The 72,089-nt window shown below is 36.6% G+C and overlaps 2 protein-coding genes and 3 long non-coding RNA genes across 7 annotated transcripts; 3 read left to right on the top strand and 2 right to left on the bottom strand.

Annotated features, from left to right (window-relative positions):
- Positions 1-27,229: 27,229 nt before the first annotated feature.
- On the top strand, positions 27,230-38,697 carry LOC143304887 (hematopoietic prostaglandin D synthase-like). Its single transcript, XM_076627368.1, has 3 exons — positions 27,230-27,880; positions 35,334-35,492; positions 36,449-38,697. Exons 2-3 carry the CDS (start codon positions 35,351-35,353, stop codon positions 36,622-36,624), a joined length of 318 nt encoding a protein of 105 aa, XP_076483483.1. The 5' UTR covers positions 27,230-27,880; positions 35,334-35,350; the 3' UTR covers positions 36,625-38,697.
- LOC143304888 (uncharacterized) lies at positions 35,200-39,371 on the bottom strand. Its single transcript, XR_013061537.1, has 2 exons — positions 38,287-39,371; positions 35,200-37,892 (listed from the first exon to the last, which is right to left on the bottom strand). It is a non-coding gene; the product is annotated as an uncharacterized LOC143304888 (long non-coding RNA).
- A 5,866-nt stretch (positions 39,372-45,237) lies between these two features.
- Positions 45,238-71,721, bottom strand: LOC143304893 (hematopoietic prostaglandin D synthase-like). Of its 2 annotated transcripts, none has more exons than XM_076627445.1 (4): positions 71,659-71,721; positions 48,980-49,138; positions 47,856-48,023; positions 45,238-45,874 (listed from the first exon to the last, which is right to left on the bottom strand). In XM_076627445.1, exons 2-4 carry the CDS (start codon positions 49,119-49,121, stop codon positions 45,837-45,839), a joined length of 348 nt encoding a protein of 115 aa, XP_076483560.1. In that variant the 5' UTR covers positions 49,122-49,138; positions 71,659-71,721; the 3' UTR covers positions 45,238-45,836. The 2 variants fall into 2 exon arrangements, with proteins under 2 accessions (XP_076483560.1, XP_076483559.1); XM_076627444.1 differs by lacking the exon at positions 71,659-71,721 and adding an exon at positions 50,645-52,687.
- LOC143304899 (uncharacterized) lies at positions 46,033-49,272 on the top strand. The gene is made up of 2 exons (XR_013061573.1): positions 46,033-46,185; positions 46,580-49,272. It is a non-coding gene; the product is annotated as an uncharacterized LOC143304899 (long non-coding RNA).
- On the top strand, positions 56,252-59,773 carry LOC143304896 (uncharacterized). Of its 2 annotated transcripts, XR_013061571.1 has the most exons (6): positions 56,252-56,799; positions 57,012-57,107; positions 57,184-57,462; positions 57,538-57,986; positions 58,149-58,757; positions 58,906-59,773. It is a non-coding gene; the product is annotated as an uncharacterized LOC143304896 (long non-coding RNA). The 2 variants fall into 2 exon arrangements; XR_013061570.1 differs by lacking the exon at positions 58,906-59,773 and having other exon boundaries at positions 56,305-56,799; positions 58,149-58,625.
- Positions 71,722-72,089: the final 368 nt, after the last annotated feature.

Below are 72,089 nucleotides of genomic sequence, written 5' to 3'. Positions count from 1 at the left end.
ATTCCCATACAAAAGTCTTCATAATAGAAAGGCTATTTATACTCGAGTAAAATCTTCTAAAATTTCAGCGTAGAGTTAACGTATTTCGTAACAAAACGATTAACATAACTGTTTTATTCTTGCGTAATAAAACAAAAAGTAACTACGATATAGAAATAAAACTGACCAATTCTATCGAGGTTAATTAATCGTTCCGTTTCTGCGAAATGAACCCTATCTACGTATTTTGATACGTAAAATTAAAAACTTTTCAAACATTGAAATCGATCAGTTCAGCTTGTCAGATTGACTCCTACATGCTTTATTTAAACAAAGAATGTCAATGTTTTCAAGATTACTTGGAAATGATTGTACATTTGTCATTTTCCCAGTGTCTGCTGGTATTTCTATTCTTTCTTCCAAGAGTAGAAGCTATCGTAACGATTTGTTATATTCGTTACATTAGCATGATCGATCGTGCGGAGCAAATGATCCACGTTTCGTGTACACACGCCCTCGTTACGCCGTGTTCTTCCCTAGTGATCGAGTGGATTTCATCATCGGTAAAATGCACTATATCAGACGTCGCTGACATTAATATTCAAGGCATTTAACGTTTAAAGACGCGGGCGTATCGAGTAGTGCCTCTCGGTAACAGGCAATTCGATTGGCAAGCAACGAGGGAAAAAGCTGTTACACAATAAAATAATAGCCATTATGACTAATCGCGCGAGTGGAACTCGCGAATATCGCGACCCTGACTAATTGTAAGCGAGTACGCGAATTGCGGTTGAATGGAACGTGCTGTCGCGTCCCGGAAACTTGAAAAAGTCAAAGGGAAACGCAATTTCGCGATAATGAATGTGGAATGTATTAATGTACATGGTGTCTCATTTTGATTATTCCACGCAAACATATATCCTAAACTATACGTAATTCGAGAAAGAGCGTACAATAAAATTGTACGGTTTCAATTGGCCCATCTTACGACGTTCAATTGGATTTGTCTAAGTGGAAGCGTTTACGAGATTCTAAGATAACCGTTGTTTCTTCCAATTGAATTATACGTTTTATCTTTCATACACCATCCGATGCACTTTTTAGTTCTCTACGGAAAAGTATCAAGGTAGTTGTATCTGAAAATTCTTAGCTTAAAAGATATCTCATTGTTAATTTCATTAAAATTGAGCGTGGGGAGGACAAGAAACATATAAACGTAAGTGCGCTGTGTTATCTTTCCTTGTCTTTCATGCGATAAGTTTTACAAGGTTGAAGCTGGAATACCTTTTGAACTAATCATTTTTCCATTGAAGTACTCTAATACTGGTTTGTAGGGAATTAAAAAATCCATCGAATAGCGTATGAAAAAAATGTATGTAGAAATCCATTTGAATAAACGAAGGTCACCTTGAGATCTCGAAGCTATGTATTTTTCGAAGAAACACTTCTTTCGAATAATATACGGTTTAAGAGATATTTGCCTGGCTCGATCAAGACGAGACACCTTGTATATACAGGCTGTTGCAAAAACATGATAGGTGCAAGGATTTTGTTAAAGGGAATAAGAAATAATTTCGAAATACACTTAGCATTGTAATTATTAATATATTTATTTAGTATAACATTGTATTTATTATATCATACTAGTTAATTAGGTCCAAGTGTATTAATTTTGGTATTTGGTAAAATTTTATATTAGGAAAATGAAATATAGAAACTCATTTAATTCTAAGAAATGGTTCTTTATTATTCATATTGCTCGATCATTTTTCAGCATGGGAAAACCATGATTATTCAGAAGCAAATCTGAATTTACTTGAAGTAGTTCTTATATTAATAATTTAAACTGTATTTTTCCTTATTCCCATGAGTATGCCATTCCGTTCTCCGATATAGTGTTGCCAGAATTTCGTACAGGCGTAGAATTATAAGATCGACCAGTACAGATTCCAAAATCAACGCTTTCAACGTAAAATCTAATTTTGTATTTCTATGTAGGGTGACTTAATTTACTAGTCTATAAACGATAATTCAGTTAACGCATTAACAGTCGTCGATGTAATGTAATGTTTCGTAATTAAAGTACTTACTACCAGGTAAGACAATTATCAATGGCTCTGAGGGATTTCCTGGATTTATTTGAGTTAATTCTAGGAAACGATTAAGGTTTAATATTCGTAGGATATCGTTCTGCAAAATTATTAAACGCGAGTATATTACATTGCAACGCGCTGTAGTTAAAGATCTATAATGTTTAAGAGGAAAAAAAAAAGAAATAAAAAATATCGAGAGATTTTTGAAATCGATGTTCTTAATTTAAAATGTAATTTTGTCTCTTCTTATACTGACATTTAATGAGCTTAATTTACTCAACCCTAATGTAATTAAATTGCAACAACGAATATCTTCGCAATGTTATAATATTAATAATATATAAATATCGTAATATATATTTTTCCACAGTTTTCAATGTCTACTACAAGATCTTCATGTTTGTGACACACGGCATACTATTTGCCGCGATACGAACCGCGTCGTTTTTGATTTTCGATCGATTTGAAAAGTTGCTATGACATACAGTAACTTAGTTGTATATCAATCTAATGATAATACGATTTTGATTTGCGCAGAGTACAAGCTATTTCAACAAGTTGGTAAAATTTATTACCATGTAATATGATTTCATACCGTAACGTAATTTAAAAGTCGAAGGATCGAATCCTGAGATTCTAAGATGATTAATAATTAGTCTTGAAGATACGGTCTTGTAATTTAAAGGTATAACAGCATAATGATACAGTCTGTAATATAAATGAAGATTCAGTATATCTTAAACGTAAAACGCGGCTATAAAATGTTTCAAAATAGAAATATCCAATGTTTTAGAATCCTAAACCAGTTTGAATCTTCAACAAAACTCCGATTTTTTGAGGAACCTTGACAATACGCTAGCTTTTATAGAAGCTTTTTAAAGCTATGTTAAAGGAAAGAATCAACAAGTTTAACAATCATAATATTTAATACCATTCGCGTCACAACGTTTAAATTTATCAATACACATTATAAAAGTCCAAATAGTTGCATAAAGCCGCGTAAAAATCCTAAAGTATACGAGTTGAAATAAAACTTCTGAAACGGCGAACTTCTGAAAAAACTTCGGACCTCGACGATACGCTATCTTTCACGGAAGCTTTCAAAGTTATCGCGAAGGCAAAAACCAACAATTTTAGCAATTACGCCATTTAGTATAGTTCGCGTCACGCCATTTAGATTTATCAATATACATTATGAACGTGCAAATAGTTGCACAATACAGTGTTTAACAATACTAAATCGCACAACTTGAACCTCTTAACGAACCATCGAACTCCTGAGAAATTTCTCTTGACAATAGGCTATCTTTTACAATTCTTTGCCAGTTATCTCAAAGACAAGAATCAACAATTTTAACAATTACAGAAGTGTCATCCGCGTCACGCCATTTAAAACAATCTAACACTTGCGCGTGACAAGCGCGAAACTGGTGTCGCCAGCTCGATTTCCGGCAGACGACACGACGGCCAACTCACTTGACGCCGTTCATCTAACGGCGTTTAAGCTTACTTTAAAATCGATCGATCGCCTGTCGAACAATTGATTTTGTTAGGGAAGTGATACATTTACACTGTACATGAGAGTGTGTGTGTAAGGGTTAGAGGGCGTCAAGGACTCAGTGGAGACAAAAGACTGTTGCCAGATGTTAGAAGAATCTAGGCTAGTCGGTTGGCAACCAGCGTGCGTGCAAGACGTCCTTAGAGAGGAATATAGGTGTATAACTATTATATGGAAATATAGTAAATAATTTGTATTCCCAAATCCTCGAATTTCCTTAACATGGTAGCAGAGCGTGGTTACTAGTTTTGCAAGATATTTAGTGCGTGATTACGATCTTGCGAGTGAGTTTTCAGTAAAGAAAAAAAAAACTTTCAGAAAAAAAATATACTTCGAGCACGTAGGAACGCTTGAGTAAGAAAAGAAAAAAAGAAGAATCAATTAAAATGGAGAGATCGGAAATCATGGTACCTATATTCGATGGTGAGGATTATGGAATGTGGAAGCAAAGAATCACGATGTTTCTCAAATATAAGGAATGCGAGGTTGTTACAACTAGAATGAAGAACGAAAGAGACGATGAAGACTGGGACAAAAAGGATTTGAAGGCGATTAATATAATTTATAGTGCAATATCGAACAGACAATTGGAGTATGTTAGGGAAGGAAAAACGGCGTATGATATAATAAAAAGGTTCGATGAAATGTACTTGAAAGAGTCGACGGCACTGCAGATCGTATGCAGAAGGAGATTGGAAAACATAAGACTGGAGAACTACAGTGATTCAGCATCATTCTTTAACGATTTCGAAAAATTAATCAATGAATTAAAAAGTGCGGGCGCACAAGTAAGTGAGAGGGAAAAGCTGAATTACATGCTGAATACGTTACCCGAAGAATACAGCTACATAGCGGACATAATAGACGCATTGAAAGAAGAGGATCAAACGGTAGCGTATGTAAAAAATAAAATAGAGGTAGCAGAGAAGAAAAATAAATCCAATCGAGGAGAAAGGCAAACCAACGCCTTTTCTGCAAAAAAGGAAGGATGCTTCAGATGTGGAAGATTAGGACACTTTGCGAGAGAGTATCAAAATGGCGTCCAAGCGGAAAGCAGTAACGGCTATTGGCATGGGCCAACACGTGGTCGAAACAGAGGAAGAGGGAACAAAGGCAATACGAGCAGAGGACGTGGAAACTTTCATCGTCAATCAACAACCGGCACGGGCGAGCATGGAAACTCAAGAGCAGGCATATGGATAGCAACGGCGCACGCAGCAAACAGCAGTGAGGCGAATGAGATAAGTAAGAACGAAATAGTGTGGCTATTAGATAGCGGTTGTACTGATCACATAATTAATGATATAAATTATTTCGATAAATCTATCGACCTAAAAGAACCGGTAAATATATATTTAGGCGATAATAGACCGATAAAAGCGACAAAAGTTGGGAATGTTATAAGTTATTTTGAAGCATTCGGAAAACAAAATGAAATAAATATGAGGAAAGTATTTTACGCGAAAGAAATGTCCGCAAATTTGATTAGTTTAGGTAAACTAACAGACAATAAGAATACGGTTATTTCCAAAGGAAATATTGCGAAAATAATAGATGAGGATAATAAACTTACAGCTGTAGCGTTCAAAGAAAATGGGACATATAGAATAAAAAGTATATTGAAAGGGAAGAAGCACTTAGTAAACAGCGCCGAACGTAGTGGTATGAGTAAAAAGGAAAGATGGCATAGGATGCTAGGACACGTAAATTTTAAATATTTAGAGATTTTGGGTAAAGAGCAGCTAGTGACTGGCATACCGAATGAATTTGAAAAGGAACTTTTGAAATGTAGGGTGTGTATAGAAAGCAAAATGCATAACTTACCTTTCAAAAATAATCGAACTAAGGCTAGGGAAATAATGGAAATTATTCATACGGACGTATGTGGTCCCTTTAAGACCACCGGATTCAATGGAGAAAAATATTTCATTTCATTTATCGATGATTATAGTAAAATAGCTAGGATCTATTGTATAAAATCAAAAGATGAGGTCTTTGATTCTTTCGTACAGTTCGTAAATGAAGCCGAAAATTTAACGGGCAAGAGGTTAAAAATATTAAGATGCGATAATGGTAAAGAATATTTAAATAATCGAATTTATAAATTTGCTAGGGATAAAGGTATAAGAATAAATAATTGCCCAACATACGTACATGAATTAAACGGGACAGCGGAAAGGTATAATAGAACAGTGATGGACATGGCGCGTTGCTTGTTAGCGGAAGCGAAAGTACATAAAAGGTACTGGCCGGAAATAGTTTGTACAGCGGCATACTTGAAAAATCGAATATTAGCGAATACTATAGAAAGAAAGACACCTTTTGAAATATTCTTCGGGAAAAAACCAAATGTTAAAAATCTACATCTATATGGTAGTAAAGTTTTTGTAAGAAGGCCAGAACAAAAAAGAGTTTCCAAATGGGACAAGAAGGCAGATATGGGAATTCTATTAGGATATAGTGAAGTAGGATACAGAGTCTTATTAGGTGGGAAAATAACAATAGCTAGACATGTAGAGGTCATTGAGACAGACACTAAATGTATCGGTTTTGAGGAAAATTCATTAGAGGCAGATAGAAATGATAGCGAAGATAACTATTCATTGGATGGTATGGATAAGGAAGAGTTAGAAGGTAGGAAAGATGAAAATAATAGTAGTATTGAAAGCTCAAACACTCCTAGGAGATCTACACGTATTAAGAAAACTCCAGTAAGGTATCCAGAAAAGGAAAATATTTGCGAGATTCATGCAAATTATTGTAAAGTAGATATCCCTCGTACATTTGAGGAGGCAATTTGTTGCGAAAATAATGAAGTTTGGAAACAGGCTATGGATAAGGAAATAGAATGTCTCTATAAGAATAAAACTTGGAAATTGGTAGAAAGGGTAAAAGGCAAAGAAGTATTAGATGTAAAATGGGTTTACACGAAAAAATCAGAGGACAGGTATAAGGCTAGATTAGTGGTAAGGGGATTTCAACAAAGAAACGTAGCCGATGACATATATTCTCCAGTGGCGAGTAATCAGACCTTTAAGATATTGCTATCATATTGTTGTCAAAATGGATTAATAATTGAGCAAATGGATGTAGAAACTGCCTTTTTAAATGGTGAAGTAACCTCGGAGGTATATGTAAATCAACCAAAGGGATATGCGGACGGAACGAATAGAGTTTGTAAATTATCGAAAGCGCTTTATGGGTTAAAAGAAAGTCCGAGGGACTGGTATGAGTGTTTTGATAAGTATGTGACGAGATTAGGTTTTAAAAAGAACAATATAGAGCTGTGCCTATATACTTATGGAGAGGGAGAAAATGTTGTTTATTTGTTAATATACGTAGACGATTTGTTGATTTGTAGTAAAAACAAAGGGAAGATACAAAGTGTAAAAAAAAATTATTAACTGATAGATTTGAAATGAAAGATTTAGGTGAAGTAAAAGAATATCTTGGAATAAATATAGAGTATGATTATTTAAAAAAATGAAATGAGATTAAGCCAAAAGAAATACATAGAATCATTAGCAAACAAATATAAATTACATAACAGCAAATTGTACTGTACACCTATGGAGACCAACTTAAAAATTGAAAAAGCTGAGATAAATAGAGAGGACATTGGATACAAGAATTTAATTGGCGCATTGCTGTATATTAGTGTAAATACCAGACCCGATATAAGTTATAGTGTGAATTATCTGAGTAGATTTCAAGATTGTTGTAACGAGACACATTTTAAATATGCCTTGCGAATATTGAAATATTTGTACCGGACTAGAGATTTAGGGCTACATTATAAAAGAAATGAAAAGTGCGAAACGATAGATTGTTATGTGGACGCTGATTGGGCAGGAGATCGTATAGATAGGAAATCGACTTCTGGGTATGTAATTAGATTGTATGGAAATGTAATTGGATGGAAGTCTAAAAAACAAAGGTGTGTGACAAAAGCCTCGACGTATGCAGAGTATGTAGCTCTATCGGAAGCGGTGAGCGAAGTAATGACTATCAGAGAACTAATGAAAATCTTCGATGTAAATGTAGACGATAACCCTGTAAAAATCTATGAGGATAACTCTGGAGTAATGAGTATAGCAAAATACGGAACTTTTACAAAAAATTCTAAACACATCGAAGTTCATTACCACTACGTTCACGAGTACGTAAAGGAAAATAAGATAAACATAATAAAAGTAAGTACAGAAGAAAACACTGCGGATATTTTTACGAAGGCACTGTGTAGAGAGAAATTTGAAAGGTTTAGGTCATGGATGAATGTAAAATAAGAGAAATGTAAAGAAAGCGATAAATGTCAAATATTTTGTTAATTCGACAAGTATGTAAATAAAATTAAGTGTACAGTATAAATGTAAGGAGGCGTGTTAGGGAAGTGATACATTTACACTGTACATGAGAGTGTGTGTGTAAGGGTTAGAGGGCGTCAAGGACTCAGTGGAGACAAAAGACTGTTGCCAGATGTTAGAAGAATCTAGGCTAGTCGGTTGGCAACCAGCGTGCGTGCAAGACGTCCTTAGAGAGGAATATAGGTGTATAACTATTATATGGAAATATAGTAAATAATTTGTATTCCCAAATCCTCGAATTTCCTTAACAGATTTATGGTGTTCGCGCCGTCCTATGTCAAATTCTTCGAAACATGACGTAAACGTCATGCAACATAGGGCGAAATGATGTCAATTGAAGAGAATTGCGCGAATTGAACGTTGTATACTCAGTTTCATCCAGCACTTTCGCGATGGAACACCGGTTTACGAAACCGTGGCATACAGTTTCGAATTTTCGTGGAAATTCCACGCCCGCGAATAAAATCACACGGATAATCAAGGAGTATTGTGTCCAAGTGGTCGACGTTGTTACAACGAACCTATCCACGGAATTTGTCGTTTTATATCCGTCGCGGATACAATCCGCGAATATGGCCGTAATCCTATCGTTTAATGAGTTTCCAGATCAATGACGACATGCGTTATAATATATCATTCGTTTTTTTGCATCACTATTCTTCATCGTCTGTTATTCTACGCGTTGCTGAAGTATTGTCAACTGCGACGAACTATTGTAAACTGCGTCGCGTTGTCGCAAACCTCGGCTCATAATTATAAAACAACCCTAAACCTTTTAATACGACGAAAGCTGCCTGGTTGAATTTAGCAAAGTTATTTTCCCCTCCTTTTTTTTTTTACTGCACGAATCAACCTACGCTAATGAGAGTTTAAGACAAGACACGTACAATCTTTATCTATTCGACATTTTACAACTGTACGAATAATCTTCTCGGTGGATTAAAAGACCTCGCGTTTCTTTTTTTCAATTAAAAGAAATTGCCTGGTGATTCGTCAAATTCGGTTGATGAACAATTTTTGTACGATCTATGTTTGAAAACGAGCTCTTTAATTCGTTAACGACTCGTAATATATCGTGAATTGGTAGAATATATCGATGGTCATAACTTTTCGCGAGGATATAATTTTTACTGATTAAAAGGAAAGCTTGTTCGATTAACGTTAAAATATTCTCATTTTATCATTGTATATAAATTGTATATAAAACCACTAATTTTTTCAAATACATTAGAACAGGAGGCTGTAACTGGTCAGAATTTGTGGTGAAAATAAAGAAAATGTGCAAACTAATTAAACTATCAATAAATACGACAATTAATTGAATAACTCGCGCACCATATTTCCTTTGATCGAACGTGGATTTTCCATTCGCTCAGATGAAGTTGAAACGAATGGCAATGCTGCTAAAACAAAATACTTGTTGTGTGTCGCTTAGATTAACGAGTTGCAAATTCGTTGAACGCTGTAGCATACGGATAAGATGACTACTACATACATTCGCTGTCTCGGCTGCAAATTAATGCTACAGAGTGGAGTTTAAATTTTAAATGAGATAGGAATACAGAATAATTCCAACCTTCAGATGACATTAAAATTGACGTACATTACGAACTGAAAGTTTTGATGTAGCGCGATCCTTAGCATAAATCGTGAAAATAACAAATTAAATATTTGTCCCCTTAATATTAAATGGAAATTTGTAAAATAATCAGATGGATTTCGTTTGACTACTGCCCGCGTATATTAATTATTGGAACAAATTTATAAGAGAGAGTGAGCTACAAAATTATCGTGGAGAAATATTTGTAGAATGAGGTGGGTAGCAAATGAAGAAGAAATATTTGTATAAGAGAATGCAGTTGCAGAATAAAGTTTTCTCAATATTAATAAATTTTTGCAATAAAAAATCCAATTGAAAATATTCCAGGTGGTGTAGTATACTAAGCGAAGTACAAGCGTATCAATTAAAATTACTTTCCAAAAATCTATCCCGACCGAAAAGTTTCAGAAGTTGAAACAAGCTCCTCAGTGATTTTAAAAACCCAACGTCTTTTCAATTAAAAGGTTCTCCATTTAATATTCTTCGATCGAGAAACTTGTCAATTAAAACTCAGATGTTTCAAAATGCTGAACCATGTCAACTATCGTAACTTTTTATCAAAGGGGAGAGAAAGTAAACGAAACGCTGGGAAAATACAAGAGAAAAGAAATTACATGTTGTTTAAGAGTTTATCTCCTCTCGAGCGAATAAACTTTTCTCTCGAGAAATTCGTTGACTGGCACGGTCTCTACGTCTCGAATTCTCGCGACTCTGCTTCTCGAGTGCCCTTGGTCACGGCATCGATTAACTTATTAAGAACCAAGTAGCAAAATAATACATAAAAATTGTGTAAACGCAACGTTACGGTGAAAACTCTCTATGATCGTAAACCTGAATCTCGTGTTTTTCATTTTTCATTTTTTTTTTTTTTTTTTTAGACACAATCATCTTTTCTTCTGAATTTCTTTCTAGAAGAAGAAATGTTACGTCGTGTTAATAGATGGACAGAAATGCTGTGCAATTCTAAGTTTCCGTGATAATTTTCATAGTTGAAAGTGGTAATTATCATCGTCTAGGCTTTCTTTGACGAGCATGTATGAAATTTTAGCCCAATGCAGGGTTAAGCTCGTGCCTCGACCGCATTATGCAACCCAGTTTCGAAGTTCAGGAGGGACGTCGGTCAAACAATGGTGTAACCCGACCTATGTGGTAATTGCAATTAATCTTCTCAATTTATTTTTGTTGTCCCGTCCCACGGGCTTCCTTGCTTTTTAGAATGTATCGATTTACCTGGAAATCGTGTCCGTGGCGAACAATCCAAATTCGATTTCAAGTTCCATTCGCTGGGACAATAGACTTGATCCGTCGCGGATTTTTGTTTCGTTTCTGTTTTGTACTTAAATTCAGGTAATTCTTTCACGCGAGACCATCTTCAGCGAAATATGTATTCTTGGAATTGTAGACAATTTTACTAATATTATATTTGTTAGAAATATTTTTGAATATACGTAAATATTATTAGAAAATTATTGAAAGATTAATCCTATGTGTGCTATATCTCTATTCACGCGGAGGACTTTGTTTTGAATTTTCCAAGCGTCCATAACAATGTATTTTGTAGTGTTTTATTTGAATTACATAGGACTGAAGATATCTCTTCACCGTTCCTTTAGGTTTTCAACTTAAGAAACGTTGAAAAACTCTCTATGAAAAATTAATAATTAAAATATTGTATCATATGATTGCATGTTAAATTTGGTTTATTTCAGTACCAAGTAACGACTTGTTAGATTAAATTCGTGTGAACCGATCGAAGTTAAGAACATAATGAGAGTACAGATTTTTTTTATTGAGAGATCAAATTAAAGATTTTGCCACTATTGTTTCGAAAATTCTTCATCATTTGTGAAACACGTTCTCTCAGAATTTAAAGTCGATCGGTTTTCTAATCAGGAACAAACAAATTGTTTGGTAAATTTATTATCACTTACGAAAATCACAATTTTTCAGTCGACAAGGTTTCCTGGCATGAAATATACGACAAAATTACGTGTTATTTATCGATAAGATTATTTCTCCACTGCCTCGGGTTAACTCGAATTCACGCAACTAAATGCAGCAGATTTTTCTCCGGTACACATCTTAATTGCACGTTCGTCGCGATTAATCACAGTTTGATACAATGGAATAAAAGATGCATTAATTATTTCTGCGAAACGCGCTTCCACTAAGCTAACGACTTACAGTTCTCTTATATTTACCCCGCTAAAACAAAGAAATGAAAAACCACCCTCTCAACACTAAGATTGCTAAATCTGTTAAAATGACACAGACCGATTTTTCGTTTGTACATTACAATTGGCAAAATTGTTACGGTTTTCGTTATATCGCTTCAATCATAATTATTTACGCTATTGATCAAACATTTGTAATAAAATTCAAGAATTTAAGAGAAAGTCAGTTCAGGACTTTGTGTTCTGTTAGAAAACTTTTACATCAGAATTCTATCGAACTGAAGAAAATTACCACTGACAAATTTATCGTTTCAAAACAAAAATTACTAGGAGTAATTCGATGTAGCTATAGCTTAACAGGTTTTTAAAATGTGTACATATATTTTTACACATATTAAACCTTCATAATTCGAATACTAAAATCCTACAAGTAAATGTGATAACATTTCTCTTGACAATCTTTGCATAAAATATCTAAGACAAACTTTTAACGACTCGATCGAGGATAAAGAAAACCGATAGTCTTGAGAGAAAGACACCATATCATATTCACTTTTTTAGAGATTCTTAATGAGAAATAGTTTGGACAAACTGTAAATCCAGAAGACTCGCTACGTGCGTAAATGATGCAGAGACATCAGAGAGAAAGGAACCGAAATCGACGCGTAGGAACGTCGGTTTTTAGAAATATTCCATCCGATGAAGCAATGTACTCACGACAGGAATTCGAACGAAATCCTTTCTGGTCCTAGCCGCTACCGAAGAATAATAGCCGTGCAGAGGATTGCCACTTCACTCATCGCCGACTAACCTTGCACTAAAGCTCTGTCACCTCGCTCTGGCAACGATAACAAAACTTGCGGACGTAGTTCAGCATTTTAGAGGCCCTGCATTCGATCAGGGTACGTGGAGAGCGTGCCAGCGTGTAATTCTTCGCCACTTAGAGTGGGTCATTAACGATGCCCTCCACGATCTTTCGAAGCTCGCGTAATTCTCGTGCACGCGCTTCTTATCCTCTTTATTCTTTTTCGTTACGTTCACCTTCTTTGCTTCTTTTCTTTTTTCGATCGAAAAATGCAAGATAAAGTTATGATCTTCGTTATTCGCTGACTCGAGTCGATTATTAGATTGTGTGGATTTTTAAACGTTCGCGGGCAGTTGAAAAGGCTTTCGATGAGAACATTCAACGAATGTCGAAAGCATTGTGATTTTTAAAACGCACGATCCTCTACGAGGAGATCTAATTTTCTATAGTAAACTTGTTCCATATTGTCGTTGCTACTATCTACCATATACTTATTACGCGTGGTTGATAGATGGTTATGCAACGTACATTCTATGCATTTTTGAGAAACTAGAGAAGCTTTGAATAAAAATCATTACTGCATCATAAAAATATTCTATTTTTCGATGGATTCGGTGCTACATAAAAAGATGTCGTTCTTCATAGCGATCTTTTGCACAATTTATTCTTGTTAATCTCAACATTTCTTTAATTAATACTCTCCTAATACCTACCCAATGTAAAAATATTAATTTTCATTGAGACATTAATGTGCATAGATAGAACATTAGTGTGGAGTTTTATCCATCTATAGGAAATTTAGAAACGAGAAAATCCGTAAGACGCTCCTAATATACAAAAATGTATTCTTTATAATGTTCCAGAATATTTGGTAAATAAACAAATTTCTGCTTACAATCTATTTCGTTGATCATTCATTAAAGTATAAACTTTGCCTTTTGACATATTTTTTCTTTTTTTCTCTCATCTAAATAATGTCTTTGATACACGAAGGTGTAAATTTACATAAATATCCTTGATCAAATTTGATTCTCACGCGAATAGTATAACGATGTGTTGTCACGATAAGCATTTTTGTATTCGAGTAAAGTCTGATCGAAAAAGAGGACTGAAGAGGGTTATACGATGGAAGAGAGGCTTGCAGAGAAGCTGGGAAACAGTTTACAAGTCGGGCTAGGAAATGGAAGATTGAGTAGTTTAGTTGTATGTTGGAAAAGAGGTTATATGAGAGGGACTGGGAAATAGAATCGAAAAATTATGCGTTTAAGCTTATTGAAAAGAACTTTTTTTAAGAGTGTTCGTAATATATTCATCGTACATGTTTTAAGGAATTTATTTGATACATCTGAGATTTATGTAGCTTTTGCTTGTGTAATTCTGCTCATTTCTTATAGATGCCTTTTCTTTGTCGCAATATAATGTTATTCTTAACATGCAATGACATTTCCAATGGTGTTCCCTATCCTCGCATAATACGTATCGGTAATTCTGTCATAATACTTCATCTATGCACATATGCAGTCGACTACGTCAGCGATATGTGTAATACGTTTGTATCAGCTTTAAGATTAAACAATACTGCTATTGAGTAGGAAATTCATCCGATTGTTCGCATCGTACAGTGTGTAGTGTAATAGTGGATATTAAACAATAAATATTTGCTACGATATGTATAACTAATTGCTTCAGTTCGCAGTCAGAATTAGCTCAAACTCGCGCTATATCTAAAAAAATGTTCTTAAGTTACACAGACGGTTGTCTGTCATCTCGGAAGATGCAGTCATTGAAATCAGCGTTTGAATGTCATATTTTCTGGATGATATAATTTTCATCGGTAAAATTAGAACATATAAATTATCACAAACCAGTAATTAAGCCAAGTTTACGCAACGTGTTTATGCATCAGTTATAGTTTACATAAGAAATTCCAAATTATTTACGTAATACGCCATACTAATACGTCAAAAAAATCATTTACTAAAATCCATGTCTCATCGAAATATGAAAAATACGAAAAAGAAAGCAGGAAACTATGGAGAACGATAGAATTCGATCGAGGAATCGGTCTCGTTCGGATAAAGAGGCTCTAGAATGCACGCAGGCCTAGTGGCCCCGATACTGGAAGAGGCCTCCATTGTGCGAAACCCACGAAGATGGAGATAACGTAATGAAACTAACTGGCTTGCTCTGACCAATTAACCAACCCAACTACGGCATAATATTTAACGTACACTCGCCGCCTTCCCCTGTTCACGTGGCCACGTTTACGCGATGGATATAGCGTTACATGAAAACGCGTTGCGAGGGAATCTCGCGTGATGATGAATTCGCTCACGCGGATCATCCCAGCGTGAGTTACAAGTACCTTCACGCGATTGACGGATCAAATATTCATGGCAATTCGATTGGAATTATATTCGTGGGCCATAAAAATATTCACCTTCGCGATTTTATCGATCTATTCAAGACAGATTGGAAATCGATGTGTCGGAGATGAAAGAACACCTGTCGGAGATAAAAGAACACCGGAGCCTTTGGAACTTTGGATAACCCCGCAACATTGTAACCTAGAGTCTACTAAAACAGTAATTAAACAATTGTAGTTATTCAATCCGATTGTAATTGTTCGAGATAGGTGATAGTGATCTCTGGCTCGAGGCGACAGTCTGTCGCCCAACGTAGCCGCGGCCAACGGGATGACAAAAGGACGTACTCACAAAGTCTAAGTCTGGTTAAAACGTGAAATAACCACTGATCGCGAAGATGTTACTCTTTAGTCGATGAGATCGCGAGCGAGAATGACTTTCCCGTCCCGATGATACCACGGAGGAAAACTATATTGGGGCGTGTCTAAGGACACGAGATCGGATTCGTCGAGAAAAGCCTCCGTTCAGAAAGTAAGGGAAATTGTCGTTGCCGCTAATTGGTCAATCTCTATACCGGTGGTTAGAAAAAGATGCTGGCTGTTTTCGAGGGGAAGTTGCTAGTGGGAAACGCCGCTCGTTGAAAAATTGGTCTCCCCTATTTTCCCGTAGTGGGGACAAAGATTGTTTGTCTGTTTGATGGACTTTATTTCACTAAATCTTAAGATTTATAACGAGCCCTCGAGCTAGCTGAACATGTACTGTGGAGACGCATCGACATCTGGCAATTATCTTACTCCAGGAATAGGGTCTGCGCGTGGCGAGCCACGGGACAAAAACCGTTGGAATATTTACTGTCACGTGCCGCCACGAATATTTCTTTTAAGCTATAGGATTTTAAGCTTTTGAGCTATAGGATTACTCCATATCTTTGTTAAACAAAGCGTTCATCCCTTGGCCGCGGCTACGTTGGGCGACAGACTGTCGCCTCGAGCCAGAGCTCACTATCACCAATCTCGAACAATTACAATCGGATTAAATAACTACAATTGTTTAATTACTGCTATAGTAGACTCTAGGTTACAATGTTGCGGGGTTATCCAAAGTTCCAAAGGCTCCGGTGTTCTTTCATCTCCGACAGATGAAATATTTTTATTCTCTGATTTATAATTTTGAAAGTGTAAGGATTTCGTCGAGTGAACGAAGAATATTCGTAACGGAGTACCACGTCTTTAAATCAGGAATTTTTGATAAATAAGCAACGTAAGGTTTTCTGAAGCAGATTACTGCAAAAAGAAGAAATTCATCATAAATATTTATAATATTAGATAAATATTAAAAATGCCTTTTTATGCAAATGCGAGAGGTATATTACCATGAGACTATGTTCGCATGATAACGATGATAATGGTCGCAGAAACTGTTTTTTGCCTAACGGTATTTTAACATAGACATCGTGTTTTTTGATGGTTACAAAAAAAAAAAAATTAAATTTTATAGATTATGTATAATCAATTAATTCAGTGATCAGAATTTTAAAGAAACTTTTTAATAGAATAAATGAGAACTCGAAAGGGCAAATACGTGGAATTGTAACGATGTGTTAAGGTGTAGGAAGATTTAAGATTAAGCTGTTACTGTTAATTTGTGTTTCCGCCTGTTTGCACGCGTCTGACCATAGACAGGCACGCTCTACTGCGGCTGCCAGGCATCCGCTGCACGTGAGCAATCGTATTTGAATATAACATCTGTTTGATTTGTTTTTACCAACTTTGTGTACCACTAATTACCAGTGGCGAAATTCAGAAATTATTCCTATTTCCTCGAAACAAAAAACATAGAATCTCGTCTTTTTAGATATATGATTTTACTTGGATATGTCTTACAGTTCGAACACCTAACCGATTTTCTGTACATTTAGTATCTATAATAATAGACATTAGACTAGCTTCACGTACGAATATACAGGGTGGTTGGTAACTGGTGATACAAGCGGAAAGGGGGTGATTCTACGCGAAAAAAGAAAATATAGAATAGAAATCTTTCGTTCGAGGCTTTGTTTTCGAGAAAATCAACTTTGAATCTTATCTCGTTATAACGGATCTCACTGTAGATCGTTGTCTCGATGGAAAAATTAAGAAAAAAATTTTTATTCTATATTTTCGACTTTTTTCACCCCCTTTCCGCTTGTACCATCAGTTACCATCCACATCCATTCCATATACATCCTGTCCATAAAATTATGAAATACCTACATTTTTCAATTATGTTCAAAATTCTACAGACCTCCCCCTTCCCCGAAATCTCATTTTGCGCTTTCGTCAATCATAAAAGTTTATTTGCGAAAACAAGCCGCCCAAGAAGAACAATTTGCGTCAGTCTAAAATTACCATCACGCATCAAGGAACGTACCTGACGTCAACAAACCTGAAGTCCCTCCCATATTTAACTCTACTAAGCCAACCACGGGAGTTCCGCGTTCAAAATACCAATCGTTCGTTTATTTGCATGAGAAAAGATTTGTCGGTGGCTGGGGAGGAATCGAGCCGAAGCGCGGATAGGCGAATGTCGGAAGAGAAGGGGAAAACTTTCCGAGTCCTGAAACAATTTTCGTTTCGAACAGCTCGTCCTGCTGGTGGGGAGGGTTGCATAAATATTCGAGGTTGCGCATCGTGCTCGACATAGCTGGAAACCGCTGGCAAGCGAACAAGTGGTGGAGAAGGAGCACCACAACCTAGTTTCGCCACAGCTCCGTACCAGTTGCGCTCCATACGAGTGTTCATCCAACCTGCTCGAAAGGGTGGAATTCCAACGTGAAGACATTGAGTTCGGTGACATCGGTGAGTTTAAATCCACTATATCTTCTATGAAATCATCGTGACTAACTAAATGTAGTTACAAGAAATCATTCTAATTTATTTCTGTGTGTAATTTCTTTTCTTCATTTCGCGTTGTTTCTTACTTGGTCAAAAATGTGAGGAACTTTTATGCGAGGATACTGTTGATAAATTTGCATCGTCCATCCTTTATTGAATTTATACGCAAGACCATCGACGTTGAGTTTCGCTCGATCATTGTCTATCGAATAATTATAAAATTTATTCTGATTTTTGTGCGTCTTCGGTCCTTTCCTTAGCTTTGTCCGATTCTTTTTTATTTGATCTGATTGATTGTAGCAATTTAAATACGAGGAGACTGCTGGTCAGTTCGAATCGATTATTTTCTGTGCAGTAATCGTAGCAAAATGAATATATTCTAATTTATACGTGTCCTTTGTCCCACTTTGTGCCCGCTCTTTTTCCCCTACTTTCTACTGTTTCGAGGCATGAATGAATCCTCTGAACTTGTTGCTCTGGCAGTGAATGAAAAGTGAAGTTTAGGATTGGAAAGTGAAATGAAAGTTTCAATTCCTCGCTTGTGTTTCACTTGTGGAAAGAATCTTCATCAGAAGTTTGACATTTTTGATAGACGCAAGTGTTTGTGCTTACATTTAGATTTTAGAAAGAATTTTGAATTGTATATGTCGATTACGTATATTGGTCATTTAAAAAAATCATAGACACTGTTCAAACTTCTAAGGTACAATGAGAAAAATACAATGTTCATCATTTTATCTTTCCCATGCATTACTGTACTATTACTTAGTGCTGGAAGTTATAAATACCTCTTGTCGTAACTTATCAAAATGTTCTGCTCAATGATATAATCCCATTCATCCCCTGTCATTCCCACCCACCATTTACATCTCATAACATAATAATAAAACAGTACTTGACATGATTAATAACATATTAAAAGCATCACCTAGAAGAGATGAATTATTTCATAATATAAACTTTCATGTTTATTAATCCCTTAATGTTTTTGTATTCTAATACTTTTGTATATCGCTTATGCTGTAGGTTGAATATGCAAATTAATATTTTTATAGATATAATTTAAATAATACTCGATAATAGCACTGGATAATATTATATCGAGTACTATTCCTCGAATATTTTACACGTTTTTCCATATTACATAATGGAACATAATTTTTGTCTAAATTACGATGCTTCTAATTAAATTTAAATATAAACGAAAGATTGCTTTCCTTCAAAGTTATTGAAATTCGTAAGAAAAGCGAAAGACAAAACAGAATCGATGTATCGATTAATTCCTTAAAAATTTCTACTCGATAACTGGCCCTTAACATTTCACGAACTATACGCGTTTTAATATTCATGGTTACAAGAAAGTAAGAAGAAAGAAGCCGAAATAGGTCGACGCGTGTTAGCGGCATATTTTTTATTCATGTACCCAATTCAAAGTCGTCTATACGTACCTCACCGACCTAATACGAACAGCTCTCTTTTCGGTCTCCTCCCTTTTATTTCTCTCGCATTTTTCTTCTTCCATTTCCTCCTGCCCCCCCCCTCTCTCTCTCTCTCTCTCTCTCTCTCTCTCTCTCTCTCTCTCTCTCTCTCTCTCTCTCTCTCTCTCTCTCTCTCTCTCTCTCTCTCTCTCTCTCTCTCTCTCTCTCTCTCTCTCTCTCTCTCTCTCTCTCTATATCTATCTATCTCTATCTCTATCTCTATCTCTATCTCTCTCTCTCTCTCTCTCTCTCTCTCTCGTTCGTTCCTTTGGGCTGGATATTTTTCGCGTGGTTCGCGACGGTTCGCGAAGACGAGGGATTGAAAGAACGCCGAAGAATGCGGTTCAATGGATGAACCAGGAGGAAGCTCTCGAAGCAGCCGCGAATCGCGAGTACCCCCTCGAAAAGAGATGAAAGTGAATCGAAACTGTAAGACTGTTACGACTTTTCCTCTCCGATATTCGTGAATTGAATCACGGTCAACTCAGCTTGAAAGAGAAGTTCGATTAAAAATCTTCTATTGTTAAATTCCTTAGTCACTCAGGCAGATCCATGCGATTAACTCTTAATTAGTATTCTTGGTACAGCAATAGTTACTCAATTTTAGAGTTTCAATAATATACGTTGATTTGTATTTCGTACTTTACGTAATAAGTATCGTTGATATTATTTACGGCGTAACACTAAATAATAATTTAAATTTCAATATTGAAATTCTGTAATCATATATTAAAATATTGAAATTGTATACTGAAAGTATTTCATTCTGTTAGCTTAATTTGCTCAGGTGCCACGCTGATCACCTTCATAAATTCAAGCACAGAGAAAAATAACAGAAAACAATTACAAACGCTTTTGAAAATTTACCTTGGAGCCTGTGATTTTTTACAATTCCTTGCGATAGATAATTGCAAATTTGGAAAAATAGATCGTTCGTTTTCTAGCATGCTGAATATTAATTATATGCTTAAATAATTAAATCGAGGAATTTTATATTAATTTTATATTTTTCACAAGGCTGATCAGTTTCTCGTGTGAAAATCTCAATGAAAAGAATTCATATGCTATTGTTAAATTAATCCTCGTCTTAAATCCTCGTTACTGATCTAATTTATACAAAATAAGGTTACACACTTGCAACAATAAAGAAACTATAGAGCGGCGAAGATATCCTCAAAGAAGGAGAGAAGAATCAATTATACGAGCCATTATTCGCCACTTACCTAATCTTAAATCTAACTGCAATTGTCCTTTGTTAATTTTATGATTTCCATTACGCGAATCGAGTTGAGTGTAAAAATTCTGTTTTACGACTAAACCATATTTACGACTAAACGAATCCTTACAAAACATATATATAAACATAAACATATATATAAACATTATAATGCAGAGATTGGAACACAATTCAATTTCGTGGGCAGCATGTGTTCGTGATCAATCGACGCGTCAGATAATTTATTATTGAATAAACTGGCCGGTGGCGTCTGCGTTTCATGATTGGCAAGTCGATAACGATACAACCGATAGGTAACCGAAATAAATGTTCTACATCTGCGAAGTAAACGTTGTTCTACTAAGCTTTCGACGAGTGAATATTTCTCTTCTTTCTTTCCATCGATGAATCGCGTATCTCTTAGTAACATTCAACTAAATTTTACAAATTTCACCATAGGCAGAGTAATTCTATAGCCGAAAGATAGAAAAAAAGAAAAAAAATGGAACAGCGAAAGAACCAAGTCAATTTCCCTCTTTCATCCAGTTTCAGAGCGAAATACGACATATATGATATTTTCATGCTTCAATTTACGATCAAAGGATATTCAGAGTCGCAACTTTTTATCGAATCGAAACTCCCAAGCTGCATGTTTCACGCAGAGGAAATGGGAGAAAGAGTTACATAAACACTGATAAGTGAGCCAGTGAGAAGTTAAATTGATCGATTCCATTTTTAAACAAGTTTTTTCGTTCTAAGATCTGATCGACTAAATCGCTACACTCACTGCTAATATTTATTTAAATTTATGTTTTTATAGAGCGCGACGAAGGAGAAGAACCTAGACAGAAATTTATTTTACTTACTGAACTATTAATAGCTGCTAGACTTTGCATATTTGTACACTTTCGCGCGTATTTTTACATCTTTCAATTTACCGTAAAACCTTATTCACATTGAACTCTTCAGAAACCAAACGATTAATCTCAATAGAGTCAACCTTCTTTACAAACAAGGTATTTCTATATTGCAACTATTTTGAAACATATACACGTATGAAATATAAACATATTTTTCATCCTAATTCCGGACACTCTTTTCACATGGATTTCGTCAAAATTATGCGGCCTTGCGATTAAAAGAAATTTTCTCGAGAAGTGTCGCGATTAGGCAACTTATTGGTATTAACAGATTATTAACAGAAAGACAAAATAAACTCCGTTACACAAATCGGATGATCAAGTTTTCGGAGGAGAAAGAGAAAGAGACAGAGAGAGAAACAAGATTTATTGAAGGGAGGATGAGGGAACGGAAACACTTTGAGGAAACACTTTGAGCTCTATGCTTCGACCTGTCCAGCCGCCAATCGAATTAGCGTGCCATCCAGCATTGATTTTGCGTCCATATCGTGGAACCATGCCGTATTTATTGATTACCAGGTTTCCTGTGTCCTATGAATTTCAGTTTTTCCGCAAGATGCCGCAAGATGCAGCTCGTTTTCCTTAGACTCCGATGTGAAATCGCGCGAAAAAGTAAGAATGAAGGCGTTTCCATTGGATCGCGATTGCACTTTATCGTATTAATTAACTCGACATTACAGCGTAGTCCTAGAAAATCGTATTAATCGAGGTAATCCGATGCAATTGATTCACGGCCAGCGTACTGCTGCGCATCACGCGAGTCGTTGTCTCAATTATTGAATTGCTCGTTGCGAAGTATTGTAGCGGAACCTCGGAAACGAAATTAACGATGTAATTGCGGACAGGATGCATTGTAACGTTGGAAAATATTTTAGTTATAACAGCTAATTCGAAGGTTGAAAAATATCGATCGAACTGTTTGCTGGTGTTCGCCCAAGGATTCGAACATGTAGGGGTATAGTGGTTGAACAATTAGATCTGGTCATATCTGTTAATTTTTCTGTCGTTATTGCATAATTCATTGTATTCTTTGGTTTACTATATACACGTATCCCGTTTGATAAATTATATTTCCAATTTTCGTTAATAATATTAATACTTTGCATTCGAAGGTTTCATTTATTCATATTACCAGATACTCCAAGTAATTTCAGTAGAAAGAACGTGTTTTCGTATAATTGGTTAAATATATGCGTAGAATGAAGAAACATAGCCGCATCACTCATCACCTACTCACTCACTCACTATCATCGCGCAGTGCGATACGATTTTGCTTGGTAGTGTAATATATCTTCGGCCAATACGTCGGTTTATTTTTCTGATTGTATCTTACCTGTTCGTTGCAAGAATACGTGAGATAATTATGATTTGACAGGTTAAGGACAAATTTTTAATTTATTGATTTATTAAATTTTTAATTTATTAATTATTTAATTTATTTGATATTATTAGCGGAGCCCTCGATTGCGAAGGGTTATAGTAGCGTCGAATAAAATTGAAATTGTTAATAGATCATTTTCTGATATTATATTTCAATGGATCTTCGTGGAAATTGGAATAATGTCTGATTCTATTATTTATCTTAGAAAACTTGAAAAACTAATTAATTATTCGTATCGAATTAGTAATATTCGTTCGTTTGTAAAATGTACTTGTCAAGATAGTATTATATAAAAATGTAGTATTAATTTCTCATGTGAGTTTTCACGAAGCTTGAAAAAATAGAATTTGTAATTAGTGTTATTTGCAACAGACATTTATTTTCCCTGAAACCTATGTAGGTCACAAATATTCCTAGTAGCAATGCGTGTGAACTACATTCGCTTCTCTATGTACGTACATATGTACTCTCAAAATTTCATTAAAATCGTTCTTACGTTATTTTAAAATCCATTCTAAAATTGATTCTATGGTGACAACCAACGGTGTAACTTTATAACTCGACGAAATTTTCCAATGCATTTCAAACAGACAAATTTTTACAATCCCAATATAGAGAAGGTATAAAAATAAAATAGTTATTTTTCTTGCTCGGTTCTAGATGAGAACAATAAAAGTTGCGTGGACAGTGATTAAATTGCTTTAAGGAAAAACCTCCTATTTTTTGTTTTATATATTGACTTTTTGTTGCAATATTTTCCAAGAGCTTCGACTGGCATCGAGTCGTATAAAATCGTAGAAAAAGGCGCTAGTATTCTTTATAGTTGCATAGCTTCCATCATCGCCTGGGTAATAGGCCTCGCTTCGTCTTTGACGCGACAATCTCGTTACCAAGACTTCGATCTTCGAGTTGCTTAATGCGATATCGACATCAGAACGATGCCTCGACGAGCAATTCATCAAAAAAGTTTTTTAAATTTTATTCGTGTAATCTCGAAAGTGACTCGATATTGACCGAGAATAATACGATGTTTCATTTATTTGACGAAGCTTGAGTGAAAATTTTCCGCCGACAGATTTTTGATTGCAACCAACGACATTTGAAATTACTGACACGAGAAATAGAAATTTATTGTCATAACTAGCAACGTTGTAAATTGTTCATATTTGCTTTGATACGAAGATGAATTGGAAATTATTAAAATTTAACAATTTAATAGCATTTACAATTATTCGTATTATCTCATTTAATTATATCATAATTGACAATACAGAAGTGTCACTGTTTCTGTATACCTAAATATATTATGTAGTATCGTTTGTTTTTTTAAAATAACTGTGCAATTCCATCGTATTGATGCCTTTTCTACTGTAATTCTACTCCTAACTAATTACATTGAATCAACGTCAGTCATTCGCATAATAACAATTCTATTCCCTGATATTCCCAACCCGAAAGCAAATATCCTCTTCCAAATTGTTGCGTATGTATAACCATCCGATTTCTATAGTAATATATTAGCCGTACTGTATTATGTGGATTCTTCGTTGTACGAACGTAAGTAGTCAAGTGAAATTTGTGATGTTCCTTGATCTATGTATGTTACGATCAGTGTGCAACAGGTAACGACAGTTTTCCCGAGTCGTTGCACGTTCAGCAAGAAATTAATCAGCAGTGAAGAAAAATATAAAGTTCCCCTGTATTTCTAACTTTGTACTCTGTAATGTCACGGTTTCTAATCTTTCATCCATAGTTCACACTTTAAGAAAAATTAATCAATTACATTAATTACGTTGCTTAAAATCATCGAATTTATCTAGTCGGTTAAGCGTGTAAAATCGACGAACGGAAGATTATTCAATGAGAAAACTCGACATTACCAAAATGAACGTTTGCCCATGTTGAAGTAGCATTTAAAGGATGAACGCGATACTCAGCGTCGAGTCGAAAACGTTTCGAGTTCGAGTTTCTATTCGCCTCCATATGAACCCATTGAATAATCGATACGAGTTGCTCGTTACACGGTAATTCCTTGCTTGCAAATTTGAAAGCCACCCCCATAGGCCCTGTTAATCGGTCAGACTAGCGCAGAGACGCGTTTCATTTGCTATAATTCGATCTTCGGACGGTTTAGTTATCGTCGCATTTTGACGCTGCTTACCAGCAGATTAATCTCTAGCAAACAATTGATAGGCGTCACAAACAGACCAGTTGCTTCGTAGTTAGCGAGTCTCTGGACGTTCAGAATATGAGGATCCAGCTGATCCACCATTACAATTAATCGGATTAATTCTCACTCCCTCTCGCCAAGGGATATGTGTAATTGATTTTCTGAATCAGGGATGGCTATTCCGATAATATACAGTAAATATAAAATATAGCGAAAATACATAGTAAATCGAATTCTTCCTTTTCATTTCTTAACTTTATCTGTTCTCAAGATACATAGCTTTTGCAGTTTTCCGTAATGGGACAGAAAGCGGAACGTCTTTAGGCTACCATCTTTTTCTTTTTACAATTTAAATTCGTTTCTTCAATGTCCGTTAGAATATTTTCCAGCCAATATTTTCTAAAATTTCACACGTATCCATCCTTCGCTATAAGACGCGAGATACACGTGTACTTCAGCATCGACGTGTCTTCAACTCATCGACGCCTCTTTCTCGGCGTTTCCCATAGTCCGTTTTCCATTCTGTCCGCGTTTCAACCCCCGACCACATTTTCTGTGCAACGTGTACACACATCCAAATATGGGTTGACTGCGACACGGGAAAACTCAGCGTTAGAAACGAACGAAGAAACGCCTAACCATCGTCAAAGCGATGTGAACGCGGAAATCGGACGAGGCGAAGTTAATTTCGACTATCAGCCAGCTTTGGGCAATGAATCTCGACGATTTCCGCGAGCATATTGGACTTATCTGCTCCATCACGCCTTACAATCACGATAACACCTTCTGTTGCACGCACGTGAACACGCAACCCCCTCGTTACCCTCGAAACGAGCGGTCAGAGATCCGTGAACAAGATTGAAATTCGTTACGGTTACGGAAGCCGTTTACGAGCCTATGGATTACGAGGGTCGTTTCGAAGAATGCAGTGAGCGATCCCATGGAGCGTAATTCTTAGCCCATTAACGGGCAACGTTGCGTTAGCGAATTTCATCTGTCACCTTTTCCCCAATGAATTTGCGTTATCGAATTCTATTTGTTAACATTATCACCATGACAAGCAATTCCAAGGATGAGCTTCGCGTTTACCTCGTCTCTACTTTTTCTATCTGGATTCTACAATTTCATGAGTTTCAAAGGATGTGGATAAAACGGCATTATGAGAAACTGTTGGTTGATTCTTCATGGGTTAACGTAGTTTTGAAGAAATTCTTCCAGGAACCGGGAAGAATATTAAACATTGAAATCGGATACAGTACCAATTCTGAGAACTTTGAAAATGACACGGTACCACAATGTCGCTATAGAGACCAATATAATGTTACTCTAGAGGCTTTCACTGCTCGAATTGTCACAATTATTTTTTATACTTCCGATCCTTGATCATGCCAAAGCGTTATTTTTAAAAAATAAAATATATAATAGAAGTGTGTATAGAACTGTTGAAAGGGTCCGTGTAACGGACTTTCGTCGATGATCTATACAACTAAAATTCTTAATATTAAATTCAATTCTTAGAATATTCAAATCTATCTATAGTTTGATCGAATCTTCGATTATAAATCGACGTAAAATTTTTGGATACTACAAGCGTAGCCATCGTTCAGTATCTCGTAAACGTCTGATGAAGAAGTACATGTTACAAGGCTTATACGTCAAATCTATAGAACACCTGAATATAACTGACTTCCCAATATTTCAATATTCCAGGTCCCATAGCTATATCGGATGTCGATTAATACGAAACATGAGAAGTCAATCAATCGATATGTTCAATGGCACGTAATCTTGATAAAAGCTGTACAAACTTGCAGTCCTTTCCTTGTTTATAACGGGAAATTGAATACTTTGTAATTAAATTGTAGAAACAGAAGCAATAAAATGTTGCGTGGCCTGTCGCAATAACGTAACGAATCGATATAATGGTTGCCACAGATTAATTAATTAATATCAATCCCGCGATCCTCCATCGCAGCTGTCTTTATTTCCGCGTAGTTTGTATCGAATTCGTCGCGTTTCATCGTGAGAAATCTTCAGCCGTTCCAAAAGTTTCGTAAAGATTAATCCTTCATAATTGAAGAGCGGAAGTAGATAAAGTTGCCAGTATCGAAGCTAAAGTTTTCTGGGAAACGACTGTTTATGAGAAATTGTTTGTTTATGGGAATGTTATTTATTAGAAAAATATAACGATACTTATTTATTACGCATATTATAATACTTTGTATAATTTTACGATATCTCTATTCTATCGTTTCAAAGATCTGTTAATTAACGATAAAAAAAATATCTTCTTTATATCTTAAGAGAAGATATGTAAGTCCATTATGTAGTTTGCTTAAGAAGGTCAGTAGAGATTTTCTTATCTGATGGGATAATTGAGGCAGATTTATCTACGCACATGTTCAAGCACGATGGAGGGAGTTTGCTGGCACATGGTGCACACAGTCTAATTTAGGGAACTAATCGTATAACATACATCATACACAACCTATATCACGTATGAAACGTTAAAAACTGTACGAATTATTATGATTACACTTCCCTTCATATTTAGTGATATTAACCTTCATACAAACAACCTCTTCAAGGAAAAACAAAATTCTTTTTCGAAAATGGCACTTCCAATTCTTCTTATTCTCACTATTTAATTGCTAGCCGTATCAAGTAACAACGAAAAAAATAATAATATCTAAACGTTAAGCAGGTCCATATTTTTGGGGATACAATTAAAAAAGTAAATCGTCGGTGGAATATTGTTTCACCTATCAAGAATTTTGGAAAATATAATTAGAAAGGTACAACCTGGGTAGAAAATTGTACTCCTTATCGAGCATTTTTGAAAATATAATTGAGAAAGTGGAATCTGGATAGAAAATTGTTTTACCTACGAAGCATTATAAAAAGTAAGTTTAATAAAACTATACCTTGGATATTTCATATATTTTTTCATATTATACGCATTCGTTAAAATTTTACACTCCCAAACATCCTGCTATACTTGCACAAAAAAGCGCAGTCTAGTAATATCCCCCTCACTGCTCCTCGCATTTTCTTTCTAATCATCTCTCGTTCGCTTTTCCTGATATTATTCTCAGCGTAAGTTCAGAGTGGCGGTTTTTAAACTCAGGAACGCGCGGCTGTTCGTTAAATGAAATATCAAACGTAAGAATTGCCGCAGTCTTAACGCGAGATAATTCATTTCGTGGCACAGAGCGCACGTCGTTGAATATTAATTCATATCTCGTATAAGTTGCGAATAAAAAAAGCAGATAAAAGAGGACAAAAATCCGATAATTACCGCGAATCTTTCCGCAATTTCAAGAAATACAAAAGAAATTTGTTTGTAAGCATGCTACTAAGTATTATTAGAAGTACTGTACTTTCGATATTTTACATATTCTTGCATATTTTCTACATTTTTCTGTATTTTTGTATCCTTAAACTTTCCGTAAACGCGTAAACGTCTGCGCTCTGACAATGACAAGGAAGATTCTACTGATAAAAATAAAGCATCGAATTTCACCGAACTCTCAGAAATGTAATTCTCAGATCACATAAATTAAAAAGAAAGAACAAAAGAAAATACAAATATATATATATACATACGTAGCCACAAATCAATTTGGATCACGACAGATAAAATAGGTAGCAATAATGTCTCCACGAACATTATCATAATTTATTGGAATTTACATAAAAGCCAAAGAATGCTATTGTTTCAATGACACGGCGTTTTGTCGAGTTAGATAAATATGAATTGTGTGTTTGAACAAGTGTTCGGTCGTGTTTCACGCGACGAAAAAGGAAATCACAAGACAAGGTGTCGCCTCGTTGGAAGCAACAAATCGCAATACGAGGGTGGAAATTGGGTGACACCGGGAGGATTACGAGGGATGAGAAATCTGTCGAGAGCGTGAAAGGCTCGCGGTCACCGGGTTTCTCCAGTTCTGTCGCTTTTAACGCCGAGTTCTTCCGCTTCGAGGATAGAAGCTGCGAAATATCGAAGCCATTGTCCAAAGATTTTCAAGAATATCCGATGCAACGTCTTGAAATTTACGAGAGCAAGTCTGATAAATTCTTATCTCTGGTCCATTCGTGGCCAATTTTTTAATACCCTCGTAACTGGTAACGACAAATAAAAATATTGGTGCAGGCCAATTTTTTTTTGGATAAAATCTTGTGTGAATTTACAAAAAATACGATTCTTCGTTTAATTTTTTTCCCTTATTGTCTTTACATATTTGGAGTTTAAACGCGTTATAAGTACGTTTTTTTTAACATGATTACGTAGAATTCTTATTCTGAATAAATTATTTGTTTCCGCTTCATAACTGTTTCTAAATTACAGTGCATTTAATCTTGAAATGCACAGTAACATTTTATACTTTTTACGTTCTAAGGAATTTTCAGGATCGGTTAAAAATTAAATTACAGTAATGGTAATACTCAATATTAATGTCAGACGTGGATACTTCACTCTTTTGTATAATAATTTGTCATCTTGGCATCGATCAAGGTATTTAATATACAAAGCGTACAGATTAATAAGAATTTTAATTAATCCTTCTTCTATAGTATTCACCGTTCTTTTCGAGCTCGTACCATTTCAAATAGACTTTCGAATAGATTTCAAAGATTTGTCTGTTCAAATAAAACGCGATCTTTGTTATTTCCCTATCAGTCGTCCCGTTACCAACAGATTGCAGATTCGTTTAAAAAACATTTGTAACGAAAAACAAACCCACTCGCAGAAATGTTATTCAATATCGCATTTATAACTTTCATAGACATCCTCCTCTCATTGCTATCATTGTAAACAGATTGAAACTTCGTTTGCAAACACTCGCGATTAAAAAAAAAAAGAAGAATTAATCTTAAACAATTTTATCTTGTGTTCCATTTATAATTTTCATAATTGTCTTCCCGACGTTGTATCATTTTAAATGGCTTTTTTCTATCCATCTATGTTGCAGCGAAGTTCGCTGTGGAGTGCCGAAGTGTGCAGACGTGTCTCTAGTGCCCAGCGTAGTCCGAAAACAACACGTGTCGCCCAACCGTCGAAAGAGAACACAGCTAAGTGTCTCTTACCCTTTAGGGAGAAGAAAATCCCACGCACCTAACCCCAACCCGAATACTAGCCTCACAGCCTCACGACTAGTTGTTCATTCCGAATTAACTAGCTCGATGATGGCCCAGCAACCGCGACCAGGCTCTCCGGAGCAGTCTCGCAGCTACCCCGTGTTACCCCCCCCCGTGGCAGAAGTGTAGCAGAACTCTCCGCACTAACGACACCAATACTACAAAGAAAAGGAAAATAGAAACAGCAACGCAAATAAACACACACAACAGATTCGCCGTATTGGAATCCTCAAACGACGCCATGGAAATCGTAGAACCGCCACCAAACCAACACTCACAGAGAATCCCCCCTCCCCCACCAATATTTGTGGACGACGTCATTGACATACAGACAATGACCAAGTCCGTAGAGAGAGATATCAGCAAGGAGGAATATAACATTAAGATAAGCAACAACAAAGTAAAAATACTGTCGACGAACCCAGAAGCTTACAGAAAACTCACCAAGACACTCAGGACCCTGAACGCCAACTTCCACACCTACCAACTCAAACAGGAAAAGCCTATCCGGGTGGTCCTACGAAACATAAACCACTCAGCAGACATAGACGAGCTCAAATACGAACTCTCAAAACTCGGCCACGAAGTCATCAACGTAAGTAATATAAGGCATAGAGTCTCGAAAGACCCGTTATCCTTATTCTTCCTAGACATTAAACAAAAGCCGAAAAATAAGGAAATCTACAACATCAGTCGCCTAATGAACGCGATAGTAAAGATCGAACCACCGCTCGTGAAAAAAGAAATAGTGCAATGCAAAAGGTAACAAAGGTACGGTCATACGCAGAAATACTGCAACCATACTTTCCGCTGCGTTAAATGCGCAGGCACTCACTCCACTGACCAGTGCGCCAAATCACCGGAAACCCCAGCGAAATGCATCCACTGCCAAGGGGACCACCCTGCCAACCACAAAGGCTGCCCAGCATATAAAACACTATACACGAACAGGTACCCTAAGCTCAGAGCAAAAGAGATATCCAACCAAACACCCAGCCCGCCGAAATTCACGACTACCCCAACCCCCTCAACCAACCAAACACCCAGTCCTACCAAATTCATGTCCACCTCAACCTCCTATGCCCAAGCAGTACAAGGCATCCAAAATAACCCGAACAGCCAAAGGAACCTTCCCCAAAACAGTGTCCCCAACCCACCTAACACAGACAACCCCTCAAGGCTTGAAAAGCTAATAGAGAAACAATCAGAGCAAATAAATCACTTGCTATCGCTACTAACACTCATCGTGGAAAAATTAGCACGCCCCGATTCAAAATAAAACCAAGGCGCATAGCACTCTGGGACGCCAACGGTCTAGCGCAACACAAACTTGAACTAGAACTCTTCTTAAAACACCAGCAAATCGACGTAATGCTCGTATCGGAAACCCACTTCACCGACAAGAGCTACCTGAAAATAAATGGTTACAAATTCTACCATACCCAACACCCCAGCGGAAAGGCCCACGGTGGCACCGGAATAATAATCAAAGCAAGTATTAAGCACTACGAACTTCCATCATTCCAGAAAGACTACCTCCAAGCAACAAACGTAGCAGTAGAAGACTGTCATGGCTCAATCACCACCTCAGCAGTATACTGCCCTCCCAGACACTCCATCGCCAAAGAAGACTTTGATAACTTCCTGGACACCCTGGGCAATAGATTCATAGTTGGAGGAGACTATAACGCCAAGCACATCCAATGGGGCAGCAGACTGGTTACAGCAAGAGGCAAAAACCTCTTAAACAGCATAATAAACAACAACCTCAACTACCTCACCACATACGAACCCACATACTGGCCCACTGACACCAACAAAATACCCGACCTTCTCCACTTCTTCATAACTAAAAATATCCCATTAAGACACGTCCAGATCAACTCCTCGGCTGATCTCTCCTCTGATCATTCTCCCGTGATAGCAACAGTCAGTTCAACAATCATCGAGAATACACCTAATGGCTCCATTCACAACCAACACACCAACTGGCGGCTCTTCAGAGAAGTCTTTACACACTCAACCTCAGCCTTCACCCCACTAAAAACAAAGGAAGAAATCGAAGCAGCCACGGAATACTTAAACACGAGCATAACAAACGCAATCCGCCTCTCCACACCGACAAAGCCATCTAACAGCAAACAAGAATATCCCCAATACATACTAAAAAAAATAGTAGAAAAACGTAGACTAAGAAGAGTATGGCAGACCCATAGAACACCGGAGGACAAACGCAAACTAAACAACGCAACTAGAAAGCTATCCAGAACCTCAAAAAACTATAAAAACGACTGTTTCCATAAATACCTCGCCAGCTTATCCCCCACAGCCGACTTCAACTACTCACTATGGAAGGCCTCCAGGAAACTCACACGCCCCCAACAAATAATCCCACCTATCCGCCGTCCGCAAGGTGGATGGGCGCGAAGCCCTATAGAAAAAGCCGACCTGTTTGCTAAACACTTGTCAAAAGTATTCAAACCCCATTCCCCCAAAGCCGCCGCGGACGTTACTGAATACCTGCACACCCCCTTCCAAATGTCCCCTCCTATCGAACCCGTCTCCTCTGCAGAGACTATAGAAACAATCAGTCGCCTAAACCCCAAGAAAGCAGCAGGACACGACCTAATAGGCACTAAAGCAATCAAGGAACTTCCCACAAAAGGGATAGCACTCATCGCATCGATTTTTAATGCTATCCTTCGCCTGGAACACTATCCTAAGGCCTGGAAAATCTCATTGATTACCCGGTAAACCGATATACGAAACCTGCTCCTATCGCCCAATCAGTCTTTTACCTACCCTGTCCAAACTATTCGAGAAGATGCTCACGAACCGACTCCTTCCAATCCTAGAGAACTTGAAAACACTCCCAGATCACCAATTCGGCTTCCGAAAACATCATTCTACAGTAGAGCAAATCCACCGCTTAACTCATACGATCAGTCAAACACTCGAAAAGAAAAAATATTGCTCAGCGGTTTTCCTCGACATCCAACAGGCATTCGACAAAGTATGGCATGAAGGGCTACTATACAAGATTAAAAAGATCCTACCTCACCTCTACTACTCCATCCTAAAATCTTACCTAACCAATAGACAATTCATGGTCAAATGCCTAGACGCCACTTCCGCAACATTCCCAATAGAAGCCGGCATACCCCAAGGTAGTGTCCTCGGACCCCTACTGTACTCCATCTACACTGCCGACCTACCCATATCAAACGATATAACAATAGCGACATTTGCAGACGACACAGCGCTATTAGCTACCCACGCAGACCCGGTAATAGCCTCATCCACTCTCCAGCGAAGTCTCGACTCCATGGACAAGTGGTTTCACAAATGGGGCTTCAAAGTCAACGAAAAGAAATCCTCACATGTAACCTTCACGCTCCGAAAACAAACCTGCCCCCAGGTCACCATCAACAATGCAACAGTTCCTAGCAGGGACACAGTCTGATACCTGGGCATGACCCTGGACAGGAGACTAACGTGGAAGACACACATCTCAGATAAAACGAAGCAACTAAAGGACAAACTAAAAAAACTCTATGGGCTCACGGGCCGACGCTCCAAACTAAACATACAGAATAAAATTACCCTCTACAAGACCGTAATAAAACCTGTCTGGACCTACGGAATCCAACTATGGGGAACAGCAAGTAACTCCAACATTGAAATACTCCAACGCTTTCAATCGAAAACGCTAAGATCCCTAATTGACGCACCTTGGTATGTAACCAACGAAACCATCCATCGCGACCTCAAGATACCTACAGTCAAAGAGGAAATAGCAAAATATAGCGACAGATATAGCAAAAGAATCAACAAACACCGAAACCTCCTAATCACTGGACTACTCGATACGACGGACCAGATTCGCAGGCTGAAGAGGCACTACCCGCTAGACCTAAACGTTAGATTCATTTAATTATCCAAATTAAGCATTTGCACTTGCTTATAATACTTATAGATTATACCTATCTATAATAAGTATTAACTTATTGTAAATAAACAGCCATGTCACTGCGCCACGCCAGAAAAATTACTGAAAATTCTCAACGCGAGAATTGATTGTAATTTCAACAAATAAATAAAAAAAAAAAATGTTGCAGCGAGATCAACGGTCCTAATTACTAAATTGCACGATGTGTTCATACAAATTCACTTTTTATGAACGCGATGAAACGAAATGAAACCTAAGTAGAGATTTGTTTTCTCATCAAGTATAACGAGTTTTATACTTTGGATAGATTGCCTCGTTGTGAGAAGGTCTTAATCGTTTATAATTGCGATTAAGTAATTGCAATAAGTCATATTTTTAACAAACGTTCTCACATGCTGTCACACACTCTAATTAGAAAAGGATCATGAAACATTCGGTTTATGATATTATTTGTTTGTAAATCTTCCTACTTCCGGAAACTTTTTTAAATATGAAAATATTTATATACAAAATGAAATATTTTCTTCAATATCAACACTTCTTGCGTTTATGTTGTCCTAGTCAGAATTATATTATTTCGTGTATCCTGTTGCTTTTTATATGATAGTCCTCCCGTTGGTCACGGATTCGTTATCAAGCCTGAGGCCCTCGTCACTAGTGTAACTATCGACAATAAAGGTACCCCACGCGCGACCGGACGATGGAGAACTTCAACGCAGAACCGCTACCTCCCGCGAGCCCTCCCCGGGAGGGCGCCTCGAGCTCGGACTCGGAGATTCAGACTCGACATATATATTATTATATATATTATATATACTATTATATCTATATAATATATGTATTTATATCTATAAATATATGTATAAATATATCTATTTAAAAAAATAAAGTTGACCTTCATATATCGCCAATAATATCGCGTGCGTAAAAAGAAACTAATTACATTTAATTCTTTTTTTACATTTATTTATTTTTTATTATTATCTTTTTCACAACTAATTATATTTAATTATTACATTTACATACATTTAACTATTATTACATACATTTACATATATTTAATTATTATTTTTTTCATAATTATATCTCGTTTGAAATATTTTTCGACATAATTAATTGTTTCAAAAACACATATTCCAGCCTTCTAAATGATTTATTTTGCGTATTATACGAATTATTCCATCTATAAATAAATTGTTCTCTCTACACACAAACACGCACACAGTCTGTTAATTACACGAGTTAATTGTAACATTTTTCTCGATAAGTTGACAGAGCAAGGAAAATGAGCGACGAACATATCTACAAACTAATCTACTTCAATGCCCGTGGTCGTGCCGAACATATACGGTACATATTTGCATATACTGGCATCGAGTATACCGACGAGAGGATCTCCGAAGAACTCTGGCCTGAATACAAGGATTGTAAGCGTGAAGAATCGATTTTTACTTTCATCGTTCAACTCTCAGATATCTACCATTTACTCAAACTTTTCTGTATATAAAACTTTCGTTTCACGTGCAGGCTAAACTTACTTAAAGTAAAATTTCATACGGAATAAAGTCGAACTTTTCATTAAGTTTTGCTTCCGTAATGTCGTGTTTATCGAATACCAACTTAATTCACTTACGATTCTCGAATTTTTGTGTTGCAATCTTTATTGTTTTCAATGAATCGAAGCATTTCGAATATTTTGAGAAAACCGTAAATAGGTGACTTAAAATAGGAATACAAAAATACTTCTACGTTTCTCGTTAATTTAAAAACTTTTTAGGACTTGTCGGAAAAAAAGGATAAAAAATTGAAATCAGTTCGGAAATGAACAAGAACATAGCTAAAAAGTCAAAAGAACAAAGCAGACATAAAATTCGATCTTCCGTTGCGACATTTCTATCGTAAATAGTATAATAAAAGTTTTACGCAGCATAGTCTTCGATATAATCTTATATGTCGCTTGCAGATAGAGAAACAAAAAATCAACGTAAGTCTGTAAATCAATCCTGTCGGTGTAAAACACAAAATTACGTTCGCAAGAGACATTCGATTTATATTCCTTGCATTTCAATTTTCATTACAAGAACCGTGTACATTTTCTAATATTTTTTCCGTGTCTGGTATTATCTTTTATCCTTGATTTTAAAAACTTCTGTTCTTCCCAACAGTCAAAAACACGCGATACCCTGTCCATCGTAATCGTAAGAAAAGAAAAAAAGGAGAAAGAAGACATTTCTGTATTTCTTTACTAGGCCATGTTGATTAAAACCGAAATGATTTCGATTCATCTATTCACAAGAACGCAACGGCCTCGGAAGCTGTGTTGTGATTTCCTATCGATCGTTTCCCTCTACACAGTGTTCATATGAGCCATGTTTGTTCTTAGCAATGCCTTATAAAAAGCTGCCTGTGCTGGAGATAGACGGGAAACCGGTAGCGCAGAGTAACGCTGTGGCGCGATACTTGGCGAGGAAGTACGATCTAATGGGAAAGGACGAATGGGATGCGATGATATGCGACGAGCTCGTCGATACTCTTGGAGATTTGAAGCAAGGTGAGTAACTGATGAGATGACTTTGCATTTGTCTCACCACAGAGACAGACGTTCAAGAATTCATTGTGAAAAGACGAGTACAAACAAGATACGTATGTCTTTCCGTTAAGCGAATGTTACAGTTTGTTTGCAAAAGTCAGTTTTTAGATTATAGAATCGTAGATAGAATTTAGAGGATAGAAACTTTTAGTAGTCACTTTTAGTTTAGTAAAGTCTTATCGACAATAAGCAGACTACGTTATGATACAACGATTCCAACTAAAGATTTCTATCGACATCACGAATTCGATGGCTTCCAAATTTTCTGCTCTGCAATCTCAGACGCTCAACTCGAAAGAATCTTTTAGATCCCCCGACAAACACTCGACTCAGGTTATCTATTATCGTAACCTTTCTACGGGATTTTTTTTAACTGCGTTGCGTTAACGAATAACGGGATAACATCACGTTTCTCTCAACGCCTTTCAACGTTCTACAACTTTTATTCTTTGCAAATCCCTGTCTCTATATGATAAACGCTGGTTATCCGCGGAAGGAGCGAGGACAACGAAGTGTTACTCAATGATCAAAGACAGGAAGATCCTGGTACGCGATAACGTTACTAATTTCCAATTACGATATGTGTGATTACGTAACATCTGCTGTCTGCATAATGCGTTAACGATCTGCGCGTTGATCGCATAAATATAAATCGAAGGGAATGGAATCGCTCGAAACTCATGCAACTATCCGCAGGTGTTTAAAATCGTGTTTTTACACCGCCAACGTAACGTCACGCCAGTCGAATCGAAAAATTATTACTAGACAGAGAAGGTGAACAAAAAACGAGGTAAATAGGCTACCGATTGAATAATATCATAACGATCGTATCTCTGGTTTTTGCTCGTCTTTTACATTTGTTTCAAATGTATAAAATATAATCGTATCGATATCGTCCACGATTAAAGCTATCCATCCGCCATCGACGAGGAACGAACGATTATATTTTATCATTTATGCGAATCCTTCTCTTCTCTTCTTTCTCTATTTACGCCCCTCGCCTTGCTTCGTACCGCCGATGATTCACAATTCGATGCACCTGAACAGCTGGAACGTCGCAGATTTTTCCGTACGATAACAAACGTGTTTTTGATGGCCTGCTTTAAACCGTGACGATCGCCATGACGTGCATCAATTGTCGAATGATGTAGTGCGACGATACTCCCACGCAACTTTTTTTACGCTGTTTTTCCCTCTATTTTTTCTTCCTGTGTGTTATCACATGATCATGAGATACCTGTATAGAAGATGCAAAGAGTCTGTGAAGAATTTACAGATATTTAAGATTATCATAATGATTAAGCAAAAGCTAAGACGCAAAATATTGCTCAAGATGTAATTATGTAATATTTACTCAATTTCTAGAAGACTGTTTATATCTTGTTGTTATTCTTGATATGGAGATAAATATAGTATACTTTATTAAGACCTAGATAAAAGACTTTTTTCTCGTTTCTCTTCTCTTACTTAATCACTAAGAGTTATATAACGTTTATTCGATAATTCTGCTTCTCCTGACCTTTCCACAAATGGTTGTTTATATCTCGACATTCTTGGTACTTTTAATGAAATTTTAATAACAGTACAGAAGTAAATAAAAAAGCTCTAGGTAGAAGCAAGGATTTACTTACCTTTCCTTTCTCGAATCTCAGTTAGCAATGTTGTTCCTCTTGAAAGATTTTCCAAGTTTCCAAGACACTTTCCACGCTGGTAACATTGTATATATTTCAAGTATCGTGAACCACAGGAACTTGTTGAGGCAATATTGAAGAAAGCAAAGAGAATGAAGAAATTGTAGGAACTATGAGAGGCTACTCCTTCTTTCACAACTTATTTTCTCTTCGTTTGGGGGGAAAAACACAAATGAACGTAACGGTTGGTTTCAGCTATCTGCTACTATCGCATGGAGGAGAATCCTGAAAAGAAGGAAGCGAGGAAGAATCAACTTTTGAACGAAACAATACCATTTTACTTGACTAAATTCGACCAGATTATTGGCGAAAATGAAGGATATATCATTCCTTCTACCGTAAGATTTTTTATCCAAATTTAATGTTAAAATTTTTAGTCTTTGTGCAAACTGGGCCATATTGTCCATAAAAAATTATTGAAACTTTGTTGCGACAAGACAGCTTTAATTGTTGAGAGCAGAGTGTATCTTTAAAATTCATTCCTGTTAGTTTATGTACAAATGAATTTGCCAAGATTTTCAGCTTTTAGATAATTATTCATGTATCTTCCTCATCAAGTTTGATAGAAATTATTACTATCGCAATCAAAGCAAAGATTAAGATATGTAAAATCATTTCTCTGGATATGACACTCTTGTTTAATGAGTGATAAATGATACCATTCGAAATATCATATTTATATAATATATAATGATACTTATAAGTGTAATCACTTAAGTACAGATATCTGAATTTTTCTCACTGTCACTGACATAGATACGTATTATCGTTCCTTAGATTACTTGACCAGTTTATTTCTTTCATCACTGTGTTATTATATAATAATAGTAAATAGTCACATTAAATTAATTTAGTATGATTATGTTGTTTAATAATACGTGTTTCATTGCAAAATATTTAGCGATTGAAGGGCTCATAGGAAACATGAAAGTGAAAGAATACTAGAATCTAGAGTTTACGATTTCAATTTCTTTAACGAGATATTTATCATATTACACAATTCCTGTAAATGTATTTGTAATTATATCGCCGAAGAATTGTATTTAATTAAGGTATGAAGTTGTGGAATCGTGAGAATTATTATTTTTATAGAACTGTCTAATTTCCATTCGACATTGATTCAGGATACACATTACTCTTTTTTACATAATACCAGTTTTGTCATTTTTAATTAACAAATACCTCCAAAGGTTGAAGTTTCTAAAATTATCCATTAAATTCTGACAATAAAATAAAAATCCAAATTCTTCCCAAAAAGCTAGTGATCTTTAGTTAAGAGTTCGATTTTTCACATTTTTCAAGGTAAATTAAAAAAATTGTTTAATAGAGGAGGTACAAAATAAATGTATACAAACCTTTTTTCAGACGACATGGGCGGACTTCGTATTTGCAGCGGCCCTTGAAGATTTCGAGTATATGTTTGGGGCACCAGCTTTGGATAAATATCCAGCTCTTCAAGCATTGAAGAGAAGGATACATAGAATACCGGCCATTTCTGATTGGCTAGGGGACCATCCTGCAAACTACAAAGGCTGCCCAGAATGTAAAACACTATACACGAACAGCTACCCTAAGCTCAGAGCAAAAGAGGTATCCAACCAAACACCCAGCCCGCCGAAATTCGCGACTACCCCAACCCCCTCATCCAACCAAACACCCAGTCCTACCAAATTCATCTCCACCTCAACCTCCTATGCGCAAGCAGTACAAGGCATCCAAAATAACCCGAACAGCCAAAGGAATCTTCCCCAAAACAGTGTCCCCAACCCACCTAACACAGACAACTCCTCAAGGCGTGAAAAGCTAATAGAGAAACAATCAGAGCAAATAAATCACTTGCTATCGCTACTAACACTCATCGTGGAAAAATTAGCACGCCCCGACTCAAAATAAAACCAAGCCGCATAGCACTGTGGAACGCCAACGGTCTAGCGCAACACAAACTTGAACTAGAACTCTTCTTAAAACACCAGCAAATCGACGTAATGCTCGTATCGGAAACCCACTTCACCGACAAGAGCTACCTAAAAATAAATGGTTACAAATTCTACCATACCCAACACCCCAGCGGAAAGGCCCACGGTGGCACCGGAATAATAATCAAAGCAAGTATTAAGCACTACGAACTTCCATCATTCCAGAAAGACTACCTCCAAGCAACAAACGTAGCAGTAGAAGACTGTCATGGCTCAATCACCACCTCAGCAGTATACTGCCCTCCCAGACACTCCATCGCCAAAGAAGACTTTGATAACTTCCTGGACACCCTGGGCAATAGATTCATAGTTGGAGGAGACTATAACGCCAAGCACATCCAATGGGGCAGCAGACTGGTTACAGCAAGAGGCAAAAACCTCTTAAACAGCATAATAAACAACAACCTCAACTACCTCACCACATACGAACCCACATACTGGCCCACTGACACCAACAAAATACCCGACCTTCTCCACTTCTTCATAACTAAAAATATCCCATTAAGACACGTCCAGATCAACTCCTCGGCTGATCTCTCCTCTGATCATTCTCCCGTGATAGCAACAGTCAGTTCAACAATCATCGAGAATACACCTAATGGCTCCATTCACAACCAACACACCAACTGGCAGCTCTTCAGAGAAGTCTTTACACACTCAACCTCAGCCTTCACCCCACTAAAAACAAAGGAAGAAATCGAAGCAGCCACGGAATACTTAAACACGAGCATAACAAACGCAATCCGCCTCTCCACACCGACAAAGCCATCTAACAGCAAACAAGAATATCCCCAATACATACTAAAAAAAATAGTAGAAAAACGTAGACTAAGAAGAGTATGGCAGACCCATAGAACACCGGAGGACAAACGCAAACTAAACAACGCAACTAGAAAGCTATCCAGAACCTCAAAAAACTATAAAAACGACTGTTTCCATAAATACCTCGCCAGCTTATCCCCCACAGCCGACTTCAACTACTCACTATGGAAGGCCTCCAGGAAACTCACACGCCCCCAACAAATAATCCCACCTATCCGCCGTCCGCAAGGTGGATGGGCGCGAAGCCCTATAGAAAAAGCCGACCTGTTTGCTAAACACTTGTCAAAAGTATTCAAACCCCATTCCCCCAAAGCCGCCGCGGACGTTACTGAATACCTGCACACCCCCTTCCAAATGTCCCCTCCTATCGAACCCGTCTCCTCTGCAGAGACTATAGAAACAATCAGTCGCCTAAACCCCAAGAAAGCAGCAGGACACGACCTAATAGGCACTAAAGCAATCAAGGAACTTCCCACAAAAGGGATAGCACTCATCGCATCGATTTTTAATGCTATCCTTCGCCTGGAACACTATCCTAAGGCCTGGAAAATCTCATTGATTACCCGGTAAACCGATATACGAAACCTGCTCCTATCGCCCAATCAGTCTTTTACCTACCCTGTCCAAACTATTCGAGAAGATGCTCACGAACCGACTCCTTCCAATCCTAGAGAACTTGAAAACACTCCCAGATCACCAATTCGGCTTCCGAAAACATCATTCTACAGTAGAGCAAATCCACCGCTTAACTCATACGATCAGTCAAACACTCGAAAAGAAAAAATATTGCTCAGCGGTTTTCCTCGACATCCAACAGGCATTCGACAAAGTATGGCATGAAGGGCTACTATACAAGATTAAAAAGATCCTACCTCACCTCTACTACTCCATCCTAAAATCTTACCTAACCAATAGACAATTCATGGTCAAATGCCTAGACGCCACTTCCGCAACATTCCCAATAGAAGCCGGCATACCCCAAGGTAGTGTCCTCGGACCCCTACTGTACTCCATCTACACTGCCGAAATACCTATATCAAACGATATAACAATAGCGACATTTGCAGACGACACAGCGCTATTAGCTACCCACGCAGACCCGGTAATAGCCTCATCCACTCTCCAGCGAAGTCTCGACTCCATGGACAAGTGGTTTCACAAATGGGGCTTCAAAGTCAACGAAAAGAAATCCTCACATGTAACCTTCACGCTCCGAAAACAAACCTGCCCCCAGGTCACCATCAACAATGCAACAGTTCCTAGCAGGGCACAGTCTGATGCCTGGGCATGACCCTGGACAGGAGACTAACGTGGAAGACACACATCTCAGATAAAACGAAGCAACTAAAGGACAAACTAAAAAAACTCTATGGGCTCACGGGCCGACGCTCCAAACTAAACATACAGAATAAAATTACCCTCTACAAGACCGTAATAAAACCTGTCTGGACCTAAGGAATCCAACTATGGGGAACAGCAAGTAACTCCAACATTGAAATACTCCAACGCTTTCAATCGAAAACGCTAAGATCCCTAATTGACGCACCTTGGTATGTAATCAATGAAACAATACACCGCGACCTCAAGATACCCACCGTCAAAGAGGAAATAGCAAAATATAGCGACAGATATAGCAAAAGAATCAACAAACACCGAAACCCCCTAATCACTGGACTACTCGATACGACGGACCAGATTCGCAGGCTGAAGAGGCACTACCCGCTAGACCTAAACGTTAGATTCATTTAATTATCCAAATTAAGCATATGCACTTACTTATAATACTTATAAATTATACCTATCTATAATAAGTATTAACTTATTGTAAATAAACAGCCATGTCACTGCGCCACGCCAGAAAAATTACTGAAAATTCTCAACGCGAGAATTGATTGTAATTTCAACAAATAAATAAAAAAAAAAAGAACGTGCATTAACGTTTTCAAATCCATTTTTTATTTTCAAAGAACATCATATTTGTACTCGGTATTGCCAGTAAGTATCATGAAGAGACGAAACGAGTATCTCGAGTTAAGTATTGTTTAAAATAGTATATAGACATCTAGATATAACATTCAATGATTTTTCCCTCACTTATTGTAAATTATTGATATTGTAAAATTATAATTGTAAAATTATATAGTAAATGATATTGTAAAATTAAATAGTAAATTCACACGATGTTCAAATAATTCGAAATAACGATAGACCAAAAGCTGTTTAAACGAGACACAAGAATTAATCGTGCATTTTATTAAAAAGTTAAGTACGGATAAAAGAAAGAAAATTTTCGAACTTCTTTCGAAAGAACATACATTTATTATAGAACATACATACATTTATTATATATTGTGTTCTTTCAAACACAATAATGCGTTCCATAAAGGAGCACAGCTCAGATGAGACTTTTTATAGTTAAACTTTTAACGTACTCATAGACACGAAATTTTTTTTTTAAATAGAACTGTTACATTTTACGACACGTATAACATCGAACATTTACCAACATAGCGATGCCAGCGTACATATATATGTAATATCGTGATATAATGTATTTACAAGGAGTGGACAATAGAGATGTTAATCAGACAGAAAAAGACGATTGTTGATTAACCTGAACTATTCACACCAAATGTACAGAAAACAGCGCAATCCACACTCTCTCGGCAACGCCACTCGCAACCTCCGTCTCCGCTCAACTCGCACTCGGCTCCTCGACTCGCACTCTGCTCCTCGACTGACCCTCTCTGGCCGTTGTCCCATTCTATTGCCTTTTTCCTAGGCCCACCGCACACGTGTTCTGCAGACGCTGGTAGCCAGGGTCACGTAGGTCTTTTCCACGAAACTATGCACTTGAAAAGACCGATGACACATTGATGGGCCCGACGGCGCCTCGGTTCTCGCGACATTGTTCATAGTTCGCCCGATATTTCTTAGGCCTTTCGTCCACGATACTACATTCGGCCATCCTGCAATAACATCTGCCCTCAGATGTTGCCTTCTATCTCGCTGGCATCAGATGCGTCACTTTGGCGTTTAGGACCCAAGGTTTCATAAAATCGAGGTGTGTGCGGGTCCTTCCTTCGGTACTGCTTCGCACGCTTTCTTCTTTTCTTGTAATTTCGCAGGTTCCCTTCTAGCTTACCTATGTTTCGTTCGGTTAGGCTACAGTCAAGGCAGTTGGATACCACGTGTTCGACCTTTTCGCGTAACCCCTTGAGCCAGAAGTCCTTCTTGACCATAGCTTCTGTTTTGGTAACCTCGAAATGCCCACGCTCGTGCGCTTGCCTGACTACCTGAGCCCGCATCGCCTTCGATACTACTATTAGCACATCGTCCTCACACTCCTTATACAAAATATTGTTTCTTACTACCTGCCCATCGGCCTGACTGCACGTTGCGGCGTCCAAAATCCTACGGACTTCGATGTCCTTGTTCTGTGCCCTTCTCAACCGTGCAATCAGCCCGTCTTCACTCTCCGTTACATACATAGTGCTCGGCAGGGGGTTCCTACTCGGAGCATCTACATGCTGCATACTTTTCCCCGGCCGATGACACACCTGATACTTAAACTCGCCTAGTAACAAGGCCCATCTAGCCACACGCACACACAAATCTTTCTTTCTAACTACACCTATCGGACTCGCATACTCCGAGTCTGACGATTTGATGACACCCTCGTTTGTCCACACTTCCATCAGATCATCTTCTTCCTTTCTTTCCGACGGCGCCAGTCTTCGCGGTCTTCGCGCTACCGGCTTGTCGCTTTCCAAAACTACTTTTGCGGTTATTCCGACGTCTCGCTTCTTCTCCGGCCTATACCCCCTAACGATATCTCGAATTGCTTCACGATAATGCGGTTCCTGTACGTGTGTTAGGTCTGTTTCGTCAGTCTGTTCTACTACGTTAATTCTAAACACATCCGACACGTCCTTGTTAGTCTGTTCGTCAAGCCGCAAGAAAGTCACTTCGCCCCGTTTAACCCGTAACTCTACCTGATCCAGAAAATCAGTGCCTAACAACAGGCCGTGCTTCGTCAATATTTTGTTTGTTATATCGTGATATAATGTATTTACAAGGAGTGGACAATGGAGATGTTAATCAGACAGAAAAAGACGATTGTTTTTCAACCTGAACTATTCACGCCAAACGTACAGAAAACAGCGCAACTAAATGACTAGATAGCGACTCGACTTTTACCAAAACGCAATCAACACTCTCTCGGCAACGCCACTCGCAAACTCTGTCTCCGCTCAACTCGCACTCGGCTCCTCGACTCACACTCTGTTTCTCGACTCACACTCTGGCCGTTGTCGCATTCTATTGCCTTTTTCCTAGGCCCACCGCACACGTGTTCTGCAGACGCTCGTAGCCAGGGTCACGTAGGTCGTTTCCACGAAACTATGCACTTGAAAAGACCGATGACACATTGATGGGCTCGACGGCGCCTCGGCTCTCGCTCTTGTTCATAGTTCGCCCGATATTTCTTAGACCTTTCGTCCACGATACTACATATATGTAGTGGTGTACTGGTCATCTTTTTTCCACACGTTTTTAGCTTTTTAGCTGTTTGTGTATGGGCGCCTAATCAGCCAATGAGAAATAGCCGGTATTCTATGAATCCTTCTCTTCAATGCTCGAAGAGCTGGATATTTATCCAAAGCTGATGCCCCAAACATATACTCGAAATTTTCAAGGGCCGCTGCAAACACGAAGTCCGCCCATGTCGTCTGAAAAAAGGTTTGTATACATTTATTTTGTACCTCCTCTATTAAACAATTTTTTTAATTTACCTTGAAAAATGTGAAAAATCGAACTCTTAACTAAAGATCACTAGCTTTTTAGGAAGAATTTGGATTTTTATTTTATTGTCAGAATTTAATCTTCATTCTCTTTGCTTTCTTCAATATTGCCTCAACAAGTTCCTGTGGTTCACGATACTTGAAATATATACAATGTTACCAGCGTGGAAATTGTCTTGGAAACTTGGAAAATCTTTCAAGAGGAACAACATTGCTAACTGAGATTCGAGAAAGGAAAGGTAAGTAAATCCTTGCTTCTACCTAGAGCTTTTTTATTTACTTCTGTACTGTTATTAAAATTTCATTAAAAGTACCAAGAATGTCGAGATATAAACAACCATTTGTGGAAAGGTCAGGAGAAGCAGAATTATCGAATAAACGTTATATAACTCTTAGTGATTAAGTAAGAGAAGAGAAACGAGAAAAAAGTCTTTTATCTAGGTCTTAATAAAGTATACTATATTTATCTCCATATCAAGAATAACAACAAGATATAAACAGTCTTCTAGAAATTGAGTAAATATTACATAATTACATCTTGAGCAATATTTTGCGTCTTAGCTTTTGCTTAATCATTATGATAATCTTAAATATCTGTAAATTCTTCACAGACTCTTTGCATCTTCTATACAGGTATCTCATGATCATGTGATAACACACAGGAAGAAAAAATAGAGGGAAAAACAGCGTAAAAAAAGTTGCGTGGGAGTATCGTCGCACTACATCATTCGACAATTGATGCACGTCATGGCGATCGTCACGGTTTAAAGCAGGCCATCAAAAACACGTTTGTTATCGTACGGAAAAATCTGCGACGTTCCAGCTGTTCAGGTGCATCGAATTGTGAATCATCGGCGGTACGAAGCAAGGCGAGGGGCGTAAATAGAGAAAGAAGAGAAGAGAAGGATTCGCATAAATGATAAAATATAATCGTTCGTTCCTCGTCGATGGCGGATGGATAGCTTTAATCGTGGACGATATCGATACGATTATATTTTATACATTTGAAACAAATGTAAAAGACGAGCAAAAACCAGAGATACGATCGTTATGATATTATTCAATCGGTAGCCTATTTACCTCGTTTTTTGTTCACCTTCTCTGTCTAGTAATAATTTTTCGATTCGACTGGCGTGACGTTACGTTGGCGGTGTAAAAACACGATTTTAAACACCTGCGGATAGTTGCATGAGTTTCGAGCGATTCCATTCCCTTCGATTTATATTTATGCGATCAACGCGCAGATCGTTAACGCATTATGCAGACAGCAGATGTTACGTAATCACACATATCGTAATTGGAAATTAGTAACGTTATCGCGTACCAGGATCTTCCTGTCTTTGATCATTGAGTAACACTTCGTTGTCCTCGCTCCTTCCGCGGATAACCAGCGTTTATCATATAGAGACAGGGATTTGCAAAGAATAAAAGTTGTAGAACGTTGAAAGGCGTTGAGAGAAACGTGATGTTATCCCGTTATTCGTTAACGCAACGCAGTTAAAAAAAATCCCGTAGAAAGGTTACGATAATAGATAACCTGAGTCGAGTGTTTGTCGGGGGATCTAAAAGATTCTTTCGAGTTGAGCGTCTGAGATTGCAGAGCAGAAAATTTGGAAGCCATCGAATTCGTGATGTCGATAGAAATCTTTAGTTGGAATCGTTGTATCATAACGTAGTCTGCTTATTGTCGATAAGACTTTACTAAACTAAAAGTGACTACTAAAAGTTTCTATCCTCTAAATTCTATCTACGATTCTATAATCTAAAAACTGACTTTTGCAAACAAACTGTAACATTCGCTTAACGGAAAGACATACGTATCTTGTTTGTACTCGTCTTTTCACAATGAATTCTTGAACGTCTGTCTCTGTGGTGAGACAAATGCAAAGTCATCTCATCAGTTACTCACCTTGCTTCAAATCTCCAAGAGTATCGACGAGCTCGTCGCATATCATCGCATCCCATTCGTCCTTTCCCATTAGATCGTACTTCCTCGCCAAGTATCGCGCCACAGCGTTACTCTGCGCTACCGGTTTCCCGTCTATCTCCAGCACAGGCAGCTTTTTATAAGGCATTGCTAAGAACAAACATGGCTCATATGAACACTGTGTAGAGGGAAACGATCGATAGGAAATCACAACACAGCTTCCGAGGCCGTTGCGTTCTTGTGAATAGATGAATCGAAATCATTTCGGTTTTAATCAACATGGCCTAGTAAAGAAATACAGAAATGTCTTCTTTCTCCTTTTTTTCTTTTCTTACGATTACGATGGACAGGGTATCGCGTGTTTTTGACTGTTGGGAAGAACAGAAGTTTTTAAAATCAAGGATAAAAGATAATACCAGACACGGAAAAAATATTAGAAAATGTACACGGTTCTTGTAATGAAAATTGAAATGCAAGGAATATAAATCGAATGTCTCTTGCGAACGTAATTTTGTGTTTTACACCGACAGGATTGATTTACAGACTTACGTTGATTTTTTGTTTCTCTATCTGCAAGCGACATATAAGATTATATCGAAGACTATGCTGCGTAAAACTTTTATTATACTATTTACGATAGAAATGTCGCAACGGAAGATCGAATTTTATGTCTGCTTTGTTCTTTCGACTTTTTAGCTATGTTCTTGTTCATTTCCGAACTGATTTCAATTTTTTATCCTTTTTTTCCGACAAGTCCTAAAAAGTTTTTAAATTAACGAGAAACGTAGAAGTATTTTTGTATTCCTATTTTAAGTCACCTATTTACGGTTTTCTCAAAATATTCGAAATGCTTCGATTCATTGAAAACAATAAAGATTGCAACACAAAAATTCGAGAATCGTAAGTGAATTAAGTTGGTATTCGATAAACACGACATTACGGAAGCAAAACTTAATGAAAAGTTCGACTTTATTCCGTATGAAATTTTACTTTAAGTAAGTTTAGCCTGCACGTGAAACGAAAGTTTTATATACAGAAAAGTTTGAGTAAATGGTAGATATCTGAGAGTTGAACGATGAAAGTAAAAATCGATTCTTCACGCTTACAATCCTTGTATTCAGGCCAGAGTTCTTCGGAGATCCTCTCGTCGGTATACTCGATGCCAGTATATGCAAATATGTACCGTATATGTTCGGCACGACCACGGGCATTGAAGTAGATTAGTTTGTAGATATGTTCGTCGCTCATTTTCCTTGCTCTGTCAACTTATCGAGAAAAATGTTACAATTAACTCGTGTAATTAACAGACTGTGTGCGTGTTTGTGTGTAGAGAGAACAATTTATTTATAGATGGAATAATTCGTATAATACGCAAAATAAATCATTTAGAAGGCTGGAATATGTGTTTTTGAAACAATTAATTATGTCGAAAAATATTTCAAACGAGATATAATTATGAAAAAAATAATAATTAAATATATGTAAATGTATGTAATAATAGTTAAATGTATGTAAATGTAATAATTAAATATAATTAGTTGTGAAAAAGATAATAATAAAAAATAAATAAATGTAAAAAAAGAATTAAATGTAATTAGTTTCTTTTTACGCACGCGATATTATTGGCGATATATGAAGGTCAACTTTATTTTTTTAAATAGATATATTTATACATATATTTATAGATATAAATACATATATTATATAGATATAATAGTATATATAATATATATAATAATATATATGTCGAGTCTGAATCTCCGAGTCCGAGCTCGAGGCGCCCTCCCGGGGAGGGCTCGCGGGAGGTAGCGGTTCTGCGTTGAAGTTCTCCATCGTCCGGTCGCGCGTGGGGTACCTTTATTGTCGATAGTTACACTAGTGACGAGGGCCTCAGGCTTGATAACGAATCCGTGACGAACGGGAGGACAGGTTCCCTTGCTCTAACTCACACGTGCACCACTCCCTGCTCGTAAGGCACTCGACTTCCTTCACCGATCAGCTCTCTAGCAAGACTGCTCGTCATCCCAACGACGCCACCGAAACAAGACTCCGGTCGAGTATGTATGAGGTATGTATATATATATATCTGTATTTTCTTTTGTTCTTTCTTTTTAATTTATGTGATCTGAGAATTACATTTCTGAGAATTCGGTGAAATTCGATGCTTTATTTTTATCAGTAGAATCTTCCTTGTCATTGTCAGAGCGCAGACGTTTACGCGTTTACGGAAAGTTTAAGGATACAAAAATACAGAAAAATGTAGAAAATATGCAAGAATATGTAAAATATCGAAAGTACAGTACTTCTAATAATACTTAGTAGCATGCTTACAAACAAATTTCTTTCGTATTTCTTGAAATTGCGTAAAGATTCGCGGTAATTATCGGATTTTTGTCCTCTTTTATCTGCTTTTTTTATTCGCAACTTATACGAGATATGAATTAATATTCAACGACGTGCGCTCTGTGCCACGAAATGAATTATCTCGCGTTAAGACTGCGGCAATTCTTACGTTTGATATTTCATTTAACGAACAGCCGCGCGTTCCTGAGTTTAAAAACCGCCACTCTGAACTTACGCTGAGAATAATATCAGGAAAAGCGAACGAGAGATGATTAGAAAGAAAATGCGAGGAGCAGTGAGGGGGATATTACTAGACTGCGCTTTTTTGTGCAAGTATAGCAGGATGTTTGGGAGTGTAAAATTTTAACGAATGCGTATAATATGAAAAAATATATGAAATATCCAAGGTATAGTTTTATTAAACTTACTTTTTATAATGCTTCGTAGGTAAAACAATTTTCTATCCAGATTCCACTTTCTCAATTATATTTTCAAAAATGCTCGATAAGGAGTACAATTTTCTACCCAGGTTGTACCTTTCTAATTATATCTTCCAAAATTCTTGATAGGTGAAACAATATTCCACCGACGATTTACTTTTTTAATTGTATCCCCAAAAATATGGACCTGCTTAACGTTTAGATATTATTATTTTTTTCGTTGTTACTTGATACGGCTAGCAATTAAATAGTGAGAATAAGAAGAATTGGAAGTGCCATTTTCGAAAAAGAATTTTGGTTTTAAATTGGAAATTAAATTTGGTTTGGACATATATGACACAATTTGTATGGACAATGAAGAGTACGAATCTACGAATTTCGAGGTAAAAGTATTGATATATGTATCGATATTTCTGGTCGTTACAATATCTCTAATCAATACAAAGTTCTAACTGAATGTTAGAATGTTAAACGTTAAAACGTTTAAAACGTTAAAATGTGTATCGAATCGTTGTAATTCCAAAGATTTCAATTGATGTAATGTAATAATAAAGTATAAAGTATAATAAAGTATAAAGTATAATAAAGTATAAAGTATAATTTCGTCTGTGGTACAATCTTTCTATTCCATTTTGTTACGTCACACCACGAGCAATATAGCAACCAGATGTCACCGGATACTCGCAGCGTATCCTCCATAGTTTCAAGTACCTTCCATAAATCTCATAGATTTCCTAGAAAAGGTCCATCAAACCAAACAAACGTCTGTTTCCGAAGAATTTCTAAAGACTATTGTCTACCCCGACTGGACAAGGGAAAGTTAGTTTTTCTCACGTATGCTGCAACTTTCCTCCCACTAACCACTTTCTCTCGAGGGCGGTTAAGACCCTTCGTTAACCAATTAACAACGAAGCCACTTCCTTCACTCTCCTAACTAAAATCGTCACCAACAAATCCGATGGTCCCGTGCGCTAGACACACCCATCCTTAGCTTTCCTCCGAGACAGTGGGACATCAATCACATCTCAACCTACATCAGTGATAATACATCGACGGTCGACTTTCGAACACTTTTGGACACATCACCACCTTATCATCATAACATACACCAAGGCTGTGATGCACCTCAGTCTACATCAGAGATAGGATATGGCCCCCTGACCTTCGGACACTTTCTACATCATAACCTACACCTAGCCCCTCAACATCCTAAAACCAAAACGTATATAAACCAAGACTTCACCCAGCTCGGGCAGTTCTTGTTCTTCTTCTAGTTGCTGTACTCATATAACCCCTTTTCTCCAGGTCGGTATTATTTTGTAAGTGTGAACATTTATAATAAAGATTTATAAAGGAAAATAAGTAGTTGGGTTACGACTCAGCCTTCTTACTACCACACAAGTACCGACTTTACGTGACAACAGCATCGTCTCCCAAGACAGTTCTGATTTCACATCCTTCGAACGGTCAATATCCTTCCACCGGGTAGGACACACCCACAGATCAGTCACTCATTCATCTCGTACATATTCTCAACGCGAGAATTGATTGTAATTTCAACAAATAAATAAAAAAAAAAATCTCGTACATACACACCAGCGTGACTGCCTTCGTTATAAGTTGTTGGAATAAACGGTGAAATATAATTTACTATACTGTGTCATATTCATTTAACCACCTCTTATCTTAACCGAAACAGGGGAACGACTACTTCGCGGCGTCGATTCACCGAATCGTAGCGAGAATTTACTCCTCTCGCTACTGCGACTGCGTCTCTCCGCGAACGGTCGTAACACATTGATCGACAGAAGTACTAAACTCTAATAACATAAATTTATATATTTTCTATTTCCCAGCCACCAGTTTTATAGATTTTTCTATCTTCTGTACTACTTTTATCCCTTTTATTTTTTCTTACATGAGATTATTATTTGTTCGCAATATTTGTTATTTATCTTTCCTTGAATTTGAAATTTCGCGCTTCAATGTTGTGTGTTGTTCGACGTTTTATCGAACGATGTTTATCGAACTAGTTTATGAATACATACATAATCATTAAAGAATCTATAAACCTTACTAGTTTGTTTTTACTAAGTTTTGTTACAGAAAACATGTTCTCATAAATTTTCAACTTTAATTTATGGAAATTTATTAACCTTAAACTATAAAATCATTCAATGAGTCTTTCCGGATGTTTTTATGTAGTCATAATTTCACATATCAGCACAGCTCCACCAATAGGATAAGAGTTACGTGGAAGCAACAGGGGGGAAGAAGAACATTTAGAGATCTAAAGGTTACTTTTGTCTCATTCAAGTTTCTGTTAACCGGCTTGGAAATTTCCTGTGCTTGTTTCGACTTTGAAGTCTTAAAAAAAAAAATTGTAAGTAAATAATATATATAGTATATATATCCTGAGTCAAAGTTTCTGTTTATAAATAATAAACCGTTTAAAAACTATATTTTGTATGTTTTTTCCTTATTCATAATTAAATAATAAATATGAAATACTTCTACAGAAAGCCGACATCCTTCAATTAACCGAACAGCAGATGATTTAAAAATTAGTAGTTGAAAGAAATAAATGTTATTACATGTTCATAATTGATCGATAAATTTAAGTATACAATTAGAAAATGTTTCTTCTTTATTGATAACTAAATAATACAGATAAGATACAAGATACTTGTACGAAAAGTCGGCGCGTCGCTCAATTAACGGAACAGCAGAGGATTTGAAAATTAGTAGTTGAAAGAAATAAATGTAATATCGTGATGTAATACTGTTTACAAAGAGTGGACAATAGAGATGTTAATCAGACAGAAAAAGACGATTGTTGATTAACTTGAACTATTCATACCAAACGTACAGAAAACAGCAATCCACACTCTCTCGGCAACGCCACTCGCAAACTCTGTCTCCGCTCGACTCGCACTCGGCTCCTCGACTCGCACTTTGTTTCTCGACTCGCACTCTGCTCCTCGACTAACACTCTGGCCGTTGTCGCATTCTGTTGTCCTTTTCCTAGGCCCACCGCACACGTGTTCTGCAGACGCTCGTAGCCAGGGTCACGTAGGTCTTTTCCACGAAACTATGCACTTGAAAAGACCGATGACACATTGATGGGCCCGACGGCGCCTCGGCTCTCGCGACACTGTTCATAGTTCGCCCGATATTTCCCAGGCCTTTCGTCCACGATACTACATCAATGTACATTTCAATTAGACTAAATAATAATGCTATGATTTCATCGGTAGTAACTTTACTTATTAACTTGAATTATTTCTTTCTTTTACTTCATGTTAGGAAGAGTATCTTTTTGCTTGAAATAAAGAATTGATATAGGAGTAATAATATGGATAGAGATCAAAAACTGTTAGGGCAGAAATTACACGTTTGAACTTTATAGTTCAGTATAGTTCAAATAGAAATTATATAGAATTATTTGATAATTTGCATTCCACTGGAATAAAAATTTAATTTCTGTCTTTATCAAATCTCTATTTCAGAGTATTTGTACGTATGTACTTATCGTCTGCTGTATGATCGAATATCGAATAGGTAATAATCGTTGTTACTCGTTATGTGAGAAAAAATTATGTATATTCACAACTATGACTATTGCATTTTAGGCGCTTGGCCATGGATCGCTGCATTAGGTTTTCGTAATCCCCGAAACCCAGACAAACCACTATGGAAGTGCGGAGGTTCCCTGATATCGGCTAGGCATGTTTTGACCGCAGCACATTGTGCACATATGGATGGAATAGAAAACATACACAATCATAATATTGCCATTCTTAGATTGGTGGAGGAGGTGCCATTTTCGAGTAAGTCCTCAAATATATATATATATATGCTATTGAGTATTACTGAAGTATCATATCCTGAAATTTCTTACTGTACACATATATTGTGTCATAAAGCGTGTACAATTCTTTCTCATACTTTTGGTCATTCGTTTCCTGCATTTTCATTTATTTTTTTATTTTTCAGGGTACGTATATCCCATTTGTACGAAAGAGCCCCTACGAAAGAGCAACTTCGTCGGCTATAACCCCCTTGTTGCTGGATGGGGAGCATTAAGATATAGTAAGTGATATCAATTTTATAATAAAATTAAACAGTTCCAGTCTTAAATATCTTTCTTATTTTCTTCGTAGGACGACCACGACGTAATGCATTAATGGAAGTACAAATGCCAGTGATTAAGAACGCCGAATGCAAAATAGCTTATTCCAAATTTCCTAATGCACCTGATATCACTGATGGTATAATATGCGCCGAACATGCTCAGGGTGGAGAGGATTCTTGTACGGTAATTAAGTTACAGAGTTACTACAAACTATACGGTATCTGAAGACACGTCAATTCGAATTAACATCAAATCGACGTCTTAAACATTAGAAATAATAGATAAACACAATTTAATAGTTTTGCCCACTTCTCACACCTCATTATGGTATTTAATCTAATTTCCTTCTAATCTTAGTTTTGCTCAAAATACATATAACATGTACATTATAAATTGGAGTATTTCTATACACAAATCAATAGAAGATTATTACTGTATATAAGTATAATTTCAATACAATTCGATCGATATATTTCAGTATCTTTGATTAAAAATTTAACGATCCTTTCAGGCTGACCGCGGCGGACCACTGCTGATACAACATGAATTAACCTCGTATTTAATAGGTATTGTGTCTTACGCTTATAAGTGCGGCACAGCTGGCTATCCCAGCGTTTACACTAGGGTCACATCGTACCTTGACTTCATTCTCCAAGCGATGCAATAATATGATATTACTGTTCCATAAATATCATTGTGTAAAAAACGTAAAGTTGGATTTTCTTATTGTGGAGATAAGAAACAGCTCAAATTTACATTGTTTTGTACGTTACAAATTATAGGCTTAAAATGTACGAAATGTAACTTTGAAACGACACTAATTTTTTACGCACGATAAACCTCCACGACTTAGGTATGTAAAGATGATAAACGTATATTAATTCTATTAATTTGGTAATAATAAACCAACTTTCTGAGAAGTTCTGTAAATTTCGTTTCTGTTGTATCAAGAGAATAATGGAATATTCCACTTAGATCGTATACTTCTTGTATGTACATACAAAATTTTCCGGCTAATCTAAAACACTTCATAAGATAGAGAGCTTCTGCAGATTCGGACACAGAGAGTGCATAAAATACAAGATAAGTCTCGTGTCTTTCAAAATTATTTTTTATTCGCTAAAAACGTCCTGTGTACTCATGCAATCACATGCAACCTCGAAACTTCGCTTATTTTTTATCACTTTCCAATTCAATACACTGTTTCTGCATTTTTGACTATATGTAAGAGAAATTTCCATTCAGCCAAAGGTGTACTTACAGATTATAGATTCCTATACGACTCTCGGTAAAAATTTATCCGCACTCCAGATAGTTAAAACTTCTGTCGACCGTATTGATCCATCTGCACTCTTCGTATGACGTCAATATCTGTTCAGTGCTGCTGCGTAGGTTTCATTGTGTTACGTCAATTCGTTTGTGACCGTTGCGCGAGTAATGGCGCTTTGCAATGGCGATTTGCAGGAAAACAGTGCAGGATGCTGTGATTCGTTTCTTGTGGTCGGAGGTTATGTTTGATGCCTATATTTATCAAAGATTTAATGCACATTATGGAGAAAGTGTTTTGTCACGAAGTGTGTTTGAATGGGCACAAAAGTTCAAAGAAGATCGCACAAGTGTTATGAAAAAACAGCTGGACGCCCGTCCACATCCACGATGACAACATTGAACGTGCTCATGAACTTATGCTCTATGGAATAGACGAGTGACACTGGATAATGTGGCAAATCATTTGCAAATCAGCCACGGCTCTGCTTATGCAATAGTGCACGACAGATTTGGGTTTTAAAAAGTTTGTGCGAGATGGATGCCGAGAAAGCTGATGAAAAGGCGAAGACGACGATGCATTCGTGGTTCGCAGCTCAGCCCAAAACATTTTTTAACGAGAAAATACGAAGGTCCTTCAGCAAATGGACAAAGTGTATACAGAAATTGAGTGATTACGTCAAAAAATGATGTATGTCTTTTTTGACAATTGCTTAAAATAAATTCTACACCGACAGAGCGGGTAACTTTTTACTCACCCTCGTAAGACACTTAAATTTCCAATCTATTATGATGAATAAAAGAGCTTATACTATTAAATCTAATTGTATTTTGTTGCATGAGAGTACACGTGTATGTGATGTACATTACCTTTATATCCCCTTGAACGCTTCAATATTGCGCATATATACTATATTTTGTACAGCTTCTATAAAATTTTGTATGTTTGTTTAGGCTGCTAATCTAGAGGCTGGAGTACAAAGAAGTGGCAGAATGATGTGGGCTGATGACATTTATAATTATCAAGGAATCACCCCTACATTCGCTCAGGTATATATCGTTGACTATAATGTATTTAACATATATGATTGTTAGAATATTAATAATTAATTTTTAATTCTATCAGAATTTTAATGAAACTGTCCCTTGGGAAGGAAGAACTGATACCTTGATATCACGGTTTGTACATCCTATATATACGACAAATTTTAGAACATTATATAACGAAGAACCAGATCGTCGTGGCCATGTGATGTGAATAAAAGGACTTGAATTTGATGATATTTTTATAATGTTAGATAACATAACTAAGTATCTTCACAGTAAGATAGGATGACATGGTTTACATGATCTTAATGTTGTTCACTTGAGTGATGATATTATAAGGAAAAGTGTAATATCACAGGTAGGATGATTCATAATTTAGAACTACTAACTCATGTATGTATTAAAAATTAAAGAAATATATTAAATTTTATAGGATATTTATGTTTAGTAACCAGTAATTCAGAGATTGGTATTCATGGTTACTATAACGAGGCTGTAGAAACGCACCCTTTCTTCTTTGCAAATGGTCCTGTATTTATGTCTAAGCCGAAACTGGAACCTCTGAATAATTTAGATTTATTCTTGTTATTTTCTAAAATACTTATCTACAGTATACCATAAGGAATGATACCGTATCGCACCTAATCAAGTGCCTTAAGAAACATCAACAGGATATCACAGTAATCCCTTATCGACTGATATGTAAGTAAAAGTTATGTGTCATTGTTATACACAGTTATGTGTTAGTGTTATACACAGTTATTTATCATTTTCTATTAATTCAGTTGTAGCCACTACAATATCTATGACACTGGTAGTAATTATGAGAACAATAATGATGTTCTATAAGAGGAAATGATGATTAGGAACAAAAACTTACAGGTAAGTCAATGTATATGTTATTTGCCATTTGAAAAGAAAGTTACTAACTTAGAATTTTTTGATAAATAATAATTGTGCAAAATATATTGGATTTCAAATTTGTCAAAAATTGAAATTTAAGAAGCATTGTAATAATATAACATTAATATTTTGATTTTTCAGGAGATATCATGCGGTGGATGGATAATATGTAAAAAATATTAAGCAGTATATGAATTTTCATATTGCGTAGAGATAACAAAATGAATTTTAAAAAATGTCGACATGGTAATAAGAAATAGCATCATGACAAAGAATATATAAAGACAGTTTCATTTTTTATAAATAAAAATTTGTTGTTCCAGATTTTGAAATATAGTGAAACGTTTAATTAGTATCTTAATATCTTTAAATAATTATTATTTTAGAATCAATTGTAATTGTATCATACGTACTTTTGAATTCGTGCAAGAACATATGTAATTTTGAAGTAGTTATTATTAGGAAATTGTTAGACGCGAACAGTATGCGAAATGTTAGTATGCAGTGTAATAATTATCAATCAAAACACAAGAATTAAATTCTTGAGGAAAAAATTTCCGGAATTTCTTATTTACACGATTATAAAGAAATCCATAATAAAAAGGAGCTGCTTTCTAATACTTCTCTTCCTTGTAATGCCTACGTTAATAATAACGAGGTTCGACTTTTTGTTTTTAGAGGGATACTGGAAAATTTGAAAGTACAGTACCATTGGGAAGAAAATCACGATATTGAAAACGATATTTGCAAGTAAATTTCCAAAAAATCTGTTTTCAAATTTTCGCTTTCTATTTCACATTAAAAGAAAGGGAGGGCTGCCTTCTTTTTCCGGAAGACAAAACAAACATTCTGAATCTCGTATCAATGAATGATGTCAATAAGTTATTTTTCTTTTCAGATTGAACAATATTCCAGATTTATTCATAATTTCATACTACGCGAAGAATAGACTTTCATAGGTATACAAAGGAAATATTAAGTACAGGAAAACTCTTTTTCGTTGTAGGTGACATATGCTTCACGGTTGAACACGTGTATTTTTGAACACATATAAATGAAAAAGTACTCTTATGGAGAAAAAGAATTGATACCTTCGATTGACATTAGATAATGTATATAAACTTATGAACAATCACTATCGGTTTGTATTTTAGGTGCACACGCAGATTTGTTGGAGTTCTTATAAAATGTACTTCCTGTACGAACGTTTTATTCTTCCAAATTTTACGATACTATGTCTCATATAATAACTATATGGATTAAACGTAATATAAATGATCCGAAAATAGACTCGAACGACATTAATTGTCTTTCTATTTATACCAATATCGAAAATACAAGTAAAGCCGGAGCAATAGTATGCAAGAATGGACTATTTATTATTTTAAACCAAATCATAGCATATTCAGAATGCACAGTATTATCATGAAATGTAAATGAATCAGTTGTAAACGAACGATTTTACTGTAAAATCGTTGCCTCCTTTTTTTCATCTGAAATATAGCAGCAATGAGTACATTCTTTTAATATATAATAAAACGAGATATCTTTATAAAGTTACATATGTCATCACTGGTAACTGTTATCTCGTATGACACCAAATATACCGTTAGTATGGAATGATATTTTTATGAAGATATACTTTAATGATAGATTTTATGAATGAAACGTTATATAAGAAAAGTTATCTCTTGTCATTCTATGAAGTGTAGTAGCTAAGGAAGATTAATTTTACGAAGTATTAGAGCAAAAGAGAATTAAAAAATTAAAAAGATCTAAATAAGATTGTTCGTGTGGCTTAATTATCTCAATTCTGGTACACCACTTGTTACATTCTAACTAATTAGCGCTAAACAATAACTTGCAAATATTAAAGATATTAACACCTTAATATTAACACCTAAAGGTTTTCAGGAAATTTTATAATATTTGATTATTGTATATCTAGTCATTGATTGATAAAATTTCTTGTATAAGCATAGATCGAGGTTGACGTCATACGCAGATTGCATATCATTGACAGGTATCGTTTTAATTTATTTTATGGCTAGAATCATTTGAATATTATACGAATAATTATTTCCATTCGAACGATTAATAAATCACGTACCTATAAAAGATATATTATGAAAAAGACGTGACGAAACAAAAAAATATTGGAAATTCCGTTGTCATTAGATCAATTATTTTTGCAATGATTTTTATTTCCATGTAATTACATATGAAATGGGTAATTCATTAACATCTCCTCGAATCGAATATAATTCGTTACACTTCACAACGATTCAAATAATGGACGGGAAATATATAATAAGTTTCCTGTCCTTGCGTTAAAATAGTACTGTACAAATCAGATGATACAGGAAATACCCAAAAAACCCAATTACATCCACATTGCATGACAGCACACTTGCAATGGATTTTTGTGATTTCAATGTCACAGACAATGACACAACTAATCAGAACACGTTCGAGGCTATAGACATTGAAATTACCGCGTGTTTAATACGTTTAAAGCATAAATCTAAATTTCACGCGATTATTTCTTTGTACATTGTGAAACTCTTAAATTATCTTAATCGAATAAATAATCCTAATGTAATGAAACATCTTGAAATAGACCTAGATATCTGAAACAGAAACTCGAAGGATAAGAAATCCTAAAAGGTACTAATCCTAAAATAACAAACTCCTAAATAATAAACAAGTGATAAAACCTGTTATAAATAATAAACCTTACCTGGAATAATCAAATCCTAACTAATCGAAAATAAAATAAGGCAAGCAATTCTTAATCTTTCAAGTAATTTTTCCGAAAACACAGAAAGATAGAGAAATTAAAAAGACGCAGCACAAATTGCAGCACAATGAAAGTTTCAGAGCGATGAATACGATCGTATTAAACTAAATAATTTTCAAAAGTGAAATTACACTGAAACGTATATCGATGATATTTGTCATTTCTACGATCTGTTTCGCTTGATCGTGCTTCTTTTCTGATGTAAATTCAATTTATAATACGAACTAAGTTTCCTTTATTATTATTAGTCCTGCGTCTTTTTAATTCGTCACTTCTTTTATTTCAGAACAATGACGGGCTCCAAGATGCTGTTCGGATGTTTGGCGTTAATTGCTTTTCTGCATCCATTAGTTCACGTTTGTACTTCGAGTAGTACAGCTCAAGGTTTGTACTTCGAGTTGTCTTTTTCCATGCACTTCAAATTCCAATACGATCTGGTCACGTGGCCTTCGTACAATTTCGAAATTTTACCTGTTTGGTAATCGTCAATGAAAAAAGAAGTTATGCGTGACCTCAACACATTGAAACAATTTTTATGATTTTTTATTTGCCGGTTGGTCAGCAAGTTAATGGAAAAATTTCACTTAACTATTCGCGTTAATTTCTTCGGTTTAACTTTTGGGAAATGCTTCGTTAGCTTCGGGAATATTCCAACGATTCGTTTTACGTACAAAATAAGCATGATAAATATTACATCACGATAATGTAATATCGGAATATATTAAAGGTGTAATTTTGTCCGATTAATTATAATTTATTAATAATGGATTGAAAATACAGATATTAGTTAGACAGAGAAACGATGTTTGATTAACAGGAAAACTAAATGCAACGCTCGTATTTACAACAAATAACTTGACAACTATTTGGTAACTCTCTCTCTCTCTCTCTCTCTCTCTCTCTCTCTCTCTCACTAGCAACTCTAACACTCGACTACACTCGCAACTGAATTCTAACGACTCTATGCTTCGACGTCTCGATCAACTCTGATTCTCGCAACACGCACACTTTTCGATTCGCCTTGGATTGCGAAACCGTCCTTCTTCTAACGCGTTTTTAAAACGCGATGGCGCTATCACTTTCTAAAAGCGTCGTCTTTACATTTCCGATGGCCACGGGCACATCCGACTGCCAGATATACAATGTATTATAAGAGTATCATTACCATACTTTTCATGAAAAGAGCAATTTTTCTTGATAACTATACTCTGTAACATAGATTGAAGTCGCTGATTTGATCCCTCTGATATCGTTGTCTTATGAGAGTCTCGCCTGGTCTTGATTGGTTCTGTTGACTCTTATCGTTGTGAAAAATCGATTCGTTGTGTACCTTTTTTGTATAGAGAATTATTTTGTGGTAGAATATAATGTTGTAATATTCGTGGTCTTTACTTTACTAATTTTGTCACTGAGCCGCTCTTTGGTTCGTTGAGCGATTCATATTCCGCATATATTCCGTACTTGCTTCGTTTGGTACTTTTATAATTTTCGCAGTTACAATAAAAAATTTAATTCTTAACAGATTAAAGATTTAACCTCTTGCTTTATAGTGTACAATAATTTTTTTCTTTTTTTTTTTGTATAGGTTATGTGATCCATAGTTTGAGTAAGTAGTACATATATATATATATATATATATATATATATATATATATATATATATTACGTGACAAGCTTTCATTTCAATCTATATTTAAGATTAATACTTTATCAGTTTCTGTTCGTAACAACATCGAAGTAGTCAATAAGTTTGAAGAGTATAATTAAGGAAATTATGAAGCAAGAGGTTAAGAACAAATTCTGAAAGAGGTTATGTACAACTCAGTAGTACTGCTTTACATTACTTTGCGAATTACTTTTCAAGCATAAAAATAGTTTAACAGCCACTTATAGTTACTTCTTTACCATTACATTCATTAAATTCGTTTGATTTTGTTAACAAAATAACCACGCTGACCAGTCTCTTATTTAAAATAGAATTATTTTGTCATATATCCAACAGTTTACTTTCTCTTCGTAAATATTATTAATAATTTTATCAATTTCGTATACTTCCATCCTTCGTATAAGTGACAATGAATCAGAAGAGTTTCATAGCAATATTGAACAACATACAGTCAACTACAACACCATTAGATACATCCACCATACAGTCAACTACAACACCATTAGATAACAGCAATACAATAGATTATAATTTTCTACGTGTCATTGATTCATCATCATCATTTTCCATTTTTTTAGCATATGTAAAAACGTATCTGACGTAATCTTACGTCGCTCTTTGAGTACAAAAATCCATTCAAATGAAACAAAGGGAAAAGAAATAAGAAAACAGACACTCACATACGAATCTTCATTACATAACTGTATGTACTCCTCGAGGTATAATTACTCAGACACGTTACAGAGTACCTTCTTCGTTCCCTGATGGCTGATGTTGATCGTTGACGTTTATAATGAAAGAATTTCGTCAACGGCGCCATCTGGATCCCTGTTGAAAAATTAAAATAGCCGCAACAGCACCATTAAGCTCATCACCCAGAGTAGCGCTTGTTGCTGAGTCGTGGAGGAATTATTATCATCAACGACATAAACTATACCAGTTCCGGTAACGTTCTTCAGATGGTCCAGGCACTCGAACTCGCAACATCGCTCTCCAACACGGAATTTCTTGCATGTCTGTAGTAAAAAGAAATCGAATCTGATCCGTCGTATCGAGTAGTCCAGTGATTAGGGGGTTTCGGTGTTTGTTGACTCTTTTCCTATATCTGTCGCTATATTTTGATATTTCCTCTTTGACTGTAGGTATCTTGAGGTCGCGATGGATGGTTTCGTAGGTAACATACCAAGGTGCGTCTATTAAGGCTCTTAGCGTTTTCGATTGGAATCGTTGTAGTATTTCGATGTTGGAGTTACTTGGACAGCAACAGCTGGTGATACTGTCATACACCTCCATTTATAAACTTTCGAAAATCGATGTGACCTTCAAACTTTAGTGTATTCTGTTTCACAGCACAAAATGTTTCCGAAACGTACGTTTATTGTTACAATAAACTTGACTAGTGGCTCTGAAATACTATCCTTGAAAAAACAATGGGGAAATTGGAGCAAAAAACAGAAGGAAATAAACAAAGACCTTGTTGGTTCGTAAAAATAAAATATGCTACAGGAAAAACCTTTTCCAACGGATTGAGATGCGACAAGCTTTAAAAGCTATGACGCGAATCGAGCGTTTGTCTACAAGAGCGCATTTTCGGTGGATATATATGTCGGAATGACATTGGGGATAGGGTTGTCGGTGTTTGAGGAGTCTTCATTGAAGGTAGCCATCGTTGCGGTGTAACGAAGATACGATTTATTGACACAGGTATGAATAGCACAGGTTTGACAATCTACCACGGCGGTGAGATGTCCGCGACACTAGTGACAGTGGTTTCCGGTTCAATAACGAATCCGCGGCCAACGGGATCACAGATGGGCGTTCTCGCTGAATCTAAGTCTGACTCGTAAAAATAATTGCTGAGCGTAAAGACGTTACTCTTTGGTCGACGGGAGCGCGTAAAAGAATGCCCTTCCCGTCCCGATGATGCCACAGAGGAAAACTATAATGGGGTGTGTCTAAGGACACGAGATCATCGGATTCGTCGAGGAAAGCCTTCGTTTAGGAAGTAAGGGAAATTGACGTTGCTGCTAATTGGTCAATCTCCATATCGGTAGTTAGAAAAAGATGCTAGCCGCCCTCGAGGGAAAGTTGCTAGTGGGAGACGCCGCTCGTTGAAAAATATGTCTCCCCTATCTTCCCGTAGTTGGTACAAAGACTGTTTGTCTGTTTGAAGGACTTTAGTTAACTAAACCTTAAGATTTATAACGGGCCCTCGGGCTAGCCGAACATGTACTGCGGAGACGCATCGACATCTGGCAATCATCTTACTCGAAGAATAGGGTCTGCGTGTGGCGAGCCACGGGACAGAAACCGTTGGAATGTTTACTGTCGCGTGTCGCCACGAATATTTCGTTCAAGGAGAGCTATAGAATTACTCCATACCTTTGCTAGGCAAAGCGTTAATCCCGTGACCGCGGCTACGTTCGGCGACTGACTGTCGCCTCGAGCCCAAGCTCATTATCACAACTCTCGAACAATTACAATCGGATTGAATAACTACAATTGTTCAATTACAGCTATAGTAGACTCTAGGTTACAATGTTGCGGGATTATCCAAAATTCCAAAGGCTCCGGTGTTCTTTCATCTCCGACATATAATTATATAATGACTCATTGAAAACCAGCTTTCATTTTTTGTTGATAGTATGGTAAGAAAATGTGAAGTTCGAACGCTTGTAACGATTGCCTGAGTTGCGTCATCCTTGGTTTTAGGAAAAGATAGGGAAGTCACTCAAGGGTGTCGCGGCTTCGATGTCTTTCGTAGCTGTGACGCGGAGGCCACTCGGTTGTTCTTTGAACAATCGTCAACGTGGACGAACGTCAAAGCGAAACCACGCGAATTCGGCATTTCCGATAATACGGAACACTGTAAACGCGACTGCGTTGAATTCGTTCGATTAATTCCTAGCAGTATCTATAAACAGTGAACCTAAGGCCCCATACACAACTGCATACGCTAGGTTGTAAGAAATAGTAGCTATATAAGTATGTAGCGGCACATGAGTTAGAGAACGATGCAAATCGAGAGCGACTCATATTATTGTTTTGCCTCGTGACACTTACACAGTCTTGACGTACATGTAACGTCAACAAATATCTCCAACAGACTCAGGAAACCTGAACCGCCTTGCACACGACACCGACTTCCAAAACAAAGGAATATGAATTCGGCGCATAGGCATAAGATAAACGAACATCTAGAAGGGCTGAGTCTTGATCGAGTCTTTCAGTCTTTCGGTAACGGTCAAATCGCACACTTGTAATCCTATTATAAAATAAAGGTACCTCGAACTCTGGTTCAAGAACCCAACATTTTTTTATTATTATTTTCCCATTATTTTTACGTGACATTTTGGCGATCCTGCCAGGATCCATTCGCTTCAGTGTAAACGAAGTTACGATTTCGGTCTACGGACATTATTGAAGATCGAAGGATTCGAACTACTTGTGTTATGAACTTTGGTGCCAATAATTTACCACGGTGGACCAAATCAACGGGGCCACTGTCAGCATAGAACAAATCAACAGAACGAGTTTGACACTCAAACAACACATTTGAACGCGCCACAGAGGAAAACACCGCAAGGGAACCTCATTCTACGAACTTACGTATCAAGGTGAGAAAAGTCGGAATTCTTTTAAACAATATAGAACGCGAAAAGTTAGTTTCTCTAGTAACTCTAGCGAAGAGACAATATGAACAACAAGAAAGACTCAAAAGCCGAGACAAGTTTACCCTCTACAAGTGGAGTCCAAAATAAAACGGGATCACTCGATTCCTCTACCAGAGCAATTTTAGACTTAATACAGAGACAGAACGAAGAATTTCGACAACAATTTAACGAAATAAAGAATGCTTTAAAATTAGCGAACGAAGAAAATAGAAAACGCGCTAACGAAATGGAAATATTAGCTAGAAACCTCTCTCGTGTTAAACTACCACAAATAAACGTAAAATCAACTGAATTCGGTTCTATGATGACTGACGATGACGATAATATATCAGTATTAAAACACGATACTAATCCACCTCCACCTATGCCACAAAAGCCACTAACATATGTCCAACCATCCAATCCAACAGCTGCAAACTCTGGAAATCTAAAAGCTGTTTAGTATCTCCGATACTAAACGGAGAAAACGATATAAGTGTAGAAGATTTTATTCGTGAAATAAAAGAAATGAGAATGATGTGTAGCGAACAAACGTTATTATTAAAAATGATCAAAATAGAGAAAATTGTAGGAAAAGCCGCAATGACAATCCGCAATATCCATATTAACGAATTCGAAAGTCTGTACGAAGGATTAAGACGTAACGTAGCTACTCAAGCATCAGTAAGAGAACACCAAGATCAGTTAAGAGTGATAAAGCAAGGAATAACCGAAAGCGTGCAAAATTATAACATTAGATTTCGACGTGTTTTCAACAAACTTCAATACAGCATTACCAATGAATATAAAGACGAACTAACTCGATGAGCGATGAACGATCGACTATACATGGTTTCTGTGATTGACTATGTAAGAGGCCTTCATTCAGAAATAGGACACGTGCTATTGGCTAATCCCCCCCCCCAAACATCATCGATGCAGAAAAAAAGGCAATGGACGTGGAAAAATACTTTCGCGAAGACAACGCTCGCAGACGGATGACACGACAAACAACCACTCCATCATCTTATCGTAACCAGACGTCTCGTCCAGTAGGTAACCGCTTCACGATTACAAGTAACATGAATAACAAAACTCCACCCACACAAAACATTCAACCAAGAATGAATAATTTTACAAAGCTTGAAAATCGACCATTAAACGAAAGGCCACAAACGAAATGTTTCAAATGCAATCGATTGGGACACCTTGCCAATCAATGCCAAAATTTTCGAATACCGCCTCAAACAAAAGCCCCTCCAGGAATAAACCACATTCAAGAACAATCAGAATTAACAATGCTACCTCAGGAAGATTATCCACAATACGACTACAATTACCAGGACGACCAGGATTGTGATTTTTCGTTGACTCGGGAGCAGGAATCAACTTGCTTAAACGAGGATGCTACCCAGGAAGAACAATAATACCAGACACATAGAAATTCTCCATGGAACATTCCAAATACGAATCCAATTCCAAAATTAAACTAAATTTATTCAACAAAGAGATAGAATTTTTCTTAGTAGATGATAATTTCCCTATCATAGAAGACGGCATATTAGGCTTACCCGGTTTAAATCAATATCGATTCGAACTCTCCAATAAAACATTAAAATTAGATAATAATACCCTTCTGCTGCAGCAAGAACCAACCCTCGCATCGGGAGAAATCGTTCAAAAAATTGTATACTTCGACGGAAAGCCAACGCCAGTATGCTTTATCAATGGTGGTAAGTTTTCAGTCCAAATTTCTAACATTATTGAAAATATAAACACTGTAGATCAAATCGAAAAATTCAAATCTTTGATTCGACTATCGCACATAGAAAAACCTCTTAGAGAACCTATGTAGTATTTTCGTCTGTACCTACTTAAATTATATTTATCTTATTTTCCTTTAAGCATTCGTGAACGTAGTGGTAATGAACTTCAATGTGTTTAGAATTTTTTGTGAAATTTCCGTACTTTGCTATACTTATCACTCCAGAGTTATCGTCATAAATTTTTACAGGGTTATTGTCTAGATTTACATTGAAGACCTTCATAATTTCTCTAATAGACATTAATTCACTCACCGCTTCCGATAGAGCTACATACTCTGCATACGTCCAGGCTTTTGTCACACACCTTTGTTTTTTAGATTTCCAACCGATTACATTTCCATACAATTTAATTACATATCCAGAAGTAGATTTCCTATCTAAATGATCTCCTGCCCAATCAACGTCCACATAACAATCTATCGTTTCACACTTTTCATTCCTTTTCTAATGTAACCTTAAATCTTTAATATTAAATATTTCAATATTTCGGTACAAATATTTCAATATTCGCAAAGCATATTTAAAATGTGTCTCGCTACAACAATCTTGAAATCTACTTAAGATAATTCACACTATAACTTATATTGGGTCTGGTATTTGTACTAATATACAGCAATGCACCAATTAAGTTCTTGTATCCAATGTCATTTCTATTTATCTCAGCGTTTTCAATTTTTAAATTTGTTTCCGTTGGTGTACAGTACAATTTGCTGTTTTGTAATTTATATTTGTTCGCTAATGATTCAATGTATTTCGTTTGGCTTAGTTTCATTTCATTTTTTATATAATCATACTCTATATTTATTCCAAAATATTCTTTTACTTCACTTAAATCTTTCATTTTAAATTTATCAGGTAATAGCTTCTTTACATTTTGTATCCTTTTTTTGTTTTTACTACAGATTAACAAATCGTCTACATATATTAGCAAATAAACAACATTTTCCCCCTCTCCATGAGTATATAGGCACAACTCTATGTTATTCTTCTTAAAATCCAATGTCGTCACATACCTATCAAAACACTCATACCAGTCCCTCGGACTTTCTTTTAACCCATAATGCGCTTTCGATAATTTACAAACTCTATTCGTTCCGTCTGCATATCCCTTTGCTTGATTTACATATACCTCCGAACTTACTTCGCCATTTAAAAAGGCAGTTTTTACATCCATTTGCTCAATGATTAATCCATTTTGACAACAATATGATAGAAGAGAAGAGAATATATGTCATCAACGACTACGTTTCTTTGTTGAAATCCTCTTACCACTAATCTAGCCTTATACCTGTCATCTGATTTTCTCGTGTAAACCCATTTTACATCTAATACTTCTTTGCCTTTTACCCTCTCTACCAATTTCCAAGTTTTGTTTTTATAGAGACACTCTATTTCTTTATCCATAGCCTGTTTCCAATCTTCACTATTTTCACAACAAATCGCCTCCTCAAATGTACAAACGATATCTACTCTACAATAATTTGCGTGAATCTCACTACTGTTTTCCTTTTCTGGATACCTTACTGGAGTTTTCTTATTACGTGTAGATCTCCTAGGAATCTTTAAGCTTTCAGAACTATTATCATTTTCATATTCTCTACTTTCTAACTCTTCCTTATTCATGCTGTCCAATAAATTATCTTTACTATCATCGCTAACTGCATCGAATGAATTCTCCTCAAAACCGATACATTTTTTGTCTGTTTCTACGACCTCTACATGTCGCTACTGTTATTTTTACACCTAATAGGACTCTCTAACCTACTTCACTATATCCTAACAGAATTCCCATATCTGCCTTCTTATCCCATTTAGAAACTCTTTTTTGTTCTGGCCTTCTTACAAAAACTTTACTTCCATATAGATACAAATTTTCAACACTTGGTTTTCTCTCGAAGAATATTTCAAAAGGTGTCTTTCTCTCTGCAGTGTTTGCTAGTCTTCGATTTTTCAAGTACGCCGCTGTACATACTATTTCCGGTCAGTACTTTTTATGTACTTTCGCTTCCGTTAACAAGCAACGCGCCATGTCCATCGCTGTTCTATTATACCTTTCCGCTGTCCCGTTTAATTCATGTACGTAGGTTGGACAATTATTTATTATGATACCTTTATCCCTAGCAAATTTATAAATTCGATTGTTTAAGTATTCTCTTCCATTATCGCATCTTAATATTTTTAACCTCTTGCCCGTTAAGTTCTCAACTTCATTTACAAACTGTACGAGAGAATGAAAGACCTTATCTTTTGATTTTATACAATAGATCCTAGCTATTTTACTATAATCATCGATAAATAAAATAAAATATTTCTCTTCATTTAATCCGGTAGTCTTAAAGATACCGCACACGTCCGTATGAATAATTTCCATTATCTCCCTAGCCCTAGTTCGATTATTTTTGAAAGATAAATTATGAATTTTACTTTCTATATACACCTTACATTTCAACAATTTCTTTTCAAATTTATTCGGTATGCCTGTCACTAGCTGCTCTTTACTTGCCCAAAATATTTAAGTATCTAAAATTTACGTGTCCTAGCATCCTATGCCATCTTTCCTTTTTACTCATCACTACGTTCGCCACTGTTTACTAAGTGCTTCTTCCTTTCAATATACTTTTCATTTTATATGTACCATTCTCTTTGACCGCTAAAGCTGTAAGTTTATTGTTCTCATCTATTATTTTTGCAATATTTCCTTTTGAAATAACCATATTATTATTATCCGTTAACTTGCCGAAACTGATCAAGTTTGCGGACATTTTTTTCACATAAAAAACTTTATTCATATTTATTTTATTTCGTTTTTCAAATGCTTCAAAATAGCTTATAACATTTCATTCTTTTGTTGCCTTTATCGATCTATTATCGCCCAAATATATATTTACCGGTTCTTTAAGGTCGATAGATTTATCAAAATAATTTACATCGTTAATAATGTGATCGGTACAACCGCTATCTAATAGGCATGTTATTTCGTTACCACTTATCTCGTTCATCTCGCTGCTGTGTGCTGCGTGCGCTGTTGCCATCCATGTGCCTGCTCCTGAGTTGCCATATTCGCTCGTGCCGGCTGCTGATTGACGATGGAAGTTTCCACGCTCCCTGTTCGTATTGCCTTTGCTTCCTCTTCCTCTGCTGCGACCACGTGTTGACCCACGCCGATAACTGTTACTGCTTCCCGCTTGGACGCCATTTTGACACTCTTATGCAAAATATCCCACTCTTCCACATTTGAAGCATCCTTCCTTTTTTGCAGCAAAGGCATTAGTTTTCATTTCTCCTCGATTAGACTTATCTTTCCTTTCCGCTATTTCTATTTTATTCTTCACGCACGCTACCGTTTGTTTCTCTTCTTTCACTGCATCTATTATATCCGCTATGTAGCTATACTCTTCGGGTAACGTATTGTTTTCGCACGTTCGCGGGGAGACGCGATCTCGAAGAAGCGCGCCAACGGGAGTCGTAAATTCCCGTTACGATTTGCTAATCAACGCCACGAATCGCTCGATCCCTTATTTCGTTTAGGATAATAAGGGTAGTTAAATGAAGGATAACGCTGTTGCTAACAGGTTATTATATATTTTCACAAACCAACAACTTCGGTGTAACACAAAATGAATATTTGTTATGAGATGACTACGAATGAGTGCGACCTGAGTCTCTAGACGGATTATTGCGTATACTGATGGATTTGTCGACTCACTGTATTCGAATTGCTGACCGCTTGACGAGATGCTTGATTGAGACTGACTAATCTTCGGGTGTAAACCCGGTCGAAGGATGTTGACTGTTCGAAGGATGTAAAATCAGTGATGTTCGGAGACGATGCTGTGGCGGAGGAAAGCTAAGGATGGGTGTGTCTAGCGTACGGGACCATCGGATTTGTTGGTGACGATTTTGACTAAGGGAGTGAGGGAAATAGTCTTCGTTGTTAATTGGTTAAACGAAGGGTCTTAACCGCCCTCGAGAGAAAGTGGTTCGTGGGAGGAAAGTTGCATCATACGTGAGAAAAACCAACTTTCCCTTATCAAGCCGTAGTAGACAAAGGTCTTTAGAAATGCTTTGGAAACAGACGTTTGTTCAGTTTGAAGGACCTCGACTAGGAAATTCCTAAGATTTATGGAAGATACTTGA

Source organism: Bombus vancouverensis, unplaced genomic scaffold (genome assembly GCF_051014615.1).
Source record: "Bombus vancouverensis nearcticus unplaced genomic scaffold, iyBomVanc1_principal scaffold0062, whole genome shotgun sequence".
Classification (NCBI taxonomy): Eukaryota; Metazoa; Arthropoda; class Insecta; order Hymenoptera; family Apidae; genus Bombus; species Bombus vancouverensis.
The sequence above is the reverse complement of the archived record's forward strand: the minus strand, read 5'-3'. Positions and strand labels throughout refer to the sequence as shown.

Bases quoted from the DNA above. Each gene is read 5' to 3' on its own strand.
- LOC143304887 (XM_076627368.1), top strand. From the start codon at position 35,351: ATGAGCGACGAACATATCTACAAACTAATCTACTTCAATGCCCGTGGT. The intron at 35,493-36,448 runs GTAAGCGTGAAG...GTTTGTTCTTAG, and splicing joins CTGGCCTGAATACAAGGATT to CAATGCCTTATAAAAAGCTG.
- LOC143304893 (XM_076627445.1), bottom strand. From the start codon at position 49,121: ATGAGCGACGAACATATCTACAAACTAATCTACTTCAATGCCCGTGGT. The intron at 48,024-48,979 runs GTAAGCGTGAAG...GTTTGTTCTTAG, and splicing joins CTGGCCTGAATACAAGGATT to CAATGCCTTATAAAAAGCTG. The intron at 45,875-47,855 runs GTGAGTAACTGA...ACCTTTTTTCAG, and splicing joins TCTTGGAGATTTGAAGCAAG to ACGACATGGGCGGACTTCGT.